Source organism: Apodemus sylvaticus, chromosome X, assembly GCF_947179515.1.
Source record: "Apodemus sylvaticus chromosome X, mApoSyl1.1, whole genome shotgun sequence".
NCBI classification, from domain to species: Eukaryota; Metazoa; Chordata; class Mammalia; order Rodentia; family Muridae; genus Apodemus; species Apodemus sylvaticus.
In genome coordinates, this window is record NC_067495.1 from 151,292,583 (window position 1) to 151,364,671 (window position 72,089).

The following is a 72,089-nucleotide window of genomic DNA, read 5'->3' on the forward strand; positions in this document are numbered from 1 at the left end:
TAGTTCTCTGTATTTTTCTTGGAGCTGTGCCATTTATGGTGATTCTTGCTGTAGCCATGTTCTCCCTGTGTCTCAACGATATCATTGGCATGGTGACAGCAAAAGCTACTGCAATGCCCCTTTGGGTATGTGGTGGGGAGTGGTCATTTAGTACCTCTCTAATGGGTTGGTAGCTGATTTCTGATACATCTTTCTTTGTGATTATTAGGGGGTACAACAAAGATTAGCGGATTGGAGTTCCTTCAAAAGGTTATAATAGATAATGGTCTAGACTTAGATTCTACCCATGTCTGAAATAGAATCTATAAATATATCCTGAAGTTTGGTCAGGCTCCACTTGTGTTTGTGTAGAGGTGGTGCAGAGGGTTATTAGTCACTAGGTGCTTCAAGTCCCAGTTTAGGTCAGCAGTTACTGAAGTACCCTCAACCATTTTTGGGAACCTCTATTGAGGCCTCATTGAGTCATCATCTTTGCTTCATCTTAAATGGGAGATTACTGGGGATGTAGCTCAGTGATGGAGCATTTGCCTAGTGTTTGTGAGGCCCTGGGTTCAATCCCCAACATTGTGAGAACAGAATAGCCAAGCAGGCTTAAGTTTAAATGGGAGATTAAATTTTCTGAAAATAGCAGCTAGCTGTCTTTCCATGCACAACCTAAATGATATCAGGGTGAGGCAGTTACACCATTGAATACATTTGTTTTGATTAGTGTTTATGATTCCAATGAAAATTACCCCCATAGGGAGTGACACTAATAGGTGTGGCCTTGTTGAAAGTAGGTGTACCCTATTGGAAAAAGTGTGTCACTGGGAGTGGGATTGAGGTTTCAGAAGATCAAGCAAGGTATAGTGGTTCACTCTCTTCCTGTTGCCTACTGATCTGGATGTAAAGCTCAGCTCCTTCTTTTTCTAACACCATGTCTGCCTGCCTAGATGCTGCCATGCTTCCCACCATAATGATAATGGTCTAAACCTCTGAACTGTAAGCCGGCCCCAATTAAATGTTTTCTTTTATAAGTGTTGTTGTGGTCACAGTGTCTCTTTACAGAAATAGATACCCAAAATAATACAATTTGCAAGACCTGTTTGGAGGGGCACATGTTTTATTTCTTTTTTTTTTATTTCAAAGACCCAGAGTCCAATAAAATGATAGTCCCTTTACCAGAGGTGATGGAGTTGAATTTCCCTGATGAAGAGGTTGAGCATTGTCAATATATAACATATTGAGAAGCTTGGTGTTTGAAAATGTGTTGGTATTTTTGCTTCCTCTTGCTGGCAGAAATGCAATAACATTATTTCCATCACTACTCTATAGCTCCTGGTTCACTTCTGGTGCCCCTCAAGGACACTATGGCTTTGCCCTTCATCCTTACCACACTGAACAACCCTTTGACCAAATGCACCTCCCATGAGGGATAGGGTAAGATGAGAATGCTGCTACAGAGTTGCAATCCTTATGATATTCTCCATCAGACAGAAGGCCAAGGGGGAGAGTAGGAGGCAGTTTCTTTTCTGGCATGCTTGTGTAGGCTCAATGGATAGATACAACATTTCTACTCTATGCAAGGCTCTGTAATACCATTTTTTTAAAATCAGAAATCCAGGGGATCCCTACCTGTGTAAGAGCAGCCCACCCACTGTTTTGTGATCATTCTTATTACATGCTAACAAGACTCCTCCAAATGACACTTTGTTTGCCATGACACTCTAGACATTGGTAAGCAGTTTTAAGGTTTTTGACACCCCCATATGGCCCATCATTTGGGCCAGAGCCCTTGCTGCTGGATCTGGGAAGTTAATGTCTCATAGATTGTAACAGACCAGACATAATTCAAATAGATTCAACAAAGCATTAGCTATGTAATTCTAGTTACTGTAGTTTTAAGGTGTATGCTGCGGTGTTTGAAGGTAGAAGTCTGTAATTAATTATTAAGAATGTCCTCCTCATTCTTATTTCATATATGTCAGAAAGATATACACAGCTAAGGGTTAAGCTCTTATTTTATACCTGTACTTTTAGTTTGGGAAAACATCAAAAATCTCTTCCTGAAACAGATATACAAATGAATTTGAAATTTTTTTCATACAATCAGTGTTTCATCTGAGAGGGAAGTTTTTGCCTATCCATTCCTACAGGAAAATGAACCCGCTTCCTAAATTAGCAGTTTCTTTTTGTCATGAAAACTTGACTCTGTGAAGTAGAGCCTTTATTTAAAATATGTTCTTTGTTCAGTTAATCAGATTACTGGAGAAAACTTTTAGTCATGGACCTGATTTCCCAGAACCTATGCAGTGTTGCTTAGATCCTGCCCTGCTTTTATTCTTCTTAGGAGCTGGAGAATTTGAAGAAAAGCCAGGCTGCCTGCCTTCTTTTCCTTTGTCATTTCTTCTTCCTACTCCTTTCTGTTCCCAGTGCCTCTCTTCGCATTTTTGATGTATCAAAACTATCTCATTTTTCCAATAATAAAATGTTAAGAAATGATGTGATTACTAAGAGCATGAGTTCTAATCCTTGTTTACACAAGGGAATCCCCTGTAGAATTTTAAATGTTGATGTGTGGCTCTTGTCCTAATGGTTTTGACTACACTGGTCCACTATGGCATGCTTGAGGCTTCACATTCCTCAGATTTTCTTGATGATCAGTGAAAACAGAGAACCACTGAAGAGTTAGAAGTAGGTGCTAAGAAAATTACAATTCTGTTAACAAGAGAATACTTTTTAAATTATATTTTTAAATTAACTTGAAATGGTTTCTGGGTACTGAACACAAAGTGTAATATCACAATTTACTAAGTTACATTGTAAAGAAGAAAGGAATACTATGACAAAATGGAAAAGTAGGGTTTTTTTTGCCATCAGTATATGCTGAAAACCTGCTGCCCAAATGTCACCCTACAATTGATTTACCCACTACTATTGAAAAGTACTTCCTAGTGTTACTGTGTCAAAACCCAGGAGCTAAAACTAAGATAATGCAGGGCAAAACTTTTGTTTTTAAGGCTATGCCTAGCTTATAGTCTCCCTTAGTAGGACAATGAGGTGGCATTTACCCTGTATCAGAGGAATTCTTATATAGGTTCATTATGTCTTTTGTAAGCAAGCAAAGCTTAACAAAAGCAGAACTTTTGCCATTAGTATTTAGCATAAACATACTGTTACAAGTTTTAAATGCCAGTGTGGTCAGACAGTTTTTTCAGAAAGCCTCATTTTTCAAGTCAAGTTGACCTGGTTCTCAGGAGGCCTTTGTAGTCTGTTGGCCTAAAAAAAACAGCCTACCCAAAGGAACATAAATTTCATTTTACTTGAGAAGTACAAGTGCAAGTACCAAGACTTTGGAAACAAGTCTGGAACTGACTTGGGAGAATGGAGGCTCTGTTATTATTTAACCCATATTAAACTCACTGGTGACTTGCTTTCTGGTTATGGTGTTTCATCACTGCAATGGAAACCCTGGTTGAGACACATGGGTGCTGGGAACTGAACCGGGGTCCTTTGTAAGATCAACATGCCCTTAAGCACTGAGCATTCTTCCAGGCCTGGGCTGTGGTTCTTATAGCTCCTCGTTTCTAATACCTAGTTCCTTTATGTTCCATGGCATATACCAAATCATGTGGTGTGAAGCTTCCTGAGCCCCCATGAAAGCAAGTAAGAGCCCAGTATCCCCTTTGGGGGATGATTGCTGAAGGCTTCTAGGATTTCCCTGAGAATAAATGTATTCTTTGAATATCATACGTGTATACTACTCATTGAGATAATATCTCCCCCTTACTCCCCGCCTCCAACTCCTTCCACATTCATCCTCCCCCAACATTAAGTCCTTTTTAAGAGTCCTTCAAATCTAATTTGTGCTGCCCAAATACTAAAGGCTATGCCCAGGATTGTGGTTGACTTACCAGGAGCCACACCCTTAAAGGAAATTGAGTCTCCTCTCTCAGAAGCCACCAACTGTCTATAGTTGGTCAGTTAGGGGTGGGGCCTCATGAGCCCTTCCAGGCTAGGATGCTGACTGGCTTGATTTGCTACAGGTCTTGTACAGGTGTGGACAGCTGTTGTGAGCTCATGAGCATATCCATGTCCAGATGATGCTGTTTGTGTCAATAAATCTCATTCTTGAAGGGTGAAAGAAAATAAATAAACTCAATGGTGATGATAGAAATGGGGGAGTCAGCTTCTAACAGTAGCTAAGGTCTGTCAATCACTAACTGATTAACAGCATCACTATATAGCTGCTTGGAGGGTTTTGTATTTCCAAAATGAGGGTTGAGATCATAGTTGTCACAAGAGTTCTTTCCCAAAGACTGAGTTTCAGTGTTAGTCTTGGTCAGTGTTAAATAAAAAACACTTTGGTGGCTATTTAATTTTTATGTATGCTATAATAGCTAAAGAGAATAAGAGTTATGTCAATATCTTTCAATAGGTCTGTTGGCAAACTAAGACTAGTTTAAAGAAAGGAACAACTACTTGGAAGCTTTTGAAATTCAAATTAAGGTAGTATTCTTAAAGAGAAAACCCCTTACAATGTTTTAAAACTTGATTAAGTAAACAACTGTAATAAAACAGAAAAAAACATCTATTTCAATTGATGTGTCATATATAAGTCCTAAGCAATCACTGTTAAGTGTTATTTTAAGTGTAATTTAGATCCATAGATGATATAATTGTAATGTGCTTTATTAAAATGGTTTTACTATTAATGAGAGTTCTCTCAAATTGTTATATAGAAATTTAGAACTATTACCCTCCTTTGTGGACCAACTATCTCTTAGGCAGCGTAGTCCCAGCCAGTCTGTGTGGAGGAAAATAACTCAAAGAAATACTTGTCTACAAAAGAGGTTCACTTTGGCAACAGGATAATTCTACAAAGAATTGTTTCTCATATTAACATATAAAAAACTAAACTCTGACAAGAATGTAACCCATTTATATGTGTCTAGGTTAGCATTTTTCAAGTATTTAACAACAGAGGAAAACTTTTATATCATTGTTACAGTGATTCTTTGAAATGCTTTTGAAGAAAAGAGTTGGATTGAGGAGGATGTGTGGAGGGGAGATTTTGGCAGAATTCACCAGGATATACCATTATGGGAAGAGAATTGACTCCAGAAAGTTGTCTAAATTCCATATGTACACCATGACGAGAGACTAGGATTTAATCTCCCTGGTATAGACAGATAGGAAGAAGGGCCATGGCTAACTAATAAAGGTGGAACATCTCCAGGATGGCTTATTTTCTCCTCACACTCCTGACTTGACACAAAAACCTGGTAGTTCAAAACAAGCTTTTTTTTCTTCCATCAGCAGGGGTCCTACTGGTTGACCAGCTCAACAAGTTCAAGGCATGGTCAGAATATGCTATGTACAACAGTTGTGGGGCAATCAGCCATCCTTTATTTCTTCAAACTGACCAACCCTAAATTAGAGGAGGAAAACTTCAGAGATTTTAAAATCCCCGGCCTTCAATAAGAGACTGGGTTTTAGTCTTCCTGAGGCTTCACTCTGCTTTGTAGAAGGTCTTTTTCTGTTTTGTCTCCTGCATGTGTATGTCTCCTTACCCACAATAAATGCCTTTCTTCAGATGTTGATTCTACCTGAGATTTCCCTGGTGCCACTTGTTGCCCTCAAGATTTTTCTTGCTAGTCAATCCTTTAACTGGCAGATTAAGACCCCTAGACTATGTCAATGGTATATGCATATGCCTATACTCAAATCACACATACATACACTAAAATTTAAAAGAAAAAAGAAAATATTTGGTATCAAAAACTGGTATTTGGACATCAAGGAACTGCCAGAATTTTCTCATGTTCTTACACATTTTTAATTCTTATTTTTGTTTTTTTTTCTGTGTGTTTTTGAAACAGGGTTACAACGTAGTCTAGACTACTCTAGAGTAGCTGAGGATAACCTTGAACTCCTGATTTGAGGAAAGCAAATGGATATAAAATAGCTGTCTGCTACTAACAGGTTTCCTTTAGTAGTTTTGCTTTGATATTATCTGGATCTACTATTAATGCGTTTTGGTTATAAGGAAATAAAGAATAAATAAAGCAACTAAAATTCTTATTTCTATTGCTGCCTGCCTGACTGTTGTGTAACAGTTTCCTCTGAGATTGAAATTGTTGGGATTCAGAGCCTGGACAAACATCTGAGGTACATATTTTACATACCAAAGCAGACCTGGCCTCCAGGTTCTCCCAGAATTGCTCCATCCCTATCTGTTGCAGGGCATGAGTGGCATATCGTGCCTTCTGTCTGAACTTTCCAGATGAGGGGCTGGTCTTCCCCTTCCACCGAAGCTCTATATAATGGAGACATTCTGGTCTCTCCCTCTTTCTGCATTTTCTCTCTCATTGCTTATACATACTCTTTATCTCTTTCTCTCTTTCTCTTTCCTCTCCACTTTGTCTCCCCATTGTGACTTCCTTGTCCTGTCTCTTTGGGATCAGTGAACCCACCTGAGAGTGGCTTCTCAATAAACCTGCCTTTATATACTTTATTTTGACTCAAATTGGCTCATTTCACCAGCAGAGAAAAAATTTTACCAGAAATAATTCCATCCTACAAGGAAGTTCCTTAATCAGAAAAGTAAAGAACTCAAAATAGCTTCAGGAAATCCCTGAAATCAACTAGATTCACTAGGGTCCCTCCCACCCCCCAGAGTAAGCAATACAGTTGCAAAGAAGAAACCAGCTGGGCTACTTGGAAGAGGTTTAGACCAAATGAGTCACTTGAGATGCTCTCCAACCTGTTGAACTGGCTGCAGACTATTCAGTATGTTCCAGATTCCCAGCTTTTGTGATCTGTCACCTGTGCTGGGGTGGGCTTTGGTGATGTAGCTTAAGTAACCCCAATAAAACTCATTGGCTCACCAAGTTGGACTTTGGTGGTACCCGTACTCTGGTCTGCCATGGCTCCTTATCTGGGGTGAGTAGATACATGTGTTGCATCTCTCCATGAAAAGTTTTGTCACAAAACACTGACTGGAAGGACAGTCCAAGATTGATTCACTGAAGATACCAAATGGACAACCTGGGTGGGACCTAGCCCCTTCAGGGAAATAGAAACTGAATGTTCTACATGTTTCAGAGATCATCTGACCCTTATCTCAGCAGAGCAGCTTGACCACAACATCCTGTTTTTCTAAATGTTCCCTTTGCCAGCATCCTGTTATCATTATGACCAGAAGTACCCCCATAAACATTTTTGCTTACAGCTATTCTTTTTACATGATGCTCACCAACCCAACTAAAACCTCCATACAAATGACCAAATTCTGCTTTTCATGGGGCTGTTATCCCTTCATTTGGGAACAGACCAGACGTCCAGGCCTTGAATAAAAACTTTTGCCCTCAGTACAGTACTGTCAATTTCTTTCATTAGGCCTCCTAGTGACTTCCAGTGAAAAGTGCTTCTTCTATTCCTTCATGATAAATTAGGGATCTCTGAACGTGAGCTTGAAATCCCACTAATACTGGTCTTGGTCCGAGTTCACTTGGAATCACACCAATGCCAAATCTGGAAATTTCCACTCTGGAAAATTCTTCACACCCCTCCCCAAACCTATAGAAACCCTGCCTTCCATTCAGTTCTTTGCAGCTTTTCTCCAAGGCAGAGGCTATCACCCTTTTGTTATTCCCTATATATCTCAGGTGAGATTTGTTATATGGTTTGACTTTGTGGAAAGGATAAATTTCCCTTCAGAGTTGTAACACCTGCATTGGGGTCATCATTCTCTCAGAGCTCTAACACAGTAACAAACCAATGGAAATTAACCCTACTCCTGGCCTGTCCCTGAACATGAGACTTGGGAATCCCTGTCCCCATGATTCAGCATTAACAGACAAGCAATACTTCTAAAGGCACTGTATTTTTCCACTAGCTCACTGTATATGCTCCAAAGACCCCAGAAAACCCTGCCCCTCTGCCAAGCCTACTGTTGTCTGTTCCAAGTCAAAGACAACCGCCATTCTGCTGTTAATAAATCTTTGTGTGGTTTGTTGCATGGTGTGATTTTGTGTTATTTCTTGGCTCCTGACTGTCAAGATACTCTTGCATTGGAAAAACACTTTTACTATATGCCTTTCCTATCACTGAGTATCTGTGTCTAGGCACTGTAGTGAAGATGCAAAAGAAAAACATGTTCCTACTGGTATCTGGAAGAAAATGCAATTGTTGGTATTGAGCTAGGTTAAAGGAAACTTTGAAGTAATGTAACATGTAATCTATGAAGGATATTATGATTCTAATGCTAGAGGGCCTCATGTGACTTAGGTTTTATCACTGGCACTACTAGTCTTGTTAAATAGCTAGTTAAGTATAACAGGCTTGAAGATTATTGAGGATGGCTTCTGTCATAATCAGCAGTTTGTAAAACCAGGATCTGAAGGACTTTGTTTACCATTCCAAAGAGCGGGATCTGAGTACCTTTGGCCTTGGATAGATGACATTCTGAAGTATTGGGAAGATCATAAGATTTACTATCAAGCTAGGGGCTTTCTGGTAGAGAACAAAGCCATAACTTTGTTCCCTGTCTCTTTCAAGTTAATCCAAATGGACCTATTAATTACCTGGATAAGAAAACTCCCCTGGGAAAGCTGTCTGTTCTGGAAAGTTTAGAAAATAGTATACAACCAGGACTGGAGAGATGCCTCAGGTGTTAAGAGCACTGGGCGCTCTTCCAGAGGACCTGGGTTCAATTCTTAGCACCCACATGGTGGCTCACAACTGTCTGCAACCCCACTTCCAGGGAATCCAACAGACATGGTATACAGGCACCCCTGTACAAAAACACTGATTGTTATAAAATAAATTAAAAATAAAGGTTAATACCAAGGTTAAAGAAAAAATAGTATGCAATCTATGTCAATAGATACGTAGGCATAATGGTCATTCTGGCTATTGCCCATTTACTCTTCAGAGTATTTCATATTATTCTTTAATAATCTCTGTTTTCTGCACTATGCTCTGTGTATTTCATTCATATTCAACAGAGATCCAAGATTTGGTGAGCAAGGTCAACATACAGATAACATTCTGAACTCAGGGGTTAAAGGCAAATTCATTAACATCTGTTATCTAATAGTCTCTTAAAATTCATTTAGTAACAAACAAAAAATTTAAAGTAAAACAGGTTTATTTTAGCAGCTCCCTTTTAAATTATACATATTTATTCTCTATATAGGTTGATATTTGGTCTATTTTGCATAGATAACATATTTGCTCTTACAATTGACATTTTAATTTGTTGTTTGCTGTTACCTAGATTGAAGGAGGAACAGTAAATAAAACATGCTTGAGGGAAACATGGAACAGAATTTAACATCTCAGTACAACTTTACTTGGATCCAGACTTCATTGCCAAGTTCTCTTCCTCTTCTTTCTCAAATCCTGAGCAGACAAGAGATCTTCCTTTGGGATATCGAGCACAACACTTACGAAGTTCTTGGATGACAGCCTGACACTTCGATTCCAAATAGTTGTTGGCTGAAAAACAGGTAACTCTTAGTAATGATTTTAGAGAACTAAGAAGGTACAAGGTAATTATTTTCCAACCTTTTTCACTTAGCACTTTGAAGGAAGATATACTCAGCTTTATTGAGTTCTTTCTGATTTAGATCTGTCAGCAGGTCAAGAGGTAAAAAAATTCATTCATAACTGTCTCTAATAGAAAGAAAATCAAAATTTATGAGTGGTTGAAAGCTATTTTAAAATATACTTTCTTTTTAATCAAGTGTTTTTGGCAGTAGTTTTTGATATGATTAGTGACCACAAGTCCTTTTTTGTAATTTGATGAATTAGAAAAATACATACAACAGAAATACTCATAGTTTCATAGCAAACTGCATTTTGATGCCAAATTTAATGTCCCCCCTTTAAAATGAAATTGGGAGCTAACAATGCTTCTTGTTAGGTTTTAAAAGAGTTATAAAACAAAAGGTAAGGTGATCATTAGGTGTACTTTAGTGCTTAGTTCTTGCATCTCCCGACTCCCAACTCAGAATTCAGTGATCAATTGGCCTCCATGTTCGTTTTCTGATGCACTAGGTATACAATATGTGGCTAGGACATTTTTCAGTCTCCAAACTACACAGACTGAGGGCCTTGGGTACATGAATACTTGCTTCGCTACATATAAACATGGGCTAGTGTTGGCTTGGACTGGCTGCATATACCAAAAGCTTTTAGAATGGAGAACAACATAACCTTAAGCTAGCTAGCCAGCCTGATCTATGTTGGAGAAAGTTCCATAGGCTGATGAATATGTATTCTGCTGGTATTACGCAATATATTCTGTAGAAGTCTGTTAAGTCGATTTGGTTTATAGTGCATTTTAACTCATAGTTTATAAATGCCCACATTAAAAAAAATCAGACCTCATATAAATACCTAAAAATGTATCTCAAGGGCTGGAGAGATGACTCAGCAGTTAAGAGCACTGGCCACTGACTGTTCTTCCAGAGGTCCTGAGTTCAATTCCCAGGAACCACATGGTGGCTCACAATCATCTGTAATAAGATCGGATACCCTCTTCTGGTGTGTCTGAAGGCAGCCACAGTGTACTCACATACATAAAAAATAAATAAATAAATAAATCTTTTAAAAAAATGTATCTCAAGATTTTAGAAAAAACAAGAGTAAGTCAAACTCAAAACTAATAGATGGAAAGAAAATAAAAATCAAATAAAAAATTAATGGAGAATGCAAAAAAATACAGAGTCAATGGAACAGTTGATTTTTGAAAAGAAAAACAAAATTGACAACCTAGCTAAACCAATCAAAAGAAAGAATACTCAAATTAATAAAATTAAAATCCAAGCCCAGTGTTACAGAGCTATATCTTAAACTACTCAGGGGGCTAGGCTATAGAGTGAGGTCAAGTCTACACAGGATAATTTAGTGAAACTCTGCCTCAAAATTTAAAAAGCAACAAAAGACACGAGAGTATAGCTCATTTAGTAGAGTGTTTGCACAATGTCCCAGATTCAATTTCCAGTACAATGACAGCAGAAATAACAACAACAACAACAATTTACAACAGAAACAACAATTAGTGAGTATTTTGAAAAACCGTATGTCAGTAAATTGAAAAGTCTAAGAAAAATGGACAAATTTCTATATATATATATATATGAACTCCAAAATATGAAAACTCTAAATAAATAGTAAGCAATGAGACTGAAAATATTATATCAAAAAGAAAAAAAGACCTACATCAAAGAAAACCATAGAACCTGATACATTTGTGAAAGTAGGGATTGAATTTAGGGCTTTGCACATACTAGACAAATGCTCAGCAACCATTGTTTTAAAAAAAAAAAAAAAACTAACACCAATGGTCCTCAGACTAGATCAGAAAATACAAAGAGAAAGGATAGAGCCAGAGAGATAGGTCAGCAGTTAAGAACACTGGCTGCTATTCTAGAAGACCTAGGTTTGCTTCCTAGCACCCATATGGTGGCTCATAACTGTCTGTATCTCCAATTCCAGGGGATCCAATACCCTCTTCTGGCCTCTATGGACATCAAGCACACATGTAATACAAAGGCATATATGCAGGTAAAATGTCCATATATAAAAAATAAAATAAAGGGAAAGAACTCTTCCAAATTCATTTTACAAAACCAATGAACACACATGCAGATAGCCTATGTTAACTACTTTAAAACTTGATTTAGTGACATATTGAAAAGAAATGGTTTTGTTTCAAGAATACCAATATGGTTCAACATGCAGAAATCAATAAATACAATATAACAAGGAAAGTTAAAACATTAACATCTCAATAGATGTAGATAAAGGCTTTTAGTAAAATTCAACATCCTTTCATGTAAAATAATCCTGAAGAAACTAGGTATAATAGGAATGTATCTTCACAGAATAAATGCTATATATAAGAAAGCTATAGCCAATAACATACAGAACAGGGGGAAATTGAAAGCAACCTTTTCCTCTAGAAAGGGATTCCATTATTTCTACTTTTATTTAACATAGTACTTGAAATGTTAGGCAGAGAAATCAGCAAGAGAAAGAAATAAAATGAATACAAATAGTAAAGCAGGAATTAAAATTATTCCTGTTTATAAATAAGATCTTATACTTAGAAAAGTCTAAGGCACCACTGAAAGCTTTAGAACTGATAAAGTCAGCATAGTAGCATGATACAAAACTAACATATAAAAATCAGTAGCTTTTCTATATTCTAATAAGCTCATTAAAGAAATAAATGAGAAAATAATAACCTCAAAAAATAAAATGCCTATAAATATTCCTAACTAAGGTGGACAAAAAATACTTTTCAATGAAAATTGTCAAATAATGAAGAAGAAATTGAAGACATTAGGAAATGGAAAGAAGACCGTCCATGCTCATAGATCTGTAGAATAGTGATAAAAATGACAATACTGCTTAAAATTCATAGAGAAGACCTTGAATAGCCAAGCCAGCATTGAGCATAACGGAATACAACAAAGGGCCCAGAAGTAAGTTACACAGCTACAGCCACTTGAGTTTTGATACACATGCTCTGAACTTTTTGTTGTAGGTGTGGCTGGAGATCAAACTGAGAATTAGTTCTCCACTGTCCAAATCCTAGTCCTTGAGGTCTAGTATTAAACCTGTTTTTGTGATATGTATGTATGTATGTATGTATGTATGTATAAGTATGTATTTTTGATTTTTTGAGATAGACTGTCACTTTGTAGCCCAGCCTTGAACTTATTTCCTTGCTTCTGCTTCACTTCCAAAGTACTGGGATTATAAGTATGTACTCTTTCTGTTTGTGTATACATGCAGTGCTTAGGATGGAAACTAGGGCCTAGTACATTCTGAATAAGCACTCTATCCCTGAGCCATATCCTCAACTCCAAAACAAGTCTTTTTATAGAAGTGCTTTCCTTAGCTCAGTAATTCTTAACTATGGTTGTGCATTAAAATCACCTGGTTAGCTTTGTAAACTGATTCCTGCTCAGACTCTATCTTCAGGAAATCTGCTTTAAGTGTGCCAGACATGTTTTTAAAGTTCTCCAGGTAATTCTAATGTACAATTGGACTCAAGAGCCCATAGCTTAAAATGACAATAGTTTGTGTATGGTGCTGAGAACCTTTGCACATGTTAGGCAAGTGCTCTCTACCACTTAAGAAAGCCTCCTAGTCCTTATATCACATCACTTTTAATATTCTAAACATTTCATGATACAATGGAGAAAATATTTATGATTAATTATAGAAGTGTTACATTTAAAGTTAATAAAAGTTGCTGATAACTTAATTATTTTCTTATGGTTACATGACAGGTAGAATTAAAAAATATTTTTTTAAAAAATCTATATACTACCTTGTAAACATTTTTGTATTTCACAGGCTTGTTTCTGGCATGGATCCTTTTGTGGCATATCCAGAAAACTAAAACAAAAAAAATTATAGTTTTTCTTTTTTAGTTTAGGTCATAAAGACTTTGTAGCCTATCTTCACGGAATATTCTTCTGGGACAAGTAGAATGACCTTGACAATAGCTGGAAAAATAAATGCACTAAAAATACTCTTTCTTCACTGATGGGATGAATCAACTATATTTTTAAATCACCAACTCATTAATATGGAAGACATAGATTTTCATGAAAAAAATTTAGTCTAGTCATCTTGAATATTGCAAACCAATGTTGGAATGACACCACAGTTTTAAAGGCCTGACTCAATGGTGGCTCTATGATTCGCAAAAGAATCCCTATGGTAAATGATCAAACTCCTTGAATGATTTTTCTCTTTCACTGTTCATGCCAATGGGAATTATACGTACCTCAAAGAACTGATGGAAGGACTAAACATAATAAAATATATAAAGTTCACAGAACAGTAACTGGAAAGCAATAAGAACTCAATACATGGTAGCTATTATACTCAAGTGCTTTTTGTTTAAGGCATGGTCTCATTATGTTTCTTAGGCTGGCATCAAACTCTTGGGGTCAAGTGATCTTCCTGCCTTAGTCTTCCAAATAGCTGGAATTATAGGCATACATCATTGGTCTGGGCCCAAGACTTATTTTAAAAAGCAAAAGCTTACTTCAATGTACATAAACTGTCATGAGTGTTTTAATCCAGGAAATTCTTCACAAGTAGTATAAACACTTTCCTAGGAATTAGCAATGTTAGTTGCTACTACCTTTGGAGAAAGGTGTCAATTAAAGTTAACATTACCTTTTGATCTCATATGGATGCCAAATATGTAAAATGTTGTAATTAAAGAAATAATTTAGATTCACACAATTTTGATGAGAAACTTGTAAAAACAATTCAAAGATACAGATTCAGAAAGAAGAAAGGCATAGGAGCCTTTGTAGCTACAAATAACCCTTTTCTCCCAGAACTCCTTAAGTTTTTGATAGATCCAAATTAAGTCAGTACTGGGATGGGAAACACTAGAACAAAACCTCAGATATTTACAGGATAGAATAAGAAAAAGCAGGTAAATTTGCCACAGGGGAAATAAGTGACAAATACATGTTGATGCTGCAAAAGCTGCTCTCTTCTCTCTAAATCAGTACCAAGTCCTTGGTGATGAGGGCATCTTGTTCTGTAGCATTTTCTGATTTTTGTGGGATTCACCAGAGCCTAGGTTCAGCAGATGAAGTCCATTAAAGGTTCTATGGCAATTCCCAAAGGAGTCAATTTAAAGTTACGTATCCTGACTAAATGCTTTCATTGGCTTGATCTCTGCCCTGTGTAACCCTTTCTCTGTAGCATCACTGGCAATGTTCTTCGTGGCCCTTCCTAAACATCTCTGTTCTTGAGCAGTTTTTCAAACTAATCCTCCCCCTACCCACAAGACCTAAGGGTGGGAGCACCACAGTGGTGAATAAACTGATTGCCATGTAATGAATAGAACAGAGGAGCGTATCTTCCTAGAAATCCAGCACCTGAAAAAAAAAATCATTCAAATCACTACAAGTGAATAGAGTGTAACCAAAGAAGGGAAAGGAGGAGGAAAAATAGAAATACATACCAGGTTAATCATCAGGCAAAAGCTTAAGGAGTAGTTCCTGTACTCCCCTGACCTGCCAGAAAAAGGAAATTATATATAAAGTACTCTGTTGTAAGAACCCCAGTACAGGGAAAATGATTGAGTAACATGTGTACCATTAAATGATGCTGAATCTGCCACAAGCGAGAGTTGTTATCCATGTAGCGCTCCTCTGGGTAGAGTTGCCACATGAGAGGTAGCTGGGAGGTAAGAAGATGACTTGGCTTAGTTGCGTCACCTAAAGGAACCTGAATTTGCTGGACTCGAGCCTTTAGGAAACTTGTCTCCTAATAGGAATGATCAAAAATAAAACCAAAAACATCAGAATATTCAGACTAGATAGAAGCCAGGTCACTTGAAAGCAAAATTTAAAAAAATAAAATAAAATAAAAGCAGTTACCTCTTCTACCACAGCTACCCATGTGCGCTGATACTCGTCGCGGTAGATTCCTTCTTGGTGAACCCAGAGATGATCGGGTGGAGCCCCCACATCCTCTCTTGCCATTCTGGGCTTTGGGTTCCAATTCTAGCCCTGCTTTTCTCCACCTAAGCCTGCAGCATCCCCGCACAGGACACAGGTGTGACTTTTGAGGTTTGGATGAACTCACTAGTGAGCAAGGTGACCTGGGACTAGCAACCACAAACCAGAACCAAACCTCATACATATCTATTTGCACAACCTAAACATATCAAATGGCATCTTAAGCTTTTTGAAAATGAAACTGAAGTGACACTTAAGCAAAGCCTAGGTAAATGGCAAAACACTCAAGAATTCTCTAAGTAAGTTCTGTGGAGACATGAGAACTGTTAGGAGCCTGAGCACTGGTCTCTCTCTCTCTTGTATTAACAAAACAGTATTCAAAGGTAGTGTCTTAGCATTACAAAATGCACAGAAGTGTACCTAAAGACACAGTTTTATTTTACAAATTAGAAGGTCAAATATATCTCTGTGCTTACAATTCTCAGAGTTTTGAGTGGCAAGGAAACTCTCCATAATCGTCCTCTGCTCAGCTTTGGATCTTGTAACTTCATGAGCATTTTTCATGAATATAATACCATAGCATCATGATGCAGATTCACTGTATTTCTACCTTTACAGAGCACACATACATCACTGGGTATCTGTCCCATGATAGAGACCCTCCCATTCCCAATAAGTAACTTTTAGTGGGAAAGGAAACAAAGCATAGTTTGGGAGATATAACCATCAAAATGATACTGTCCAGACCAAACCAGATGTCAATTATGATGTGGAATGAGAAGGCAGAAACAAAGGAATTAAGGTAAACCTAGTCCTTTTTTTTTCCAGGGATGCCATCCTAAATTTGATTTTTCCTTAACACTTTTTTTCTGTCTATGCCCTAAAAGGAAATTAGGAATAAAAATTGTTGTCTCAAAATGGGTATATTGGTGCATGCCTGTAATCCCAGCTTGCCAGAGGCTGAGCAAGGTTCAGCCCAGTCTGAAATTCATAAGAAGTTTGGCTAATCTCTAGGTTAACTACATAAGGAGATAAGGAAGCCTTGTCTCAAAAAATAACAACCCCCCCAAAAAAAACAAAAACAAAAACAAAACAATAAAAAAGAAAAAGAAAGAAAATAATATGGTGGCTAATAAACAGGTATCATAGTTATCCATTTATTCCCTGAGTGATTTTGACTTTGAACCTCTCACATGTTCCCCCTTTCACCTGGATGTACTCTCATTTCCAACTTATTTATGATAGAATCTTTTTTCTATAACCAAACCCTCCCTTCTATATGGCAATATCACCTCTGTACAATCAAAAGTTATGAGTTATCTTGAATTTCTTTTTATTCAGTTGCTACAGTTTATGCAACCAATTCTAGCAATATCATCATTATTACCACTGTATTCAAGCCCAAATTTCTTTCAGATACCAGGCCTGTCTCAAGATTCATACTTTTGCTGTTCTATAAACTTTGTAATTTTTTACATTTAGCAAATACAAATGTTCTACCTTACTTTTAGAGTTTTAGAAAGATCGTCCCCAGCAAATTCTAATATAAAAATAAAACGAGTATGTGTGTGTGTGTGTGCGCGCACACACACACACACACACACACACACACACACACGGAACATTTTGAAAGGAGGATACAACTGATAAAGGCTTCAAGACCATCTCAACTTTATAGATATAGATAGGTCCTAGCAACAACCAACATGGTGACATTTAAATTTCTTTTGAATCAAAACAAAACTTTATTGGTCATACTGACATTGAAAGGAAATAATTCCAGTGGAAGAGAAGGCAGATGGCATGTAATATTCTGAATTACTATGAAGCACTACAAAATGTTCTTAGAAGAAAGGCATTATTGTGTGGCTGCTCTGACCTTTAACGTGTAACAGGTTGGGCACTGACAATATGAGCCTGGGAACAACACTCAGCACATTTAACCTGGATTTATGTGTCCTATCATTAAGAGGGCAAATTGGCCCAGAGGCAATTCCAGTGATCAAGGGTCTAATAAGCCACCACATAACTGAAACAGTCAACACCCTCAGTAGAGAAATGCAAAAGGTTAGCAAAAGGCATCAAGATCAAAGTCTATAAAAATCACATGTTGGATGAATGAAACAACATTTCTCTAAATATTATTCTTAGAACACTTGATCCCAACATTTTCCGTGGTCAAATAAGTTTGGGAATATTGGAGATTATAAAAGCACATTAGCATAGTAAAAACTCCAACCAACTTATACTCTACAGAGATTTTATATAGTTTTAACATTTCCCAAATTTACTTGAATAGAGAATAATTTTTGGCATATGGTATTTGTTCACAAATTTCAGGATTCCCCCAACTAAGGAATATCTTAATCTCAGGATAAATTTAGTTACAAGATGCAGTACAATACATGGAATATAACCTATGCAATTTAACTTAAAATACTACCAGTTTCAAATACAAGTATACTCCAAAATGTTTGTATAACTTTTCAGCTATCACAACCACTAAAAGAGATTTCCTCCATAAAAGTTGCCTTCATTCCAAAAGCCATGTTGACTTAGATTATTTTTAGATATTTTGTAAATTAGGTTCCAAATGAATGATGGAATACAGAAGTGCTTTCTTTGGTTGTTATTTAAATAGAACCATCATTTTCCTTTACAGAAAAAATGATTTTATATATTGTTCTTTAAAGAGTATGATTTGCTTTAATTTTGAGGTATTTAAGTTTTTTAAATATCATCAATAGGTTGAATGTGGTAATTATTTGAAGTTATTTAATAATGTCATCCAATTATAATTTCAGGTGGCAAAGAACACAGGCCCAGCTATCAGCTTGCCTGATGAATGAATGAATCCTGCTTGTGCCACTGGGAAGCTTTACGACCATCAGACCACCTAATTTTTCTCTACTTCACTTTCTCTGAGGTGTAAAATTATGAACATATTGATTGCAATGATAGTTATTAAACACTTCTCATATGTTTAACATATGTTTAGGTACATTGACCCATTTGATCTTCACAGTCTTCATGGGATGCTATGAGACAGGGATTAGTATTATTCCCACTTAAAGGTGATGAAGGTAAGGCACACAGAAGTTAAAACTGAAACTTAGAGAAAAAATATTAATAGGTCCAATTACACCCTACAATTTCTCCAATCTTTATCATTATAAAACTTAATCACGGAAAGATGTGGTCTAAGCATTTGGCAAAAACAGAAGTCGTTAGCATATATATTGTATCACAGTGCTTTGGACTTGGGACAGTATTTGTAGGGAGACTTGGGTTGGAACTGACTTGGGAGAAAAGAGCAAAGCATCAACACCTGTTCAAGTAACACCTTGAATACATTCCCTTTCCAGTATTGCCATATCTCTCTGGCTTCAGAACTACAAAAGGAATTTTTACAAACAAATTCAAACAAAAGTATATGAGACGTGGAGGCTGTGTGGCATATATTTTGCTTTCATTTATAAGCAGTACTAAACCCCTTGTGTAATTGGTAAACTTGTAAATTTTATGGCAGATTTTTATATTTATCCCTCAGTTCATTGGCTTATTTTAAGATAAAATTAGTTTTATATGTAAGTTAACCATGTCTGACACCAAGGAAAAGATCAGAGGAAATCTGTAATTTTCTAGAATTAGTTCCTTGATGTGATACGTTCAAACTTGAACAATAAAGTCCCTCAATCCTTCTCTTCCTGTATCAGACAAATAAGTATCTAAGAGCTTTTGTAAAAAGTAGCAGCAAGTAAACTGGAGTTACTTTTTTCAGATATAGTAAAACACTGTTTCTGTCAAAGGTTACTCACATGAATAAAATGTTTCTTGGACTAATTATTCCGCCTCCAGCAGAGCTAGGCTAAAACTTCCAGGTCCCCCACCCCGGAACACTCAAGCAGGGATCGCGATGTGAGCCTAGGACGAACCAAGGGGCATCCCGAGCCGAGGTCACTAGAACTGAAGGTAGGAGGTGCGGGCCAGCAGCCGGAAGTGGTCCAAGGGCTATGACTTGGAAATAAAACAAAATAAAATAAAACCTTAACTGTTTTAGGACCGACTTTCAAAAGACGCCCTTACTCGCGGAGATGTCGCCTTAAAGAGCTGTCTGTGACGCATGTAGGCCGCGCCGGGCTCTCATCAGCGGGAGGGTAAAATGGGCGCCAGCACTATGAAGGCGTATGCCCTGGCGCCCTAGAGCTACGAAGCCCACGTCCGCGCCGGCGGGGGAACACCGCCTCCCTGCTGCCCAGCTAGTTGCCCGGCCTGCGGCGTAGACCTCCTTCGCCAGCCACCACCCACCGTCCCACTGCTGCGCTAGCCAGGACCAACCCGCGCTTCTCCCAGGTGCTGCTAGGCGGGCACCTTCTCAGGAGCCCCAGGCTCCGCCCCTGTGGAACCCGCGCGGCTAGGCCGGGGCTGGGCGGAGCGTCAGCGTAGGGCTGGCCTGAGCACCCAGTTGGAAAAGCCGCTGTTAGCCCTTGGCGGACGTGAGTAGAAAGAAGATGGCGGTGCAGGTGGTGCAAGCTGTGCAGGCGGTTCATCTTGAGTCTGACGCTTTCCTAGTTTGTCTCAACCATGCTCTGAGCACAGAAAAGGAGGAGGTGATGGGTCTATGTATAGGGGAGGTAAGTCGGCCAACTTGGCTGAAATTCTATTGATCAGTACCCTGTGGTCCTTGAGGCGGCTGGGAGGCCATAGGAACGTGATTTGGATCCTTTGAGTTTTTTAATGCTGTCGTGGGGTACTTTTCCTCTGGCACTCTGATCCATGCTTATGTTCCTATAAACTCTCAGCGGTCTGCATGTACTCGCGGGGATGGGGGTTATCATACCATTAATTAAAACTGCAAACCAGGCCAGAAACACATTCTGGTATGAATTATCGAGGTATTAGAAAACAAGTAGCCCACGGTTACAGCCTGTGTCTCGCCACCAGTTTTTCCTATTAGAAGCCGAGCTATCTATCACTAAAGCATTATAAAGCACAGCAAAGAACTCAAAACAGAAGGGTTTCATGAACTTCAAAGTCTCTGTTGTGGTTAAATGTTACAGATATTTGAAAGTAGATGAGGAATTACAACTTTAAAGTACTCTGAATTCTCCAGTCTTTCATACTGTTGTGTGTGAACATATGACCAGATCTTCATGTAAATCTGAATCCCTATAACTAAATAAATGTGTCACTAATGTTTTCTACTCTTTCCTACTCTAGTTGAATGATGACATAAGGTAAGACTATATTTGTTTATTTACATATTATAATCTCTAAAATGACAGTGAAGAATTACAGCAACTTTGGTAACAGTATTTACATGTTTTATCTTAATATTAACATAGAGATCCCTCACTATAATCTAAGTTCTACTGTGATCCTATAGATTCATTTTAACCTTATAGCATAATTTTTATTTAAAATATATATGCTCCTATGTGGAAAATCTGGCTGAAGGAACCAATATCATAAGTGAATTTGTACATAGAATTTTGTTGGATCTCCAGGAGCTTAATTGATTACTGCATGATAGTTAAATGAATAGAATTTTGTTGACTGCAATAAAGGCAGATTATTAAAAATGACTATAAATATACTTTGACATTTGGTTCTATTGCTTTCCATTTTCTTGCTATATGTGTTTTATAACTCTTCCCACGGATAGGCTACTTACTTTCCTTGTGGCAGATAATGCCTACATATTGAAAGGCTTGTCCTTTGTTGACCCATCACCCATCTAAATTATCAGTGGATTTCTGTTCCACCCCTGTGAACCCTGCAGATCCTAGAGGTTCCTAGTGGCTTGAAAGCTTCAGAGATGGTAAAAACCATTGGGTCTCTGTTGTTTAAACTGCAAATCATAGCTTATTGTTTATCAAGCCTCCTCCTTAAAACCTGGAATCTACTCTGTTCCCCTTCCTCTTTCTTCTGTTTCACCTAAGGTTATACTGCCAAAACTGTTTATCTTATCTTTCCTTGACTCTGTTTTCTATTCTAAGCCCCAGTTACTCTCTTTTCTAATCTATCTCCAATAGGAGTGACTCCAAATTTACATACACTGGAACTGAAATGCGCACAGCCCCAGAAAAGGTATGTATGATACAATTCTGCGTGATCAAAATTTATGGTTGGGGAGAAATTTTGACAGTCTGTTTGACTTCAGCCAGGATATTAATCCACTTTGTGCAGCATGGATTTTTTCCATTCTAAAATCAGATGAAAAGTCTCCCTAGAATGGGACCTAGTTAGTTTCTGTGCTTTGTAGGAACTTTGCTTGATCAACAGGAACAATCTGATCAACATTGCTCTTTTTTTCTCCTTGCAGTTGCCGAATGTTTTCAAGCCTAAGTCCTAAGACTTTGAAATTTGGTTAAAATTCCTGTTACCTTTTTACCCAATCCTCAAGAGTCTATTTATACTTTGCATAGACAATCTATCCATGGTATTGTGACAGGCCCCTCTGGCTTTTCTTCTGAGTGTTCACTCCCACCTCAGTTTTCCTGCCAATCTCTAGGTGAATTGTATAAAACTAGTTAGATTTTCCTTCAATATATTAGAGCCCAAGGAGTCTGTAAAATACAGTAAAAGTAATTGTTTCTTATCCTTTCTCCAAGCTACTAAGTAAAACATCTGCTTACTATCTTTATTTACTATATACGAATTCCTTCACTATAACTTCTAAGCCCCCTTTCTTTCTGTATTAAAATTTTCTAGAGGAACAGAAGCAATAGAATTGAGATCTCTTTCTTACAAAAGGGAATTTATAGGATTTATTGCCCAGTTGGGGCCTGGATGGTCCAAAATTGGCTGTCTGCTTTTGCTGGAGAGTGGGATAATTCCATATAGACTAAATTGAGAAGCTGAAAGCCTCAGCTCAATGAGGATAAATGTTGCAGCTCCACTGCAGGCCTGGACATTCACAGGAGTTTAGCTGATGTGCATCTTCACTGGATGGCTGAAGGCTATGAGGTCTGGTGGCTGTGGGTGATGGATACAGTGCTACATACACTAGCTCAGGAAGGATGGAGCTAGCCTGCCCTGGTAGCTTTGTTCTTCTCTTTTTTTAATTCCACCTGAACTCCCAGACTATTGCATGGAGAATCCACATCCAGGGAAAGAAACTCTCCTGCTACTCTCCTGCAAATCAGTTGTCTTTGAAAATGTTGGAACAGGCATACCAGCAGTGAGCATCCCTTTTCTTTTTTTTTTTTAAATTTATTTATTATTATATGTAAGTACACTGTAGCTGTCTTTAGACACACCAGGAGAGAGCGTCATATCTCGTCACGAATGGTTGTGAGCCACCATGTGGTTGCTGGGATTTGAACTCAGGACCTTCGGAAGAACAGTCAGTGCTCTTAACTGCTGAGCCATCTCTCCAGCCCCAGCATCCCTTTTCAATTGCCATTTTCTTGCTTTCTATTTAATCTACCTTTTGTCTTAATTTACTCTTTTTCTCTTTTCTTACCTTTTGTGTTATTCAAATATATTTTATTATTCTATTTTGGCCCTCCATTTATTAGTTACAATAGTCTTTTATTTTTCAGTGGTTATTCTACATATTTCAATATGTATTCTTCATTTGTTAAGTGTAATACAACTATTCTTACTGTTTTTCCAATAATACAATTTTGTAATATCTTAATAAATTCACTCTAAGCTGAAAATATCATACACCCAAGTGTATAATATACCTAAAGTACCAAACACCCTAACACACTATGCATTATCAGTTGTTTATCTTCATGATTCCATGGCTCACTAAAAACAATTCAGATTTGCAAAACTGTATTACGATGCATGTTTATCACCAGCCCTGGAGAAGATTCTATTTTAAAGTGCAATTTGTATTGAATGTATACCACTTCCCCATCAACATAAAGTTGAAAAAATCCTTGGTTAAATAATTATATTGGGGACTATTCATAATAAAATTTTAGAACATTGTTATGTTAATTTATACTCTCTACTTTTTGGATTATTGTCATGCCTTTTAATCATACATATATATATATAAGTTTTATTTAACTGTTATACTCTGTATTTATTGTCTTTTTTTAAAAAGATTTATTTATTGTTATAAGTAAGTACACTGTAGCTATTTTCGGACACACCAGAAGAGGGTGTCAGATCTCAATACAGATGGTTGTGAGCCACCATGTGGTTGCCGGGATTTGAACTCAGGACCTTCAGAAGAGCAGTCACTGCTCTTAACCGCTGAGCCATCTCTCCCGCCCCATTTATTGCCTTTATACAAATTTTTTGGCACTTTTTGTTATTTTCTGGCATTACCTTTCTTTCTGAAAAACTAACATTTCTGTTTTTTTAATTCCCTCCATTGGATATCTGAATGTCTTTTATTTTGTCTGCAGTTTAAAGGATATATTCTTTGACTATAGAAGTCCTGGTTTATATCTATTTTAGTATTCTAAGATGCAATCTTTTGGATTTCATAGTTCCTGTTGAAAAGTCAATTATTTGTCTTGTTATTCTTTGAAAGGCTATGTTTGCATCTATCTCTGTTCTGTATTTTATTTTTCATCTGCTTTATGCCTGCCACACATTGTACTAGTTACTGGTGAGAAAGCATAAATGAAATATGGTCTCTGTTCCTGAGAAGCTTACATTCTAATAAAGGAGAAAAGTGTGAAAATAATTACGACACAATGTGTGTTCTAGCAAAAATAAGTGCAGAGTGATTATGAAAGAATATGTATTCAGGAGAAAATGATTTTATATTTATAATATGATCAGGAACTTAATATGAAAGTGTTTACAGAATATTTGTGAAAATATTTACACAGAAGGGAGAATGTGTGAAAAGCCATTAAACCATAAAATAGGAACATGATTTATAGAAACTCCAAGTAATACAATAATAGAAATGAATAACAACCTTCTGAGTTATAAGTTCTATAGAGCAATCTGTGTTGTATTTTCAACAAATTATAAAGCCAGGTGTGGTTATTCATACTTGTAATCTCAGCACTAAAGAGGTCAGAGCAGAAGGATTATTGTAAATTTCAGGCTAACCTAAGCTACAAAGTGAGTTGCAGACCATCCTATGCTATATACTGAGACCTTGCCAAACAACAAAAAAGAAGGGTTATTTCTTAAGCAACATTTTATTATTTTTTTAAAGTAGTATTTTTATGCAAATTGTACCTTGTCTTGATTTTTGTCTGTTCAGGATAGTTTATCAACTACATTCAACTTTCTTTAATAAGTAACTACAGCAAAAAAAGATGAAAATAAAGTTAATATAAAGTTAATATATTTTATTTATATCTAATATGAAACATATTATCTCACTATGTAGTCAATATTTAAGAAATATAGAGATATTTCACGTTCTTTCCACCCCCTTTTGAGTAAGTCTTTTAAAAATTTATTTATTCATTTATTTATTTATTTAGTATATATGAGTACACTGTAGCAATCTTCAGGCACACCAGAAGAGGGCATCCCATTACAGATGGTTGTGAGCCACCATGTGGTTGCTGAGAATTGAAGTCAGGATCTCTGGAATAGCAGCCAGTGCTTTTAACCACTGAGCCATCTCTCTAGCCCCTAATAAGCCTTTTAGTCACAGTGGGTATTACATTTATGTCTCATTTAAAAATTAGACTCGGCATATTTTAAGACCTGTGCCTAATAACTTCTATATTGTACAGTAGGGAGATCATAGCTTACTTCAAAAACTTGCTTTCAGATTTCATCTTTGTCCTTTCACTTGTGGCATTGAAAGCCACTCCCCACCCCTACCCTAAACTTGAACCATTTCACTGTTCTTTATGTCTTCTTTGTCTTTCTTTTCCCTTTTACTCTACAATATTCTAAATGTGGACACCCCTCTCGATTTAGGGACCATAAGGTGGTTACCTTATGAACGTTTTGTTCATGATTCCCAACTGCTATTGAGAACCTAAGCTACAATACTACTTTAAAAAACATTGCTGTATTTAATTTTCTTTTTTCCACTTCATCCTGTAAGCCACTGCATGATATTAAAAACTTTATACAGTTTTTCATTCTGTTTATTCTTAGCCTTACTGTTTACCATTCTACCTTAAACTCTGAAAATCTCTCGAACATTTTACTCACACTGTACCTCTTTTGTAGTTCATATATCTATTTGGCAACTATAGAAAGTCTATATGTCCACATACAACAGTCAACAAATACATACATTTGCCTACCTTCTCTATGGATAATTTTTTTCTTTTTTCTTTGTTTTGTTTTTTTGTTTTGTTTTGTTTTCAAGACAGGGTTTCTCTGTATAGCCCTGGCTCTTCTGGTGGATGATTTTTTTCTAATTAGTCAGTTCTAGCACCAATTGTCTCCATTATTTTAGTGAGGTTTCATCTGTAGTACTTTCTTCTCAACCTTACTCCATGCCTTTTGAACACTGCTTTATATTCCTTCATATGATAATGCATTTTGTACAACTTAGATGAATATTCAAAGAGTACATTCTTGATCTAAATACTCTGAAATATATATTTGATTGGGATATGGTGTATTTAAAACATTTATTTACTGGGAATAGTGATGCATGCCTATAACTCTAGCACTTGGAAAGCAGAGGGAGGAGGATCAGGAGTTTAAGCCCATCCCAAACTATATAGCTAGTTGCAGGCCCACCTGGACTACATGAAACTCTATTTCAAAAATACAAAAAAAATTTAATTAAATAAACCAAACATTGCATTCATAAGAAAAGCATGTTTTTGAAAGTGAAATTTCCTACTGCTACTTTAATAAAATGTAATTGTATAATTATAGGAAGTTGGGAGAGGAAATGTTATTGGCCACAGACAGACATAACCATTTCTATGGATTTTCCTTTAGATGGATACCATCAGAATTGTTCACATCCATTCTGTCATCATCTTGCGGCGTTCTGACAAGAGAAAGGACCGTGTAGAAATTTCTCCAGAGCAGCTGTCTGCAGCCTCAACAGAGGCAGAAATATCCTTAATAATATGTGAGATGCTTTGTAGGCTCTGGGCCACACCAATGTAATTGCTATACTCTTACTTTAGTTGGTTCCATAAATTTTCTCCCTGGTGAATATTCCCGTCTTCATATTTACCCTTTAGATCTAATTATTTGGAAAAAAAACATCTCTCCCACTGCCCCACATGTATGTACATGTATTCAGATATTGTTTCTTAGACATTTTCTACCTTTAAAAAATTTACCTTACAAAGTTACAAATTAGCAAGTTTTTATATTTTCCTATATTCTTACTTTCAGTGGACTCCCCTTATTCCTTTTGTTCCATCATCTCTCTGCTCCCTCACCCTGTTGCCCACTTAAATCTGTCCTAAGTATTTTCTTTCTGCTTACACAATGTCTTCTATTACTCAGTCCATTCTGTTTTTTAAAAGTCTTTTTCTTACACCTCGTGGGCCTCTGAGATTTCCTCATGTCTGCACACATTTATTCCCACAAAAATACACATACATAAAAGTTAAAAGCTAGGATCCAAATATGAAAAAGAACATATGCTGTTTGTCTTTCTGGGTCTGGATTACCTCATTTAATATAATGTTTTCTAGCTCTGTTTACTTACAAATCCTAAAAGCCCAAGAATGATTTTGTGTATTTATGCCATATTTTAATTATCCATTCATTGATTGATGGCATCTAGGCTGCATTCATTTCCTTGTTATTGTGAATAGAGCAGCAATGAACATGAGTGTACAAGTATCTTAGTAGTAGGCTATAGAGTTTTTGGAGTATATTCCTGGTAATGGTATAGCTGTATCTTATAGTTATATTTGACTTATATATTTGAGGAACTTTCATACTGATTTCCATCATCATAGTACCAGTTTACACTCCCACCAATAATAGTTCCTTTCCCCTATAGCCTTTCTAGCATTTGTTGTCATTTGTTTTCATTTTTAAATTAAGATTTATTTTATTTATATGAATGTTTTGCTTAAATGTACGTCTTTGTATCCTATACATACCTTCTGTCTGCAGAGGTCAAAAGTCATTAGATCCCCTGGAACTGGAGTTACAAATAGATGGCTGTGAGTTACCACATAGGTGCTAGGAACTAAACCTGGGTCCTCTTCTAGAGCACCAAATAATAACCACTGAGCCATCTATCCAGACCCATTATTTGTTTACCTGGTGATATCCATTCTGACTAGATTATGAGTTCTGGGCATGGAATGTAAGACCTTGCACTTACAAGGCAAATACTTTGTGAACAGAACCATCTCCTCATCCCAGGTTAATCAGAATTTCATTTCTTCCTGTTTCTTTTATTGGAAGAAATAAAAGTTCTAGACAGTCCTGCTCATAAATATCCATAGGTCTTAGGGTAAAACACAATAACAGTGAGCTTTATAGGCAGTCCCCTTTGCCTCCCATCATTCTTCTTACATATTGGCTCTCCATTCCTTCCTACCCTTCTAGTTTTTCTTATTTCTAGGTTCACTATCTTGAAAAGATTAGTTTATGAAACGTTCCCTCAGAAAATGCAATTCAAGAACTTAATACATAATTCCATGCTAAAGATAACAAAAGAATGATTTATTTTCCTCTACTCTGAATTTCATACCTTATCTATGACAAGCTGAACTTACATCAGTGCCTCTGGTGGTTTATTGTTCCACTGGATTAAGTGTCCTGTCTCTATCCATGCATAAAACTGGAGAAAATGAATTTTAAAATACTTTGTACCTTTTTATTTTGTTTTTTTTTTAAGATTTACTTATTTTATGTAAGTACACTGTAACTGTCTTCAGACACACCAAAAGAGGGCGTCAGATCTTATTATGGATAGTTGTGAGCCACCATGTGGTTGCTGGGATTTGAACTCAGGACCTCTGAAAGAGCAGTCAGTGCTTTTAACTGATGAGCCATCTCTACAGCCCTATAACCAGAATAACTGTCTGGTTTAGCCTCTACTTGAGTGCTGGGATTGCAGGTATCAGCCAACAGACATCACACTTAGCTCTTTTGTATACTTTTTCAAAGCTTATACTGAGTGTATGCTATCTATATTTAAAATTTGCTTTTTTGTTATCTATAGGTCCATTTTGTAATAAATTGTTAGTTTTGAATTTAACATTTCTATGCTAATAATTCATTGGAAATCACTAACAAAATACACACTTTGTATCATCAATATCTGTTCTTTTTTTTTTTTTTCAAGACAGGCATTCTCTGTGTAGTCCTGGCTGTCCAAGAACTCCCTTTGCAGACTAGAGTGGCCTTGAACTCAAATCCACCTCCCCCTGCCTCCAAGTGCTGGGATTAAAGGTATGTGCTACCTACCACCAGCTAACCAATATGTTCTTGTTAGAGTACAGTTCTCTAGTCAGACAGGAAACACAGGAGCAATATTATTATTTTCTTCCTGTGTCTAGATTTTAGGATTTAGAATTTTATATACATTTAGACTATTTTGTTGATGTCACATATTTTCTTTATAGATTTCAAATTTTATATTTTATAATACTTTGAAATATGAATAAGAGGTAGAATGTTCTTGATTGTATACAACCTTTTAAAAGCACTTTTGGGGGGCTGGAGAGATGGCTGAGGGGTACTGAGCACTGACTGCTTTTCCAGAAGTCCTGAGTTCAATTCCAAGTTGGCTCACAGCCATCTGTAATGGGATCCAGGGCCCTCTTCTGATATGTCTGAAGACAGCTACAGTGTACTCACATACATAAAATAAATAAATCTTAAAAAAAAGACCACTTCTCTTTTTAAAAGATCATGGATTGATTATTCATAAAAATATTTTCCCTTTCTAGTCATAAAATATTTGAATATTCGAGTATATTTATGCTTTGTGTATTTATATTATTTTGAACCAATATTTAGCTTGTAATAGAACTGTTTACACAAATTTGTCAAATATTTAAGAAATTAGACAAAACAGTCATGAAAAATTGCTACTATAGTTCTTTTTTAAAAAGCTGTTTTTGTTTTTATTTTAAGTGTATGTGTATTTTGCCTGTATGTATATATGCCACATGTATGCCTGAGGCTCAAGGAGGCCTAGAAGAGAGTATCAGATTCCCCTGAAATTGGAGTTTATGGACCTGGGTCATCTGGCAGAGCAGCCAGACATCTCTTCATTACCTTCAATAGAATTTTTTGCCTTTCGATTTACACATTTTCTATCACCCATAAAATCTATTCGTTTAGGACAGTAGAAGCTTTTTATCTTGGTAATATCATCACTGCTGCTTCCTTAGTCTGGTGTAGCAGTCAATCATTACAGAGTTTCTAAACACACAGTAGTCGCTCTGTTGTCTCAGTTGGAGCATTGAAACTTGATGGCATTGGTATTCATCATTTCTGGATATTTAAACTACAGGGCCATCTTATTAGACACTTACAAATTTTGTTAGTCTAAAGCTTCTTAAGTCAATAAAACATAGTTTACTTCATTTTACATCATGGTGATATTTGTAATGCAACAATCTTTTTTGTGATTACTAGCTCTGAACATTTTTTATTTTTATTTATTTTTTGGAGAGGAAAGATTTTATTTCATCTTATATCTTATGGTACATTATGAATGGTAGTGAGGACAGGAAATCAAACATGAATTTGGAGGCAGGTACTGAAGAAGAGGCCATGAAGGAATAGAATTACTATATTCTTTTTTTTTTTTTTTTTTTTTTTTTTTTTTTTTGGATTTTGTTTTTTTTCGAGACAGAGTTTCTCTGTATAGCCCTCGCTGTCCTAGAACTCACTCTATAGACCAGGCTGGCCTCAAACTCAGAAATCCACCTGCCTCTGCCTCCCAGAGTGCTGGGATTACAGGCGTGTGCCACCACCGCCTGGCTGAATTACTATATTCTGCAGACTGATTTCTTATTCCAACTATTCAGGGATGGCACTTGCAATAGTAAATCATCAGTCAAGAAAATGCTCAATGATGTTTTTGCCTTACTAGACAATGTGATGGAGACATTTTCTCAACTGAAGTTTCCTTTTTTAATTTGACTCCTGTTAGACTATATTTAATAAAGAACAAAAAAAAAGAAAGAAGGAAAGAAAAAGAAAGAAAGAAAGAAAGAAAGAAAGAAAGAAAGAAAGAAAGAAAGAAAGAAAGAAAGAAAGAAAGAAAGAAAGAAAGAAAGAAAGATTTTTCTCAAAGAACCAGCTCCTGCTTTTATTGGGTTTTTTTTTTTTTTTTTGGTTTTTTTTTTTTTGGTTTTTTTTTTGTTTTGTTTTTGTATAGTTCTTTTTTCTACTTGGTTGATTTCAGCCCTGAGTTTGATTATCTCCTGCATTCTCTTGGGTGTATTGGCTTCTTTTTATTCTAGAGCTTTCAAGTGTATTGTTAAGCTGGCAGTATATGCTCTCTCTTGTTTCTTTTTGGAGGCACTCAACTATGAGTTTTTCTCTTGGCATTGCTTTCATTGTGTCCCAGAAGTTTGGGTATGTTGTGGCTTCATTTTCATTTAATTCTAAAAAGTCTTTTATTTCTTTATTTCTTCCTTGATCAAGTTATCATTGAGTAGGGTGTTGTTCAGCATCCATGTATATGTGGACTTTCTGTTGTTTTTGTTGTTATTGAAGAAAGGCCTTATAGTCTGTGGTGATCTGATAGGGTTCATGGGATTATTTCAGTATTCTTGTATCTTTTGAGCCTGTTTTGTGACCAATTATATGGTCAATTTTGGAGAAGGTACCATGAGGTGCTGAGAAGAAGGTATATTCTTTTGCTTTAGGATGAAATGTTCTGTAAATATATATTAAATCCATTTGGTCCATCACTTCTGTTAGTTTTACTGTGTTGCTGTTTAGTTTCTGTTTCTATTTAGTTTCTGTTTCCATTGCTGAGAGTGGGGTGTTGAAGTCTCCCACTATTATTGTGTAAGGTGCAATGTGTGATTTGAGCTTTAGTAAAGTTTCTTTTATGAATGTGAGTGCCCTTGCATTTGGAGCATAGATGTTTAGAATTAAGAGTTCTTCTTGGTAGACTTTTCCTTTGAGTATGAAGTGTCCTTCCTTATCTTTTTTGATAACTTTAGGTCGATTTTATTCAATATTAGAATGACTCGTCCGGCTTATTTCTTGGGACCATTTGATTGGAAAATTGTTTTCAAGTCCTTTACTCTGAAGTAGTGTCTGTCTTTGACACTGAGGTGCATTTTCTGTATGCAGCTGGGTCCTGTTTATGTATCCATTCTGTTAGTCTATGTCTTTTTATTGAAGAGTTGAGTCCATTGATGTTGAGATATTAAGGAAAAGTGATTGTTCCTTCCTGATATTTTTGTTGTTAGAGGTAGAATTATGTTTGTGTAGCTATCTTTTTGGGTTTGTTAAGAGAAGATTACTTTCTTGCTTTTTTTCTAGGGGGTAGTTTCCTTCCTTGTGTTGGAGTTTTCCATCTATTCTTTGTATGACTGGATTTGTGGAAAGATATTGTGTAAATTTGTTTTTGTCATCGAATATCTTGGTTTCTCCATCTATTTTTGCTGGGTATAGTAGCCTGGGCTGGCATTTATGTTCTTTTAGGATCTGTATGACATCTGCCCAGGATCTTCTAGCTTTCATAGTCTCTGGTGAGAAATCTAGTATAATGCTGATCTGTCTGCCTTGATATGTTATTTGACCTTTTTCCCCTTACTGCTTTTAATATTCTTACTTTGTTTTGTGCATTTGGTGTTTTTACTGTTATGTGATAGAAGGAATTTCTTTTCTGGTCCAGTCTTTGGAGTTCTGTAGGCTTCTTGTATGTTTATGGGCATCTCTTTCTTTAAGCTAGGGAAGTTTTCTTCTATAATTTTGTTGAAGATATTTGCTGGCCCTTTACATTGGGAATCTTCACTCTCTTCTATACTTATTATCCTTAGGTTTGGTCTTCTCATTTTGTCCTGGATTTCCTGGATGTCAGGGGTTTTTTGCATTTTGCATTTTCTTTGACTGATGTGTCAATGCTTTCTATGGTATCTTCTGCACCTGAGATTCTCTCTTCTATCTCTTGTATTCTGTTGATGATGCTTGCATCTATGATTCCTGATCTCTTTCCTAGGTTTTCTATCTCCAGCGTTGTCTCCCTTTGTGATTTTTTTTTTATTGTTTCTAGTTCCATTTTAGATCCAGGATGGTGTTGTTGAATTCCTTCACCTGTTTGGTTGTATTTTCCTGTAATTCTTTAAGGGATTTTTTGTTTTTCCTCTTTAAGGATTTCAACCTGTTTACCTGTGTTCTCCTGTATTTCTTTAAGGGAGTTATTTATGTCCTTCTTGAAATCCTCTATCATCATCATGAAATGTGACTTTAAATCAGAGTCTTTATTTTCTGGTGTAATGGTGTATCCAGGGCTTGCTATGGTGGAACTCAGTTCTGAAGATGCCAAGTAGCCTTAGTTTCTTTTGCTTATATTTTTGCCCTTGCCTCTTGCCATCTGGATATCTCAGGTGTTAGCTGGTCTTGCTGTCTCTGACTGTGGCTTGTCCCTCCTGCAAGTACTCCTGGGAGACCAGTTCTTTCTGGGATGAATTTGGGTGTGGAGAGCTGTGTCACTAGGTCACCTCCAGTGTGCAGATGAAAACCAGAAGGGTCCGGTCCCCAGCTGTTCCTTGGTCCTTGTGTCCTGATAACTCTGGGAGGCAGGAATTTGAGCAGAAATGGTAGTGTTACCTGTACTCACAGGTGTGCCAGCACTTCTGGGAGACCAGCTCTCTCATGGCGGTATTTGGGTATGGAGCACTGTGGCACAGGATTAGCTTTCGGTGCAGTGGCACAGGATCAGCTCCAGGCACAGATGGAAGTTGGAAGGATACTGTCCCAGGCTGCTCTTCTATTTCTGTTTCCTGAGTACTCCGGGTGGTCCCTCAGAGCAGAAGTGATGGTCTTATCTGTGCTCACAGGTGTGCCAGCACTCCTGGGAACCCAGCTCTCTCCTGGCAATATTTCGGTATCATAATGCAGCAATCTTAAAAATATATTTTATTATTTTATGTGTGGTATGTGTACCACATATGAATAAAAGTTCCTAAAAAGTCCAGAAGAGGACATTGGATCCCTTGGAACTGAGATACTTCTGAATTGTCTGATATGGATGCTGGGAACCAAACCCACAGCTTCTCCAAGTACAGTATAGACTCTTAACCACTAAAGCATCTCCCCAGACCCTGTGTAGCAGCTCTGTTGCCATAAAGTACAAGCTTTAATTGCCAATCAGAATCCCATATTAGGATGGAAGAATTATTGCCAGTTTTTTTTAACATGGCCTACTTGATTTCATCTTCCTTGCCTATCAATTTTTGCAAGGTTATTTATTGAAGGAATTAATTCAAGAATTCAACCTATTTAAATTTTTTTTTCCGAGACAGGGTTTCTCTGTGTAGCCCTGGCTGGCTGTCCTGGAACCCTTTATTTTAATTTTTGAGATACTTCTTCATCAGATATATTTTTACCAACCAAAACTTGGAAAATTTTGCTAACATTTTCTAGAATATGCACACATATACACATTCTACTGAATCCCAAACAATGTGATAATCTTGCCCACTAATGCTATCAGTTACTTTATGAAGATTCAAAGCAAGCTGGTTATCAGTCAGCTTCTACAAGGTTCTGAAGCTGGGGCCTGAGTGACATGACAGACCTCCAGATGTGATACCTCATCTATTTAGTTTTTCTGTGTTTCACTATTGATAATGTGTCCAGGAAAATAGAGTATGATGGCACATTTCTATAGTCCTAGTACTTACAAGGTAGAGGCCAGCCTAGGGTATATAGTGAGACTCTGTTTCAAAAATAAAATAGTTTCATGTATTTCAACTTTAATTTTGTTTTTATTTATTTATTTATTTTATTAGATATTTGCTTTATTTACATTTCAAATGGTATCCCCTTTCCATGTTACCCCTCTGAAAATCCCCTATCCCACCCCCACCCCCATCTTTAATTTCTTTCTTTATTTCTTCTTTGACCAAGTTATCATTGAGTAGAGTATTGTTCAGTTTCCATGTGTATGTGGGCTTTCTGTTGTTTTTGTTGTTATTGAAGACCAGCCTTAGTCTGTGATGATCTGATAGGGTTCATGGAATTATTTCAATTTTGTGTCTGCTGAGGTCTGTTTTATCACTGAGTATATGGTCAGTTTTGGAGAAGGTGCTGTGATGTGCTGAGAAGAAGGTATATTCTTTTGTTTTAGGATAAAATGTTCTATAGATATCTGTTAAATCCATTTGGTTCATAACTTCTGTTAGTTTCACTGTGTCTCTATTTAGTTTGTGTTTCCCTGATCTGTCCATTGATGAGAGTGCAGTGTTGAAGTCTCCCACTATTATTGTGTGGGGTGCAATGTTCACTTTGAACTTTAGTAAAGTTTCTTTTATGAATGTGGGTGTCCTTGTATTTGGAGACTATATATTCAGAATTGAGAGTTCATCTTGGTAGATTTTTCCTTTGATGAGTTTCTTGGGACCATTTGCTTGGAAAATTGTTTTCTAGCCTTTTACTCTGTGGTACTATCTGTTTGTGCCTGAGGTGGATTTCCTGTGTGCAGCAAAATGTTGGGTCCTGCTTATGTATCCAGTCTGTTAGTCTATGTCTTTTATTGGAGAACTGAATCCATTGATATTAAGAGATATTAAGGAGAAGTGATTGTTGCTTCCTGTTATTTTTGTTATTAGAGGTGGAATGTTTGTGTGACTCTCTTCTTTTTGGTTTGTTAAAGGAAGATTAATTTCTTGCTTTTTCTAGTATGTAGTTTCCCTCCTTTTGTTGTTTTCCATTCATTATCCTTTGAAGGGCTGGATTTGTGGAAAAATACTGTGTAAATCTGTTTTTGTCATGGAATACCTTAGTTTCTCCATCTATGGTAATTGAGAGTTTTGCAGTGTATAGTAGCCTGGGTTGGCATTTGTGTTCCCTTAGGGTCTGTATGGCGTCTACCCTGGCTTTCATAGTCTCTGGTGAGAAGTCTGGTGTAATTCTGATAGGTCTACCTTTATATGTTACCTGACCTTTTTCCCTTACTGCTTTTAATATTCTTTCCTTGTTTAGTGCATTTGGTGTTTTGATTATTATGTGATGGGAGGAATTTCTGTTCTGGTCCAGTCTATTTGGAGTTCTGTAGGCTTCTTGTATGTTCATGGGCATCTCTTTCCTCAGGTTATGGAAGTTTTCTTCGATAACTTTGTTGAAAATGTTTACTGGCTCTTTAAGTTGTAAATCTTTGCTCTCTTCTGTACCTATACTCCTTAGGTTTTGTCCTCTCATCTTGTCCTGGGTTTCCTGGATGTTTTGGGTCAGGAGCTTGTTGCATTTTGCATTTTCTTTGACTGTGTCAATGGTTTCTATGGTATCTTCTGCATCTGAGATTCTCTCTTCTATCTCTTGTATTCTGTTGTTGATGCTTGCATTTATGACTCCTGATTCCTTTTCTAGGTTTTTTTTTTTACCTCCAATGTTGTATCCCTTTGTGGTTTCTTTATTCTTTCTACCTCTATTTTTAGATCCTGGATGGTTTTGTTCAATTCCTTCACCTGCTTGGTTGTTCTTTCCTGTAATTCTTTAAGGGCTTCTATCTGTGTTCTCCTGTATTTCTTTAAGGGAGTTATTTATGTCCTTCTTGAAGCCCTCTATCAGCATCATGAGCTATGATTTTAAATCCAAATCTTGCTTTTCCGGTATTGGGGTATCTAGGACTTGCTGCTGTGGGAGAATTGATTTCAGATGGTGCCATGTTGCCTTGATTTCTGTTGGTAACGTTCCTACGTTTGCCTTTTGCCATCTGGTTATCTCTGGTGTTAATTGGTCCTGCTATCACTGGTTGGTGCTTGTCCTTCCTGTGGGTCTGCAAGCCTGTTTCAGCACCCCTGGGTTACTGGCTGTCCCCTGGCACAGAGTGCTGTGGCACTGCCCACCTCCTGGATGCAGGTGGAGACAGAACTGACCCTGTCCCAGCTGCTCTGCACCTCCTTTGTTCTCTGCACTCCTGGCTATACCAGCCTGCTCATTCGCAGGAGAGAAGATGGCTATCTCACCTCTAAACCCAGGAGTCAAATCTCTCCCTGCAGAGCAGTTCTCCCCTGGCAAGATCAGTGCTGTTTACTTATTTTTAAGATAAGTCTTGGGGCTGGAAAGATGGCATAGCGGTTAAGAGCACTGACTGCTCTTCCAAAGGTCCTAAGTTCAAATCCCAGCACCCACATGGTGGCTAACAACCGTCTGTAATGAGATCAGATGCCCTCCTCTGGGGTTATCTAGTTACAGTGTACTTACATATAATAAATAAATAAATCTTAAAAAAAAAAAAGATAAGTCTACATTGGCTACATTAGCTCTGGCTACCTTAGAACGCACTTTTTTTTTTTTTTTTAATGAGTAAACTTAGGTTTTTCTTGTTGATGTTTTTTGTTTTTTTATCTTTTTGAGACAAGTTTTCACTATGTAACTCTTGTTGGCCTGGAACTCATTGTGTAGACCAGGTTGCTTTCAAACGGCAAAGAGATCCATCTGCCTCTGTAATAAGAGATGTGTACCATTATGTGCAGCTTAAAATTAGTTTTTCATTTTTAAGAGCTAATGATATTTTTTACAAAATTATCTGGTTGTTTCCTTTGTTTTTGTATTGGTTTGATAATCTTTTTTCAGTAATATAGGTATTTTATATATTATGAAATTTATCTTTTTGCAAGAAATGTAGCTTTTTTTTTTCTATTTACTTAGGGTAAGTATATATGTGTTCCCTAATATAATTGTGGTTCTTTTTATATTTTTATATTAACTTATTATTAATTCTGACTGCCCTTTATATTTATAAAAATTCTGTGTCTGAAAATCTTTATAAATCCATCAGTTCTTACAAAAATAATACAGAGGAAGTCTTTGTAACCTTGAATATTTTACATGTAGACTCTATATTATAAAATTATGGCATAAAAAGAAGTCAGGAAATTGACAGTGATAGAATACCTATAGTTCTGTGCTACTTTGTCACATGATATGTATAACCACTGAAATAATCAACTTTCAAAACTGAGGGCCAGCAAGATAGTCCTATGTATAAAGGTACTTTCCATCGAAGCCTAATGACCTGAATTTTATTCTTAGAACCCACTTAACAGTAGAACAAATCATACACACACTAATAATAAAAGTTTTAAATATATAAATCTATTTTCTCATTCTGCCTTTTCATACCCACACTCAACTTTTTCCTGCCACAATTAACCCTTGAAGATCACAAATGTGTTCATCTCCTTTGTACCTTACATTTCCGGCAGTTTTGTATACCTGACAATGTAGGATTTGATGTCCTTTTTATCTGGGTTTTCTGTATTGCTATATAGATCCATGGGCTCACTTTTAGCATGATGTTAAGCAACTTGGATAGCATCTGAGGCTTTTCATGGTGAACTATGTGGAGCAAAATAACTGAGTATAGGAGGTTTTCTTTACTTCTATGGCTGGACCCTTCTAAGCACTCTGTCTCCTGCCTCCTAAAGATGAGCCTCTTTACCCTGGCAGGGTATGGGTAGGGCGAAACAGCTACTGGTGCCTATCCTGCTTCCCAGGGAATAACTCTTGTTAGGGACACTTACTTTTTCTTAAGACCTGAGGTCCTTCTCTCATACTTTGTTCCTCTGTATCCTGTACTCAAGTGTGACCCATGGGACATAAACATCTTACACAGAGTGCCACATCTACTCTTCACTGCCACGTATATCTATATTCTCCTAAGTCTATAGCTAAAGAGATAGGCTAAATAAGCAAAATTTTGTTGTCGTTCGAACATTAAAAACATTCAAGCAAGATGTGGTGGTTCTACCTGTAATTTCAGCATTTGACAAGCAGAGGCAGAAGGATTGCAAATTCGAGACCTGCCTAGCCTACATAGTGACATCCTAGCTCAAAAACTGTTGTACTGGTCCTCAGACTTAGTTATATAAAGTGTAGTATGTGGGGGGTAAGCGTGTGAATACCACTCATACATACACAATTTTATGTGTGAGTGTTTTGCCTGTGTGTATGTCTGTGATATATATGTGCCTGATGCCCATGAAGGCTACAAAAGGGTGTTATATCTCTTGGAACTGAAGTTACAGATGGTTGTGAACTGATATGTGGATGCTAAGAATCAAACTTCAGTCTCTGAAAAAGTGGTCTTTAACCAGTAAGTCATCTCTCCGGCCTCTGAGTATGTTTTTCTTTTAATATTTTTATTTTTAAAAATCATCATACATTTGGTTTTCTTTATTGCAATTTAAAACTAATTTTTTGCTCTTTCCCCTTCTCCTATACCCCTAATTAGCCTTTTCTGTTTTCATGTCCTATGTGTTTTGTTACCCTTTATATACCCTTCCTCATCACCTCTTTTCCTCTTTTGTGATCCCACTTCTAGTTCTATGACCTGTACCCACATATACATAGAATGGGAGAAGATCTTTGTTAGGTGTACTTTAGACAAGCAGTTAATATCTGGAATATATAGAGAATTGCAAAAATTAAGCACCAGAAAATCCAGCCAGTCAATGAACCGAGAAGACAGTACTCTCCTAAAAAAAATAAATCACTTTATTCTAATTAACTCATAAACCTCCCCAGGTAATTTAAGCTAGCCATTCAAACAATTGCCCAGTCCCCAACTTTATACATCTCAATATAGTTAGATTGGCCATTTTGAACCAGTGGCACTTCACTTAGGGTTTTTCACTTTCGTTATCAATTACATTTTTTAAGCATATAGGTGTTTTGCCTGCATGCATATTTATGCACTATGTGCATACAATGTCTTGGAGGCCAGAAGAAGGCATCAAATCTCCTAGGCAGTAGAGTTACAAATGGCTGTTAGCTGCTACTGGGAATTGAACCCAGGTCCTCTGTAAGAGCAGATAGTGCTTTTAACCTTGTCAGTCCCTCAATTACATTTTTATTCATATAGCATTAAATTCTCTTTCATGACTCATGTTCTCAAAAGAAGAAACCTCTGTAGGTACTTGTGCACATACATACATGCAAGTACGTAAAATAAAAATAAATAGATCTTATTTTATAAAAGAAATATGACCAGCCAATAAATATTTTTAAAGTGTTTAATATATAGCCATCAAGAATATATAAATCAAAATTATGTGGTACTTTAAGTCAAAATGTCAGTCGTTTATATTTTAATAGGTAATTTATAGAAAACTAGGCAGCATTTTATAGGATTGGAGAAACTGAACTATGATTCATAAAGCACAATTATAATTATTAAGTAGCAAAAAGATAATTTTATGGTTGGGGATCACTACAACACAAGAACTGTATTAAAAGGTTGCATCATTAGGAAGGTTGAGAACCACTGGACATGTACACACACACTTTTATTATATTTCTTCACCAAAAATGGGAGTAGACAGAAAAGACAGAAGATTCTCAAATCGAAAATATAAAAGAATTCTGAAGATTGAAACAAGCTTCTTTGCAGAGAATGGAAAGATTTGGATCACCAAACATTTGCACAATTAGAATAAGACAATGTTATAGAAATACAAATTATATTTAAAGGCTGACTTTAAGGAATAACATTGGAAGTTCTGGGAATGGACCTTATTTCACCCACCCTTAATTATATATGTTGACCCTTTATTATAAGCGTAGAGATTTTAATTTATTTTGAAAATACCTTGACAAACATACAGGTTGGCTGAACTAACAGGTCGTCCCATGAGAGTTGTTGGCTGGTATCATTCCCACCCTCATATAACTGTTTGGCCTTCACATGTTGGTAAGTGTTTATTTCTCTCTCATGAATATCATTTCTCCTCCATTACATATTATGGTCATCAAAAGGCTTTTCTTTTAAGAAATATTTTTGTCACTTCTAAACCTATCTTCTAGTCCTAGAGGAAATTATCATGTTTTGGACGTAGCTGACGTTTTCAATTTTTTTTCTATTCTACATTTCATAGTAGGGCCACTCTTGGGCTAAGCAGGTTAGAGCTACTACTTAATAGCCAACTTTTCATAATATTTCTTTAACTTGGCAAAATATGCTCTGACGTTCATATTACTACAATATATCTCTATTTTCCTATGGAATATTAATGTTGACATGATAATTGATAGATATTACTGTTAGTGCTGGATAAAATCTGTTAAATAAGGTTTCTCCCTACTCCCTGAGACAGGGCTTCTTTATGTAGCCCTGGTTGTCCTGGAACATACTTTGTAGACAGGACTAGCCTGGAACTGAAAGATCTGTCTGCTTCTGCCTCCAGAGTGCTGGTATTAAAGGTGTGTGCCACTAAGCCCAACTCATTTAACTGAATGCTTTTATTTATATTTCAGATGTTCGTACACAAGCCATGTACCAAATGATGGATCAAGGCTTTGTAGGACTTATTTTTTCCTGTTTCATAGAAGACAAAAACACAAAGGTAGTATATATATAAGTGTATGCATATACAGACGTGTGTGTGTGTGTGTGTACACAAAGTAGGCACAAAATAGAGAAAAATCTCTTTACAATTTTAATAGGATGGTCAGGGGAGTTTTCAATAAGGGTTATTGAGGCAAAATCGGAAGAAGATAAGGAAGTGAGTCTTGAGTATTTCTTGGGGGAAGACATCCCTAGCAGAAGAAATATAGCCAGTGCAAGCACCCTAAAGTGAGTGGCATTTTTAGGGAACATTGATGAAATTGGTGTGGCTGTAGTAGGGAGAGGAAGACCATGACAATGTATTCCAACCTGCCTCAGTCTTAATTTTTATAGTTATATTGCAGTACATTATTTCATCAGCTTTTTGCTCTCTTAAAAGTATTCTGGTTTGGTTATCCTTAAAGAGTCCCCAAATGTAATGGGAACTAGTTTTTGTAAGGTTTTTACTTTGTCTCTGAGTTGGGAAGCCATTAGATAGTGACTTTATGTCTCAATAGAATTACTCCAATGGACTGGACAGGATCAGAGTGGGAATAGTTCACTGGCATCAGAGAAACCAGTTAGGAAGATATTGGCAGTAATCCAGGCAATTTGGCCTTTAATGGATAGAGTTTTGACCATGGTGTGGAAATGATACATGAGTGTGCTAATAATGACTATGTTCCATAAATTCATTCTCTTCCAGAAACACTAGAATTAAATATCTGGAACCTTAAAATTTTTTGAAATGCTTTTGGTTTTGTCACCATTTAATCTGTTTATTTTCATCATAAATAGTGAATGAGGTTAATCACATTCCTAGTTCTCGTATTTGTTAATAATTCTGTCTCCTAAGCAGATGTTTGATTGTGATTTGTTGCCAGTCTTTCAAACGTTTTTCAAACAAAATATATAAAGAAGAAAAAGATAAAAACAGAAAATCCCCTCTGGGAGCAAACCTGGGAATATCCCAGCGGTAGCAGCTGCAATAAATTTTTCCTGGCCTCTTGAAAAGATGCATCCATTCCTTTGTAACCTGCTGTTTTGCCTACAGCATTTGAAATCATATTTGCTATATTTATCCTTAACTTTCAAGCCTCCCCTGGTTTCATATCCTATCACTAGATAGGAGAGAAAGAAGAGTAGAAGGGGAAGAGAGAGATCCTGAATCTTATTTCTCCTTGTATCTTCTCTGCTTGTAGCTGGTCTTTGATACTTTGTGGGTACTTCTTTTTTATTCTTTATCTTTCCCCTACCCCCCACTTTTATCCACTATCATTATATAAGAGAGAAAGAAAAATGTAGGGGGGGGTGGGTGAAGAGATATTTCTGAATCTAATTTCTTTCTTACTCTTTTTTTGAGCACAACTACTACAACCAACCCCTACCCCTGAATGACTAGCCACCACCAGCCATACCCATCAGGCCTCTAGCATTTATATGTCCTCTGAAAAATTGCCAGAATTCCAAATATCACACAATAGCAGATACTGTCTGCAGCTGGAAAAACTATGCCTCTACTAGAGCATGAGGCAACTTGTAGTCAGTTGTGAAGCAGCCCATATTCCCATACCTGGGATAAAAATGAAAACATATTCTTATAATATTTCTGTGTTTTTTAAAGAATCCAAAATTCCAGAATTCTCACTTCAACTTGTATTGACTTTGTATATGATTCTTTTCACAAAATTGATTTATTGTACCATATCCTATAGTTTTTGGCATCTCATTTGGCCTAACATATCCGTAAAAGCCTTTGAATTTTAGGTTAGAGTGTACTAAATTCCTATAAAATGTGCAATACAAAAGTGATTTAATGGTTGAAGATAAATGCTTGTCATACTGAGTCAATTATTATACATTGTATACTTTGTAATTATGGATTGAATATATAATATACTCTGTAAAAGAGGTACAGATATTATGCTTCGGGAAAAAATTAATAACAAAAATTAATCCTTTTGTGTATGACATTTCCTTTCTACTTTTTATTTTTTTAATAGACTGGTCGGGTACTCTACACTTGCTTCCAATCCATACAAGCCCAAAAAAGCTCAGAGTAAGTATGGCAGAGATATTATTATTGATGGACTAATGCCTAGTCATAGAATTGATGGTGGCAGGGTTGTCCCTGTCCAATTAATTTAAGCACTAGTGCAGCAGGAGGCCTATGAATGGGTAGGGAAAAAGGGAGGCAGAACTAAGAGTTGCAGAGTCAAGGGGCAACACAGGAGAAGAGGGAGGAAGCAAAATGGAGGACGAAGAGGATGATTCAGATTCAGAGTGGCATTTAATAGCCACAGGTAGATATAGTATCATATAGTGATAGAATAATTGGGGGTAACTTGTCTAATTTAGGTGGGCAACTTGTATCATTATCAATTGGCCCTGAAACTATTATGTGGGCATTTTGTGAATTGAGAATTTATTGATATATAAATCTGACTGGTTAATTATAAGCATCTAAAGTTTTGATTTTACTGGGTTACTGGGAATTGTGATAGCTAACTGCAAGGTGGGCAGTCATTGCATGGGGCTGGCATGCCAGCGACCAGCCAAGAGAACTTAGTAAGTCAAGTGGAGACATCTCAGGAGCCCCAAGCCAGAGTCTGCTGAGATGAGAATACCTGGCTGGAGGCCTGTGGCCTGCCAGTGCCCAGTACCTGGTGTAGCGTGAGAACTTGCCACTCTGTTTCATTTAAATTTTCTCATTAGTTAGACACTAATAGTACTCTATTTCTTAACAACTCTAAGAAAAATTATAAGGTCTTTATCAGGGTTAGGGTTTTTGGTATTGTAAAAGTCTAGGAAGCCGAAGTCTTTTTAGCTATATCACCATAGTCTTGGGCCATAGTTTCCATATTGTGTCCCACTGCTAGTTTCTGTTTCACTGGTGTGTTCTAAAACAAAGACCAAATGTTAAGAAATTTAGAGATTTTTTTTTTATAGACACTTCTCTGTTGCTATATAAACTTTTATTTTTTTACTGATGCTAAGGATGGAACCCAGGGCTTCATAAATACTAGGCAAACATTTGCCATGGAGATGTAACTCTTGACTTCCTGCCATAAGAGTCTTTTCAGAATTACAATATTTCATTTAAATGTTTGTATAGATTAGTTTCCTCATTAAAACATGGTAATCTATTCCTGGGTATAGCAATGCATGCCTTTAATCCTAGTACAGAGGAGGCAGAGGCAGGTGGATCTATATAAATTCCAGGCCAACCAGGGCTATGTAGCGAGATCCTGTCTCAAACAAACAAACCAAAAACCAAACAACCCAAACTCTATTGTTATTGTTGTTTTATCTTGCTGTCACAAAGATGATGGTCACTGATACCATCCCACTTCCATTCTCCACAATATGGTTACTATTATTTCTTTTTTGTTACTTTTCTAATTTTTAATGAAGTGTGCTTCTTTTTATTTTTCAGTTTTGAGACAGGGTCTTGTTACATACTCCAGTCTGAGCTTATGATCCTCCTGCCTGTGCCCCCTTGTGTTGGTCTTTGCAAATGTGGGCTACCACACCTAGCTAAAGTTGGCCCTTTTATTGTATTAAAATTTATATTAGACAATATTGATTTGGCTCTTCATGATTATTAAATTTTCATAGTTATAAACATCTGTGCTTAAGATTATAACTATAATTTCATTGTACATGTTTTGCGTATTGGGTAATTTTAACAGAAAATAAATTTCATCATGATTAGGTAAATGCTATTCCCTTTTTAACCAGCTAATGTGAACTGGTGTACTGTGATTCTGCTTTTTTTCTTACATAGTTTTTTGTTTTGCTTTGTTTTGCTCTTGCAGGAGGTTTTGAATAGATTTTGTCATTTTTCTTTTATCACCTCCTTGAGTTCTAAACTCTTGGGAATAATATGAAAACACTCTAAAAATCTACATTTTAAGGATTATTTCATAAAACTATCCAATGCTGATGTGTTATCTCCCTTAGACCTGCTGTTCAACTGATATTGAAATGAGGGGTGGGGGTGGGGGAGGGGCCCCCACTAATTACTCTACTTATTCTCTTGCATTGTATCCATTATAGTCTGGAGTCTTGATTCATTGTTATTTTTCTGGAAGAGATCCTCTAGTAACTTCCTAAGAATGGTGTACTTTTAAGACATTTTTGTCTGAGTCCTACTTGTCTGAAATGTTTTATTCTTTTTTAAATAAGCAATTTAAAGATTTATTTTATGAGTACACTCTATCTGTCTCAAACACATCAGAAGAGGACACCAGATCTCATTACAGATGGCTGTGAGCCACCACATGGTTGCTGGGAATTGAACTGAGGTCCTTTGGAAGAGCAGTCAGTGCTCTTAACCACTGAGCCATCTCTCCAGCCCCAAAATGTTTTATTCTTAATAACAGTTATGATAATTGAGTCAGAAGTCCTGAACTCATGGTTAGCGATCTTTTCAACTTACCTAATATATTCTTGTCTTATGAACTTGACGTCCTAGCAGACACAGATCCACCACTAGTTTCCTTTCTCATAGAATTCTCTTCCTAAGTAGGACACATGTCAAATTCCTTCTCCCCCTCCCATCTGTTATAGTTCCTCCCTTTCTCTTTAGAGAACTAGAAATAGAAGGGTACTTCTACAACATTTATTGGCATTTATTAAAACTGTAAATTAGAAGTTATACTCATTGTTAACAAATAAAAGTGCCACATAAAAACAGAAACAATAAGATAAACATTTGCCACTGTTATTCAACATTGAATTGGTAGTTCTAGCCAGAGCAACAGGTTCAACATCAAAGTTAGACAAACAAAGTTTCATGGTTCATGTTCAGAACACAAAATCAGTTGTTTTTTTTTAATCAGCAGTGCACAAAAGGAAATTGGGAAAACAATTTTATTAAAAATAACATGAAAGCCAGGTGGTAGTGGTGCACGCCTTTAATCCCAGCACTTGGGAGGCAGAGGCAGGCGGATTTCTGAGTTTGAGGCCAGGCTGGTCTACAAAGTGAGTTCCAGTACAGCCAGAGCTATACAGAGAAACCCTGTCTCAAAAAAAACCCAAACAAAAGATGACATTTAATAAAATATGTAAGAGAAAGTTTAACTAAGGAAAGGAGAAATTTGGTCCATTAATACTAAAAAGTACTAAAAGAAATAAAAGAATACACACACACACCACACAAACACATGGCAGAGGACATGGAGGAGTTTTGGCTTACTGGATTGCTGAGCCTGTTTTTTTTTTTAAATAGTACCCAGGACCACCTGCCCAGGAGTGGCACAATCAACAGTGGGCTGAATCCTCCCATATCAATCATTAATCAAGAAATTGCCTCCACTGATATTCCCACAGGCCAATCTGATAAAAGCAATTTTTTGATTAAGGGTCACTCTTCTTGGGTTACTCTAGCTTTTGTCAAGATGACCCAAACTAACCAATACAATGATATACTGAAAGACTTGGTATTGTTAAATGATAGTACTCCCCAAAGATATCTAGAGTCAATGCAATACTTAGATAATTCCAAAGGTCCTTTTTGTTGCAGACATGCAAAAGATTTTTATAAACTTTCAAGAGGCATGGAATACCAATATTGATAAAAAAAAAAACAAGAAAAATCATAGAAATAAGTTTTAAAATTTACTATAAAGCTTGCATATGTAGTATGAAACTAGAATATATAGAGTAACCCAAAATAAAAAGAGATTAACTTTCAGCAAGTGCACCAATGTTATTAAATGAGGAATGAATATTTTCTTCTCTAAGTGGTGTTTGATAACTATATATCCTTATATAGAACAGTAAAGTTGGACCCTCACCTCATTACTTTTTAAATTAGATGTTAACCATACTGACCTGGGTTCTTAAAATCTCAGCATGTGAGAGGCCAAGGCAAAAGTATTGCCACAAGTTTGAATTAAGCCTGGGCTACAGAGTAAAGGGAAGAAAGAGAAAGAAGGGAGAAGAGAAGAACTATATTTTAATTTGGTTGTAGAAACTAGAATATAAAATATATTTAAATTGTGAAGCCTAATTTTTAAAAAAAGAAATCCCTGGGCCAGTGAGATTGCTCAGTGGTTAAAGGCACTTGAAAATAAGCCTAGCATCTTGAGTTTGACTCCTGAGATCTATGTGGTAGAGGGATAGAATCAATTCATGTAAGTTGGCTTCTAATCTCTGAACAAGTACAAACACACACACACACACACACACATGAAGAGAAAGAGAGAGAGAGAGAGAGAGAGAGAGAGAGAGAGAGAGAGATAACCTTAAAAGGAATCCTGTATAATACTATGTGCTAAAGGTATGTTGGCCTAGGATACTTAGTATTATTGAATATATATAACTCAGTCCTGAAAATAGGTACTTAAAAGCCATGTTATATTTCAGACCAAAAATGATTTCTCTAAGTATTTGTTATATAAATGATAATGGCACTAACTGAATCAAATATTAGCTCTGCTCTCAGTGTTCTTGTTGGAAGTGACAGAATAGCCATCTAAAATATCAAATGTTTCACTCCCAACCTGACTGGCTTCTGCACTGAGCTCAGTAGAGTTAAGGGATCTGGGAAAGATGTCTTTATATTACAGAAGTGTAAGGAGGGAATATCATCTTATTCAGGATTAACAGATAATTCATTCTTTCATCTTTCTGCCTAAACCTCCCAGTGTGCTGGGGTTACAGGCATGTGCTACCACTTCTGTTTTCTGCAGCACTGAAAATCAAATCCGGGGCTTCATACACATTAAGCATGCACTATTATCAACTGAGCCATGTCTCCATTTCTCTTGTAAAATTTTATTTTTGAGACAGGGTTTTGCTAAGTTTCCCAGGATGAATTTGAACTTGAGAACCTCCTGTTTCTGCTTCTCAGGTACTTGGGATTACAGACATGAGACACCTGAAATTGATTATCTTTAAAATTTTACATATATATATATATATATATATATATATATATATATATATATATATATATATACACACACACACACACACATATACATACATATATATACATGTATGTATGTATATATAATGTATATGTTTAAAAGTTTATTCATTTGGTTTGTTTCAATTTCACTAGTTCTTTTCTTTGGAATGTTGGTGGAGGTTTTGTAAAGTGTCCTGGTCTCATAGGTGGATGTCTGCTGATTCCACCACTGACCATTCTCATTACATGGTTTGATGGGAAATTCAGTGTGTTTTGAATTCCAGAAAGACACCAATTCTGGGAACCAAGTGAGGATATTTAAAGTTCAAATGTGTCTTCAAAAAGTATATTTGAATATCCAAAAATTGGTACCTCAATGAATTAATTAAGCAGATAACTACTTTTCCTCATGAAAAATTTTCTTCAACATTTAAGAAAACCAAAACTATAGGGGCTGGACAGATGGGTCAGTAGATACAAGTACTTACTACTAGTCCAAAAGACCCTGGTTTGACTCCTAGCACCCACATGGCAGCTCACAATTGTATGTAATTCCATTTCTGAAGATCCATCACTTTCTACCCTTCATATAAGCTGTGAACATGTGGTACAAAGATATTTATGCAGGCAAAATACATATGTACAAAATAAAATAGTAGCAAATAAAACTTTTTGAAAGAACAATAAACTTTTTGGTTATAGAGTATTATGGTATAGTTTATCTAATTTATTGATATACAATTTTTATAATATCCTCTTATAATCCTTTTTATTTAATTGATATTTTAAAAAATATTTATTTTTAAGTGTATTGTACCTGCATATTTGCCTGTGTACCGTGTGGGTACTGGGAACTGAACCAAGGTCCTTGTGCTGGCTAGTTTTATGTCAACTTGACAAAAGCAAGCTAAAGTCATCTAAGAGGAGGGAACCTCAATTGAGAAAATGCTTCCGTAAGATTGTGCTGTACAGTGTTCTCATAATTAGTGACTGATAGGAGAGGGCCCAGCCAATTGTGGGTTGTGCCACTTTCTATAAGAAAGACCGAGCAAGCCATGGGGAGCAGGCCCAGTAAGCAGCACTCCTCCATGGCCTCTTCATCAGCTCCTGCCTCCAGGTCCCTGCCCTGTGTGAGTTCCTGTCCTGACTTTCTTAGATGATAAACAGTGACATGATAAGCCAAATAAACCCTTTCCTCCCCAACTTGCTTTTTTGTCAGTGTTTCATTGCATCAATAGCAACCGTATCTATTCCTCCGTTGAGGGACATCTGTGTTCTTTCCAGCTTCTGGCTATTATAAATAGGGCTGCAATGAACATAGTGGACCATATGTCCTTATTACATGCTGGAGAATGCTCTGGGTATATGCCCAGGAGTGGTGTATAGCGGGGTCCTCTGGAAGTATCATTCCCAGTTTTCTGACAAACCGCCAGACTGACTTCCAGAGTGGTAGTACCAGCTTGCAACCCCACCAGCAGTAGAGTGTTCCTCCTTCTCCACATTCTCGCCAGCACCTGTTTTCTCCTGACTTTTTGATCTTAGCCATTTTGACTGGTGTGAGGTGAAATCTCAAAGGAGGAATGGATACAGAAAATGTGTATACACACACACACACACACACAATGGAGCACTATTCAGCCATTAGAAACAATGAATTCATGAAATTCTTAGACAAATGGATGGAGCTGGAGAACATCATTCTAAGTGAGGTAACCCAGTCTTAAAAGAACACTAGATCTTATTCAGCTTTACCACCATGTACCCATGACTTTTCACAATGTATAAGGCTCCCAGCATGGATCCTCCACTCACCCACTGTTATGTAGAGTTTAAGCATATTACAAGTGAGAAATACATACAGGTGGCTTGATTGGACTTAGATCAAGCCTGTCTATGTCCTTCACTCTAGGATGAAATGGAAGTATGTGTAATATCTTACCTAGTTCTATCCACAGAAGAGAATAAAAATTGAGAGTTGCTAGTAACTTTTGTGAGTAATTCCATCTATAAAATGAATCTGATAGAGTCACTGAAGAATCTTCATTGGAATCAATTTATTCAGCTTCATGGCAACTTACTGACTAATGTATTAGTTAATTGTTCCTTTTATCTGGATAGCTAGCTATACTGACATTGAGTTCCCAAAGGTTTCTCTTAAGTTTACAGGAATGGATTCAAATTCTCTAAGGGACTAGAGAATATTTTGGTACAAATAGACTTCTAAATTGTTCTCCAGAAAAACCTAATTTGAACTCTGTCTACTTACAAATTGAGTCACTTAATAAATTGTAGTAATAATTAATCTTTGAAGCACTTTATATTCCAATGTCTCAGTTAAAGTATAAAGAACTTACTATAATTAAAGGATAAAATATGACCTAAACTGACTGTCTTGCAGGTATGAGAGAATTGAAATCCCAATCCATATTGTACCTCATATCACTATTGGGAAAGTATGCCTTGAATCTGCAGTAGAGCTGCCAAAGATCCTGTGCCAGGAAGAACAGGATGCATATAGAAGGATTCACAGGTAATAGCTTTTACTATTTCTATTGTCAATTCAGTGAAGACCCTTTATCTTTAACAGCTTATCAGTTTCTGAGTCCCCTTTCTACCTGACTGGGAGAGAGCTTCACAGCAGCCTCAAATCATGTTTCTCACACTGTATTATAATGATCTCTTTAACATTGCTATCTTGCCTCTGATATTTTGAATCCTTCAAAAGAAAACACTTCCTTTTCTGGTTGTGAAAATAAAATAAATCATATCCTAGTACTCCCATTGTCAAGTACTGGGCCTTGTCTATGAAATTCATAGTGTATCAAGACCTTCAGTGAGAAATAGTAATTTCATAGTCATGTCTTTGAGTCATCTTTTGAATTTTTGAATGAATCCATATCCCCCCCCCCGCAATAAATTTAAAATGAACAAGGTGGGAACTCAAATCATTATGTTTCATCTAATCCAGTGGGCAAATGTCTGATGTGGGTTATGATTTTGTTATACACCTTTGTTTTTGCTACATTGCTAACCTAAAGTACCTTATCCCTTTAGCCTTACACATCTGGACTCAGTGACCAAGATCCATAATGGCTCAGGTAAGATTTTTTCTTTTCTGGAGTATATGAAGTGATCTTTGCCATACTCATTTTATAGAAGCAATTGTAGTTTATCTTAGAGTTTCATTTCTAAGAGCTGTAACTAATCTTGCTCCTTACATTTCCTTGGAAACCTATAGACCCTTAAAAACTATAAATGTGGCCTTAGGAAAAGACAGAAAGAGGGAAAGTGGATAGGGACACGGGGGGTGGGGGGGGTGGGAGTGGGGGAGGGGAACCTGATCTGATATTGAGTGAGGGAAAACTAGAAAAGCTTTTTAGAGACTAGCTCAATAGTTTCTTGTTATATGCTTACACACTACCGCCAGGAATCCTAGTTTCCATAGATTTTTATAGCATGGATGCTCAATAACTTCCAGAAATTTTAGTAATGTGCCTTTATGAACTGATTTCACCTCCAACCTATTCTAATAAGAATTGAAAGAGATAGGCAGGTACAGAAAAAGGAATACATCAGGCAGGAAGTTTTCCATGTGAGTAAGTAGAGAAGGAATTCCTGGGCAAGTCTAAGAGGAAAAAACTCAGTATAGTATACATATCAAGTTACTTTCCAGACCAAAATCCTTAATTATTTTACTGTCAGAGTCTGTGTGTCCCACAAGATTGACTGACTTCTTAGCAACAGACAGTCACAAGGATCAGAAGTGGAGCCATAAACTCAGGGGTGAAAAGAAAAATCCTTTGATTATGTAACCTGCATTTCACATGCTCATTGCAGATTTTATTTAAATACACCATTAATATACATTCATTTTGTAAAACAATGAGCTTGATAATGATATTTTTCAAGTATACTTTGACTATAATGACTCAAAAAAAGAGAAATATACAACCTCTTTAGTATATGTAGTTGAAATATCAATAAACATTAATAAATGAAAAAGTTACTTTCCTCAACATGCAGACATTTCCAGCTATACCTACTATTCAGCTAACCTGTATTTCCCTATTTGATAGCTAAACTGGGTCATTGCATGTCTGTAGTGCAAGCACTTGAGAGGCAGAAACAGGAGGACTGCCATAAGTTTTAGGGCAGCCTAGTCTATATAGAGAGTTCTAGGATAAAATCTGGCTAATGAGTGAGACCCTGACCTTTAAAAAACAGTAACACTAAAATAAAGAATAACAACAACAAAACATAGAGTAAGAAAGATGACAAAGAGTAGAACACTTTCTTTTTAATTAATTAATTGATTGATTGATTGATTGATTAGAGGCAGGGTCTCTCTATGTAGCCTTTGCTATCCTGGAACTCAGTGTGTAGACCAGGCTGTTCTCAATTTTATAGAGATCTGCCTGCATTTGCCTCATGATTGCTTGGTTTAAATGCATGTACCACAACAACCAATGGAAAGATTTCTGATACGATTGTTAGGCTTGGTATATTCCATCATTTCTATCTGGATAAAACATGACAATGAGTTAAAATTGGTAATATATGGTATACAACCATTGTCTAAAATCACAATTATTTAAAAATATACTAATAGCTCAAAAGTAGACAAACAGATCAGTGGACCTGGACAATGCCTAAAAACAGGTCCATGTATATGAAAGAATTCATGTTTATTCAAATATTTCAAATTAGTGAAAGCTACATTAGATATTAAATATCCATTTTGTTCATCCCAAACAAAACAAACAAATAAACAAACAAAAAACCATTTAAGTACCTGTTCCCTGCTAGATAGCCTTCTAGGCACAACAAGGTAGTGCTGAACAGAAGAGACAAGCTTAACTTGCATAGACTTAATTTTGTTTCCATTTGAGGAGACAGTAGAGTCCTACTGGAGAGTGCTTTCTTAGCCCTTGTACTTGAAGAAACGAAGAGCTAGCCATCGTTCTCCTTAAAATTAATTTTGTGCTTTTACATAGATTTATATTTGGCTTATGGATCTGGGGCTTGTTTGCTTTGCTCAGCTCTTCTCTCCCCCTCCCCACCCCCAGTTTACTACTGAAAATCATTTACCTGTCCTACTTATTGTACGTTAGAAACTTGTTCCCCCAGCCCTTTTATCTGTGCCACAACTGAGGCACTCTTTGTAGTATAGTAGGAACATCCCAGTGAATAGTACTTTTTCAGTTATCTCATCTTTTTTTTTGCTTTTTTTTTATTGAAGTATTTACCAAGAATTTGTGCAGTCAGATGTCAGCAGTCAGTGGGCCTCTACTGCAGTGGTTGGAAGACAGATTGGAGCAAAACCAGCAGCAGTTGCAGGAGTTGCAACAAGAAAAGGAAGAGCTTATGGAAGAGCTTTCTTCCCTAGAATAAAGCAGGAAAACAACAAAAAAATGTGGTAATATTTTTTTTTCAGTTTGTATGCTGAATATGGTCCAAAACTGTATACAGCTCCTATATAGGCAAATAATACAGCATCCCAACAAACAGTTTGATGTATATAAAAACAGAAGATATTTTCTTAAAATTTCCCCAGAGCTTATAGTATTCTCTTACCTGTAACTACTTTAAAAAGAAAACATGCAGGATGACTTAAGCAGAATATGAACGGTATTTTGTAAGAGGCATGGGAGATACATTAGCAAGGAATATCTGGGAGTAAAATGTCTGAAAGGTTTACTTTAAGTTTTAAAAATATGTATCAATGTATATTCCTAGCTATCCTGGAGCTCACTATGTATACCCTGCCTCACTCTGCTGTCCTAAGCTCACAGAAATCTACCTGCCTCTGACTGTAGTGCTGGGATTAAAGGCATTTGCTATCTACCATGCCTGAGACTAAATGTTTATTCTCAATGAAAACACCCAGCATAAACTTTTTTTTGAGGCAATGTCTTATTATGTAGCCTAACTGGTTTGGAACTCACAGAAATCTACTTTGCTCTTGTTTCCCAAATGGTGGGGCTAAAGATGTGTAACAGTAATATAAACATCTTAGAATGTGAAGTCTTTGTTTTTATTTTCAGATATAGCCATCCTATATATTTTATAGCTTGATGTTTCTGCTAAGCAAATGAATCCTAAGTGCTATAGAGTTAATGGAAAAGCATGCATCATCACCCACCTCTGTTGATTATATTCGGTTAGAATCATGTATCATGACTTTCTTCTTGATCTCTAAACATGCATTATGATATATTTAAATTTGAATCTGTGTGCATGCCCTTTTAAGCAAACAAGTGAGTTCTAGCTTATTTGAATCTAAAGCAGATTCTTACTGATCCTAAGAATTTAATTATACTATGACCATGATTTTTTTAAGAAATATTAGTATTTAGGTTGTAATAGAAATCATGCTTTAAAAAATATGATGATCATAGATAGCATTTCTTCATATGTAGCCACTAATTCTAAATGTGTCTTCAGAAAAAGAGTTAAGCCTATTGCGTCCTGGGAACTAAAGTGGGAACTTGAAAAAGTAAAAAGAAAGAAAGTAGTAATAGTCCCAACCACAGTGATATTTGGGATTTTGGCTTGTTTTCTTGTTTTTTCCTAGATTATTATTTTTCAGTATTCCAGAACCACTTGCATCAGAATTGCTCAAAGTTCAAACTCAATCTTTGAGACTAGAACCTAAAAATCTATATGACCTACTTATCTGATCCTGAGGCATACTTACATTTGAAAACAAATATTCTTAGAGCATATGAAATATAAATGTTGTATTTTCTTTAATTCTCTTCCACCATGATTATTATATATTCATTTTCTTTTTTATAGGGCAGATGAAAATACCTGGCATACAATTTATTAGACGGAATCAATTTTGAAAATGATGAAGTTTGAGGGTTTACATTATATGGCCTACATTATATAACTTCAAGACTTATTATAAAGCTACAGTAATGAAGATACTATATTTGCAGAAGGATCAATGCAACAGGAAAGAAAATTCAGAAATAAATCCACAATAATATGCTTAACTAGTTTTGAAAAACTAGTGATGTGATTCAAGGAAGAAAAGACAGTTTTTCAACAAATTGAACCTCCAAATGTATCATGGATTTAAATGTACTATGGAAAACTTAGAAAATAATTATTCAAGAAAAATTCTCAGGAGTTAAGTACTTAATATTCAGCTCAAAAGCACAATTTTACAAGAAAACAAAGTAGATATATTGGACTTCATCAAAATTAAAACTTACTATTCTGCAAAAATATTGAGAGGAAACCATGTAATATCTGGTCAGTGAAAAGATATGCTTAAAACTCAAAAATAAACAATACCAGTAGAAAATGAAAAAAGACATAAACATTGTTACTACAGAGGATATATGGATGGCAATTAATTATGTGAATATATATTAAATTTCATACGTCATTGAGGAATGCAACTTAAAACTACAGCATGGTGTGGCATATACTTATCATGACTGCTATAGAAAAACTAGTGAAAATACCAACTGCTGTTGAGGATGCAAACTAGATTTCTCATATACCAATGATAGGAATATAAAAATACAGCTACTGGGTAGAAGAGTTTGGAAATTTTTTTAAAGTTAAACATACATTTAACATGACCCAGCAGTCATACTGTCTTGGCACAAAAACTTTTACAAAATTTTTCTTGGCAGCTTTATCTGTGATACCTGCAAATTAGAAACAACCCAAATATTCTGCCGTTATTAAATAGCTTAATAAACCATTCCAACTTTGGACTACTACTATATAGTGGAAAGGATCATACTGCCAATATGATGAGCCTTGGGAAATTATAGTAAATGAAAACACACAAGTCTTAAAAGATCATTTACTGTATGGTTGCATTTCTAGAGCATTATTTAAATGTCAGAATTAATGACAAGACCAGATTAATGATTTCCAGAGTCAGGGAATAGACATTGTATAGCATATGTATTCTTACTACAGTGTGACATAAAAGTTAATTTAGGCTGATGAAACAGTTTTGTACCTTAAATTTAGTGTTTAATATTAAGTCTGTTCCTATGCTAACATTTTATAGATTTATATACATACAAATCAATACTTGTAAAAATCTAGAAGTGAGTAGGAAGTAAGATTCCACTTTATGAAATAGGGTGACAGATGAGCCATATGTAGTGCCACACGACTACAATCCCAGTGCTCAGGAGGCTGAGGCAGGAAAATTTCAAGTTTAGAGCCATTCTGAGCTATACATTTCCCAGCCGGTTGGGCTACAGTGTGAGACCTTATTCAGAAAAAAAGAGTGGGGAGGGTAGGTGATGAGAAAACCTGGGGATGGAGATAAAATGATTTGAATATTGCTATAGGCCAACTATGAACACAAGTCTGTGCTTCACTTTCATGAGTAAAATGAGATTATAGTAGATGGCATCAAGTATACTTTTAGGTCTGTGTTCATACTTTAAAAATATTGAACATCAGAAAGAACAGTGGTATGAATGAAATGGATAAGAAGAAAAACTAGGGATGGAGATTTTCCTAGTTATACCTATTTGGCTTACCTTTACATAAAAAAATGTATTGCAACATACAACCTTGTATCCTTTCTGATTTTTCTTTTTCAATCACAGTCAAATTGTTGGGAACAGAAAATACTTGTTTATATGGGTATGTTGTCCATCTGGTTTTTTAAAGCTTTTTTGAGATAGGGCCTCACACAACAGCCCAGGCTGGCCCTAATCTAGCAGTTCTCTCTTGCCTCTACCTCCTAAGTGGTAATATTACAGGCATGCAACACCATGCCTGGCTGGTTCCTTATTTTCTATAGATGGAACCTGCATCTGACCTTGTCTACACTATTTTTTTGTAACCATTTTGTAACCATAGTCAATGATAATGACCACTAGTCAAACTCATTTGTTTTTGAAAACTGTCATTAGTAAACCTCTAGCTTTTTACTATTTTTATTAATAAATAATAAATACTGGCTTGACACTTTTACCATTCTACCACTTTTATTTATTTATTTATTTATTTTTCAGTCTACCACTTTTGGTCTTTGTTATCATATATATTTTATTATTTCCTATTCCCAGGCTGTCCCTTCCAAAAATTCATAAGCCTCTCTATACAGTTACAAACAAATCCATTTCTCTATATACCTCTGTCTGAACTCCAGACTTAGGTTTTGAGCTACCTATTATATATTTCTACTAGGTAGTCTTATTGCCACATTGAATTTGATAGATCTACATCTGATCATGGTTTTGGCCTAATCTATATTGTCTTATATTTCTTACCTCAGTGAAGGAAGCATCCATATGCAAAAGCTGGAATCTAGGCAGGCAACCTCAACATCTCTATTACCTTTTACACTATTTGCATTGAGTTACAGCAGTTTGAATTTTTTGTAATCAATTGCAATATGTAGAATAGTATGTGTGAGGAAGGCAGGTGGGGTATCAAGGTTCCCACTGGTTAGGATTACTTCATTAAGACATAAGAGTTCTTAGCCTTGCAGCAGCAGAGCAGAAACAAAATCTAGTGAAAGTTGCCCTGTGTCAGTACTCTCAGAATCAGAATGAAGAGGAGAAAATGATCTCTTACACTACATAAAGTGATTGAGCAAATAAGTATGTTTGGAGGAAAATTGAAGCTAGTTTTTTCATAATTGAAGCATTATTTTCAGATACATAAAAAGGAAGTATAAAATTATTCCTCGTGATCCTAAATAGAAAAAGAAAGATGGTAGGATCATTTAAAAGAAAATTACATGTATGTGTATATTGAGAAAATGATCAGTATGTTTATATACCTCCACTTCTTACCTCTGCCCATTAAGAGAGAATAGAAATAGAAATAGTTCAGTAGCTAATGAACACATCTGGCACCAAGATGCTGGGCTTCAAATAGTATTCTCCACTACTCCACTAACAGTGAATAGAATTGAGTCCAGAAATAAATGCATTATATATATATCAGTTTTGTTAAAAATAAGTTCATAATGAACTGATTTTTAACAAAAATGCCAAGACTATTTGAATGGGGAAAATAGTTTTTTCAACAGCTGATGATTTCACAATTAAATGTCTACCCAATAATGTAACTGGACCCCTGCCCCATATCATGTATGAATGTTAACTAAAAATGTATCAAATATTTAAATGTAAGAACTTGTAACTATTAAAATATTAAAACAGCAGTAAATCTTTATGACTGTGGTTTTTAGCAATGGCATTTTAGACAAGCCACAAAAAGATAGTTGTTAGACCTTATGAAAATTTAGAAATGTACGTCAAAAACAAAAAAAATGAAAACTCAGAAAATGGGCCAAAACTTAGGGAATTCTGAAAGTTTGAAGGCATATCTCTATCCCTGTAACAGATTTTAGTGCTGTAACTGTTTCCCATTCTCCCAACACACTTGGGAGACATTCCCTTTTTTTTCCCGTTTTATTGAAAATAGATTTCTGGTTAGTTTCCCTTCCCTCTACTCCACCCAGCTCATCCTCACCTCTGCGGTCCTCCGGATCCACGGTCCCTTTCTGTTTCTCAATAGACAAGAATGGGCTTCCATTTTGTCCTATTTGATGGTGTCCTTTGCCTTTCAGCAGCTTTTCAGTTTTGTGAAGTCCTATTTTTTTATTAGATATTTTTTTCATTTACATATCAAATGTTATGCCCTTTCCTTGTTTCCCCTCTGAAAACCCCCTTTCCCATCACCTCTCCCCCTGCTCACTAACCCACCCACTCTACTTCCCTGACCTGGCATTCCCTTATATTGGGGCAATGAGCCTTCATGGGTTTAAGGCCCTCTCCTCTAGATAGAGAATTATTAATCCCAGAAATTACAATCTTGCGAGTATTGGGCAGGTAAGAGAACCCATTCAGCCCACAAATTGTAAAGTTAAGGGTGGCCAGCAGAGAACCCTGTTATACAAAGGAAAACTACTAAAATGGAGTTTTCAAATATTATTAGACATATCCAATTTAACAACAAAAAACAAAACAACCTCCCCAAAAGGAACAATGAGACTTCACATGTTCATCTGATGTCACCTCTCAGTAATCCCCAGATTGTACCCTTTCACATTCATCTCATTTTGTTTGCACCTATTTTTTATTATTGAATAATCTGATTTCCTTCTTTTTCTTCTGACCCTATGCTTTCATACCTCCTTGGTAGTATTATGACTTTGCTTATTGTTTTTTAAGGCTCTTACTTTTTTGTTATTGTATATGTATAAGTGTCCATGATGTCTGCTACAATGTATGTGTAGAACTTAAAGGAAAATGTTGTAAAGTTGGTTCTTTCCTTTCACCTTCCAGGGATTAATCTTGGGCTGCCAAGCTTGCATAGCAAGCAATTTTATATGCTGAGCTATCTTATAAGCCCAATTCTTTTTTTCTTTTTTTTTTAAGATTTATTATTATATGTAAGTACACTGTAGCTGTCTTGAGATGCACCAGAAGAGGGCATCAGATGTCTTTACAGATGGTTGTGAGCCACCATATAGGTGTTGGGATTTGAACTCAGGACCTTCGGAAGATCAGCCAGTTTCTTACCTGCTGAGCCATCTCTCCAGCCCCATAAGCCCAACTCTTAAAAAGTTAATTTTAGTCCCTTTGCATTTATAAAGTTTGTATTCTTATATTGGGAAATCTTTGTTCTTATATTTTATTTATTTTTAATATATTGTTCCTTTCTCTTTCCCTCAATAATAATCATAATTACTTTTATTTAACCTCCATTTTCTCCCTTTCTCTAGCTTTTTTTATTCCATATATTCTTTATTTACATTTCAAGTGATTTTCCCTTTCCTGGGTCCCCCCTCCCCAAAAGTCCCATAAGCCCTCTTCCCTCCCCCTGTTCCCCAATCCACGCCTTCCCACTTCCCTGTCCCGGTATTCCCCTACACTGCTGCACTGAGCCTTTCCAGGACCAGGGGCCATTCCTTCCCTCTTCTTGGGCATCATTTCATATGTGCATTGTGTCTTGGGTATTCCAAGCTTCTAGGCTAATATCCACTTATCAGTGAGTGCATACCATGACTGATCTTTTGAGACTGGGTTACCTCACTTAGTATGATGTTCTCCAGCTCCATCCATTTGCCTAAGAATTTCATGAACTCATTGTTTCTAATGGCTGGATAGTACTCCATTGTGTAGATATACCACATTTCCTGTATCCATTCCTCCGTTGAGGGACATCTGGGTTCTTTCCAGCTTCTGGCTATTATAAATAGGGTTGCTATGAACATAGTGGAGCATGTATCCTTATTACATTCTGGGGAATCCTCTGGGTATATGCCCAGGAGTGGTATAGCAGGGTCCTCTGGAAGTAACATTCTGTTTTCTGAGGAACCGCCAGACTGATTTCCAGAGTGGTAGTACCAGCTTGCAACCCCACCAGCAGTGGAGGAGTGTTCCTCTTTCTGCACATCCTCACCAGCACTTGTTTTCTCCTGACTTTTTGATCTTAGCTATTCTGACTGGTGTGTGGTGAAATCTCAGGGTTGTTTTGATTTGCATTTCCCTGATGACTAAGGATGTTGAACATTTCTTTAGGTGCTTCTCAGCCATTCGATATTCCTCAGGTGAAAATTCTTTGTTTATCTCTGTATCCCATTTTTTAAGGGGGATATTTGCCTCTCTGCAGTCTACCTTCTTGAGTTCTTTGTATATCTTGGATTTAAGCCTTCTGTCGGAGGTAGTGTTGGTAAAGATCTTTTCCAAATTTGTTGGTTGCCGTTTTGTCGTTTTGACAATGTCCTTTGCCTTACAGAAACTTTGTAGTTTTATGAGGTTCCATTTGTCAATTCTTGATCTTAGAGCATAAGCTATTGGTGTTCTGTTGAGGAAACTTTCCCCTGTGCCCATGTCCTCAAGGGTCTTCCCCAGTTCCTTTTCTATTAGTTTCAGTGTGTCTGGTCTTATGTTGAGGTTCTTGATCCACTTGGACTTGAGATTAGTACAAGGAGATATGAATGGATCAATTTGCATTCTTTTGCATGCTGACTTCCAGTTGATCCGGCACCATTTGTTGAAGAGGCTATCTTTTTTCCACTGGATGGTTGTAGCTCCTTTATCAAAGATCAAGTGACCATAATTCTGTGGATTCAATTCTATTCCATTATCTACTTGCCTGTCACTATACCAATACCATGCAGTTTTCAAGACAATTGCTCTGTAGTACTGCTTGAGGTCAGGGATACTGATTCCCCCAGAATTTCTTTTGTTGTTGAGAATAGTTTTAGCTATCCTGGGTTTTTTGTTATTCCAGATGAATTTGAGAATTGCTCTTTCTAAGTCTATGAAGAATTGAGTTGGGATTTTGATGGGGATTGCATTAATCTGTAGATTGCTTTTGGCAAGATGGCCAATTTTAATCTATTTCTCTAGCTTTTTTATCTCATTCATTTACTATTTCCATATTTATCCTAAATTATTTTTAACTTCACAGAAAAAAGCAACATATTTTTCTTTCTTTTTTCTTTTTTCTTTTTCTTTTTTGTTTTTTTTCGAGACAGGGTTTGTCTGTGTAGCCCTGGCTGTCCTGGAACTTGCTTTGTAGACCAGGCTGGCTTCGAACTCAGAAATCAGCCTGCCTCTTCCTCCTGAGTGCTGGGATCAAAAGGGTGTGCCACTACTGTCCAGCAACATTTTTCTTTCTTGTCAACTTGACTTCATCTGGAATTAACTAAAACCCCCGAAATGGGGGGACACACCTGTGGGGGATTTTTGCTTTTGGAAATAGAAAGATCCACTTCTAATCCAGATCGCTGAGGCAGGAAGACTAGCCTTTAATCCAGGTCTTTTGAGCTAGGGAAAGACATGCCTTTAATTGAGATCTCGCGGCAGGAAAAGACCCAGAAGACATGGAAGAAGGAAGCTTTTACTTTTTACCTGCTTACCCTTGCTTTGCTAGCACATCCATCCCTTCACTGCATTGGAGCCTACTTCTTTGGGATTCTAGCATATACTGAAGACTAACTGAGACATCTAAGCCTTGTGAACTTAGCATCTACTGATTCTTGGACTTACTATTCAAAGCCAGGTATTGTTGATTTAATTGGATTGCAATTATATATATATATATATATATATATGTAAAATTTGTCCTGTATGTTATGTTACTCTAAAGAGCCATGACTAATACACATAGTTTAACTATTAGCTATTTTATGGTCGTTGGTGCGTTCTAATCAACTTAATTATGGATAATTGGATGTTGTTTCTATTGCATCAGTTCTTTTCTCTTAGCTGTACTTAATAATGAATCCTCATTATTATTCAATAAGACCTAAAAATAAAACCAAAAGAAAGATCCAAGTCAACAAATGCACAAATCATGACACAGAAACACAAAGTAGCATGAAAAACTAAGGCAACATGATTCCTCCAGAAAATTTTTTTAAATACTGAATTCATCAGTTAAAATGTCAGATGAAAATTTCAAAGTTTACTAGTAAAAATTATCAGTGTAATGATACAAGGAGATGAATTCCATCCAGTATGTGAGAAGGAAAGTCAACAGCATAAAGATGAGGAAAATTAATGAGACAGCAATGTGGATGAAAAAGTCAGCAATTGGTAATAAATCATAAAGAAAATTTAGATTCTGGAAAAATGTTGCCAATAAAAATCTCAATGAACTAAATATAAAACAAAATGGAAATCATCATGAATAGACTTGAACAATTAAAAGAAAGAATATTGGAGATGGAGAGCAAGGTTGAAGAAATTAAAATATCCAGGGAAGTAGGAGTGGGTGGATTGGTGAGCAGAGGGAGGGGAATGGGTTAGGGGATTTTTGGGGGAGGGGGGACCAAGAAAAGGGGACAACATTTGAAATGTAAATAAAGAATATATCTAATAAAAAAAGGAGCTGATCCTGTGGGGGGGGGACAGGGAGAAATTAAAACATCAATAAGGAAAAATGCACCACAGTATCCAAGAATGTCTAGGATATAATGAAGAAACTAAACCTAAGAAAATGCAGAATAGTTACCTGAAATAAAAGCTAAAAACATTTTTTAAAAAAAGCTATGTAATGAAATTATAACAGAACGTTCCATAAATCTAGAGAAATGAACATCTAAACACAAGAAGCATTTAGCCTTAAACAGATACAAGCAGAAAAGAATGTGTCTATGACATATCATCAAACCATCAAAAATACAAAGGAAAGGGGCTAGTAAGCTCAACGGTTAAATGGCACTAGCTGTTCTTCCAGAGGACCTGGGTTCAATTCCCAGGGCGTACATGGGTGCTCACAACCTTTTTGTAGCTCCAGTTCCAGGGGATCTGAGGTGTTCTTCTGGCCTCTTCAGGCACCAGACATACAGTGGTGCCCATACATGCATACAGGCAAATAACCCATACACAAAAAGTACTAAAGTTCATTTTTAAGCATACCAATCAAAGATATATTAAAAGATTTAATGGGAAAACACTATGATGGTTAAATCTTCATCTTCAACATGACTCAGTTTAGACAAATGATTTATTTCAGGAAATTACTATTTTTGTAGTACTGAGGATTCAACCCAGGACCTCATACATTCTAGGGTAGTGTGTTTGTCATTGAGCTACAAACCTGACTTAACTGGATTTAGAATCATCATGTAAACATAATGTGTACATGAAGGTGTTTCCAGAAAAGTTTGTGGGGAGAGAAGACACATCCTAAATGTGAGTGACACCATTTTATGGGTTAGGGCCCAAGACTGAATAAAAAAAAGGAAATGATGAGATCATCAGCATTTGTCTTTTTCTGCTTCTTGACTGTGCATGTAAAGTGACTAGTTGCTTAATGTAAATAGCAGCCTTATGCTCCTACCATCCATCATGCTTTCTCCAACATGATGTATGCACTCAAATTGTGAGCCAAGATAAATCCTTATTTACTTAAGTTGCTTTTGGCAGGTATTTTGTCCCAGAAATGAAAAAAGTAACTAATGCAAAAGTCAACTCATCTACAAAGTTAAACACCTCATAATCATGTCTCTTCTCTCATCAATAACCTAAAATCTAGAAGCATGTAGAGGCACATTTAAAGTAATAAAAGTAAATAACTGTCATTTAAGATTGCTATACTTAGCAAACTACCTTTTAAATTGGCAGAGAAATAAGGAAATTCCAAAATGATTTTTCCCTTTACTACACTGTAGTGTCCTTATGACATCTTCTGACTTATTTTCATTTGAATTCTCCTTTCGCAGATGTAAAAATAGATATGCCAGTTTGTAGGGTTCCATAGCTGCCTGCAGCTATTACGAAGTGGGTTTCTGGAACAGAAGCTGAGGAATAAATAGGGAAGAGGGGCGAAAAGAAGTACGGCTAAGACAATATTCACTGATCAAAGCCCGAAACTTTAATGGCGCCAGACCTTTTAACAGTTTGGGCAAACCCTTCCCCCCAGACTCCAGGCTGAGTTCCGGTGGAAGTTGTCTAGCTTCTCTTGGAGGTCCTCGTCTTGACTGCTCCAGCAGCTGGGTGGGTCACCTGCTTAATTCAGGAATTCCTAGACCTGGAGGAACAATGAACTTAACCTTTACTTCGAGCACTCCACCCTGGGTGGAGAAGGATCCTGCCTATCTGGGAGGAGTTAACCTTGACCATAGTCAAACTCTGACCAAGTGCAGGACTGCCCCAATATGGCTCAGTACATGTCCTCCCTTTTTTTTATTAATTAGAACACGAGGAGGTAGAAAACAAGTGGATAAATATCCTTCATAAGAAGGCGGGCCTTAACCAGGAGGGGAAGCATTGACCGTAATTCCTCTTAAATTGTATAACGTCTTTTTCAGAGGAGGGGTAATAGGCTCCCTTATTATTTTAAGGACAGCCTCTTGACGTTAACCCCTATGCAATTAGGTGTACTTCCTGGGGACTCAGAAGCAGAAATTCACCTCCCCATGCGGTGCTTTGCCTCGCACGTCTCACTGGTACCCATGTTTGTTCTTAAACAAACACACATAGATCTGAGTTCTATGTGGCTCCCTCTTTGGAGATCCACTTGTGTAAGTTTTGAAGCCAGGGGGGTCTGCAAGTGTCTTTAACAGACATGCAATCTCTCCATCCAGGTGAGCCTGGGTGGAGACAGCCAGTCTGCTTAACAAACAAGGTCAAGAGTTAAAGGTGGAATAGGATTAACTTGTCCCTGAAGTATCCAATTCAGTTGCAAATTAACAACTTTAAGGACCCAAAGCTTGGCCTCTGAGGTGGGAGAGGTAGCCTTGTGTATCAAGAAATAAGCTGTTACTTCTCAGGAAAAGTGGAGACTATATGTTAAATTAACACAGCTGGCTGAAGATTGTTAGCCATCTTCAAAATTGGAATCTTCAATATTGGAATTATTTCTAGACCAGTCTATGGTTGAGTCAGCTGAACACAGTAAGGAGAAGAGTCATTTTAACTCTTCTTTAGATTAATTTTTCCTAAGCTAGCTTAACAGTCTCCATGTTCTGTCCCACAAAGTCTAAAAGCTTGAAGCTAGGCAATTTATCTAACCTGGGACATTTGACAATTAAGGTAAGTCAAGAACATATACCCAATATAGCTCTTATGTTTCCATGGTCTGGGCATTCAGCAAGCACACAGTCAGCATATCTTCTGTAGCATTCTGTGGAAAAAACATAGGGGACATGCCTTCCCCAATATTAAATCAGGATCATGGCATATGTCAATAAGCGAATTCCTTCATTTCACCTAGACATCAATATGCCTAATTACAAGATGTCATATACATTTAGCAAGGAGTTTCTTGGCATCCAAATTTTAAAATTTTCTTAAAAACATGTAAGCATAATATAAATGATATGTACAGGGACATGATTTCCCCTCTCTTCTCTCTTCCAAGAAGATATTGTTTTATTAATTTAAGTTGGAACACAAAGTATAACCCATGACATAGGCAATAACTATGTAATTATATAAAATAAACATAGCATTTTTAGTTGCTTTTTCTGTTAGAGCAGTTGCAACTAGGCAGCCTAAAAATGAATCATTAGTCACATGCACATATTTTTTAATCTTCTAAATTAGAAATATGAGTATCATTTATCTGTAATAACTAAGTCCTCTAGGATTAACACCATTCCGTGGTAGAGGTAGAAATTGAGGACATCAAGAACAAATCTTTATAATTTGATGTGCACAAAATATAAAATTATTTCAAATACCTAAAGGACAGTCATTTAGAGAACATATCCTTTGTTCTTAGAAATTTGAATCACATTTGCATAAACTGTAAAAATTAAGAATTAGCAGTATTAAAAATGGACCAATTTTAAGCAATTATAAACCATGAGCTATATATATCTACTATTATTAAAAGCTTGACTTTTAACATCTTAAAAATCGCTGCTATAGCACCCAATTCAGGTATCTGTGTTGAAGCAGGGAGAAACAAAGGAATAAACATGTGATCTGATAGTACAAATTATCTTTTGGATAACAATTATTAATTTTGCCTAAAAATGCTTGCCATGTAGTAGATCAACCATTAGTAATAAATTTGATTGCTGCTTGAAGCAAGGAACAAACGTTTCCTACCTTGAAAACAGAGGTTTAAGACCTTTTGTGGCAAGCTTAAAATGAGGTAAATATAAGATAAAGCCAATTAATATATCTTAACAACTTTTGAAAGCCATTTACCTAAAAATTCTAAAAGACAATAGTTAGGAGCAAGGGCCTGTAACAAACATTTTATGAACATTATACACTGAAAATTTTAAGATCCTAACTTCTAGTATTGAAACAGAAACAAAACATTTTTTTTAAGGCCAAACACTCCCTAGGTGGGGCCTGTAAGGCAGAAACAATTCTCAAAACTTCCTCACTAGCTTCCTCTGAGGCAGCTCTAAGTTTTGCATTAACTCAAATGTAAAATTTTTTTATCTGCCCTAGGATCCACCTTGAGTCCTTGGCAAGGACATTGTATGAGATTACTTGAATGTAAATATCTTCTAATCTGATCCTTTTATCTAAGACCAGACCCAAAACTACCCAGCCCTGCAAGGACATTTTGAGGATTAAACAAAAGAAACCTGTAATTCCATGGTCAAAGGAACCTACTTGATATCAAATACATTTCCACTGAGATCTCCTTTTTAATCTTGGAGGGTTAAATTTTGCTCCTACCATTGTAGCCTATAAACTTGTGGAAAAGTGGCAATGGGCCTCTAAAACCCATAGCTGTATCACTCTCAAAATTATCATAATTACAAAATGTTAAGAATTATGAGCCTGCAAACTGAAAACTGCAGCCAATGACACACTGATTTTTATTGTAACTCAATGTTTTCTTGTAATATTAGAGCACAATTGTAATTTTGGAAGGAATAAATAGGGAAGAGGGGCGAAAAGAAGTACGGCTAAGACAATATTCACTGATCAAAGCCCGAAACTTTAATGGCGCCAGACCTTTTGACAGTTTGGGCAAACCCTTCCCCCCAGACTCCAGGCTGAGTTCCGGTGGAAGTTGTCTAACTTCTCTTGGAGGTCCTTGTCTTGTCTGCTCCAGCAGCTGGGTGGGTCACCTGTTTAATTCAGGAATTCCTAGACCTGGAGGAACAATGAACTTAACCTTTACTTCGAGCACTCCACCCTGGGTGGAGAAGGATCCTGGCTATCTGGGAGGAGTTAACCTTGACCATAGTCAAACTCTGACCAAGTGCAGGACTGCCCCAATATGGCTCAGTACACCAGTTTGTTTGCAGTTTTCATGTGCTTAGCAGGTTGATGTTCATTTTTTGTTTGATTGGGTTTTTTGTTTGTTTTGCTAGTGAAAAGTAGGTCATTTTAAACAAATATCCAACAGATAGTTGGATCTTGATTTTTAATCCAGCCAGCCAGTTTTCATTATTGGTAAATCAGGTGCATTTGCATTTAAGATTATTCATGAAAGATGATTAATCATTTTAACTGCTTTGTTCATTGATTTTCTGATTGATTATTGTTTTCTTTCTCCCCTATTAGCATTTGGGGTTTGCTTGTTTACTTAAGGACAGAAATCACCTGATCATTTCAATAGATGAATAAAAGTCTTTTTAAAAAGTTAAATATTCAAAACAAATTTCAATATCCATTTGTGATTAAAGTCCCTGAAGTAACTTGGAATAGAAGGAACATAATTCAACATAGTAAAGGCTTTATACACTAAACAACAAGATTTTAAATGTTGAAAATTGAAAGCATTTCTGCTAAAGTCTGGAATAAAAGAAGGGTGCTCACTCTCTTCACTCTTATAATATTCAGTCTTAGCAAAAGTAATAAGAAAATAAAAGAATAAAAATAGGAAAGAAGTAAAATGTTCCCTAATTGCAGATAACATGATCCCATATTTCGAAAACCCTAAATATATCACCCAAAACCTCTCAGAATCAATAAACATTTTCCACAAAGTAGTAGAGTACAAAATATGCTGGTTAGTTTTATGTCGACTTGACGCAAAATAGAATTATTTAAAAGGGGGATCCTCAATTAAGAAAATCCCCCTACTAGGTTGAAGCTGTGGGGTATTTTCTTAATGACCGATGTTGTGGGCTCATCCCACAGGGGATGGTATCATCCCTAAGTTGGTGGTCCTGGATGGTATAAGAAAGCAGGCTGAAACCATTGGAATGAGGTTAGAGACCCCTATGAAAGAGGGGAAGGATTGAAATGAATGGCAGCTCCATAGGAAGACCAACAGTGTCTACTAACCTGGACCCCTGGGAGCTCCCAGAGACTAAGTCACCAACCAAAGAGCATACATGGATTGATACATGGCCCCGGCATATATATAGCAGAGGACTACCTTGTCTGGCCTTAGTGGGAGAAGATGCACCTAATCCTGTAGAGGCTTGATGCCCAGAGAAGGGGGAAGCCAGGCAAGGGGAAGCACCATCTCAGAGGTAAAGGAGAGGAGGGGATGAAGAACTCTGGGAGGGGGAACCTGGAGGGGAGTCAACATTTGACATGTAAATAAATAAAATTTTTTTAAAGCAGGCTGAGCAAGCCAGTAAGCAGTTTTCCACCATGGCCTCTGCTTTGGCTCCTGTGTCCAGGATCCTGCCTTGAATTCCTGCCCTGACATCTCCCACTGATGGATGTGATCTAGATTTGTAAGATGAAATAAACTCCTTCCCAAGTTGATTTTTGGTCATGGTATTTTATTCATAGTAATAGAAACCCTAAGACACAAAATGAACACACAAAAATCAGTGGCCTTTCATATACTATAATGAACCTGTGAAGTAAGAAATCAATCTGGAAAAAATTTCATTCAACATACTAAAAAAACAAAACAAACAAAAACCTATGAACTTAAACAAAGAGGTGAAACATGCCATGAAAATGAAGTCACTGAACAAAGAGGTTCAAGGCAAAAATACTTCTCATGCTTGCACATTGTCAGAATTAATATTGTCAAGATGGCTGTATCTTTGAAAGTGGTCCTTAGGATTCAACAAAACCCCCATTGCAGGTTCCATGATATTCCTCACAGAAACAAAGGAAAGGAAGGAAGAAGGAAAAAACCAAAGTAATCCTATAATCATACTCAACAATCAAAAAAACAAAGAAAAGGAAAGGCTCAAATTCTTTCAGAATTGAATGTTCTTGCTCTTGAATGTAATCCCAGCATTCAGGAGACTGATACAGAAGGACTGTTGTTAAGGGCAGCATGGACTAAAGAATGAGATCCTGTCTTAATTTGTAAAAGAAGTTCTTAAATAGTTTGGATAAAACTTTTGCTAGAAGTTGTTTTGAAATTAGATTAACATTGTGAGTGAAGTACTTATACAGTGATAGAGTTTACCTGTGATGTCAATATTATTACTGTAATGAAAAAGTTACATTGGTAAATTAAATATTTTTTCATTTCTTTTTTTTTTTACTTATTAGATATTTTCTTTATTTACATTTCAAATGTTATCCCCTTTCCTGGTTTCCCTTCTGAAAACACCCTATCCCCACCCCACTCCCCCTGCTCATCAAACCACCAACTCCCTGTCCTGGTTTCCCCCTATACTGGGGCAATGAGCCTTCTTAGGACCAAGGGCCTCTCCTCCCTTTGATGTCCAACAAGGCCATCCTCTGCTACATATGCAGTTGGAGCCATGGGTCCTTCCATGTGTATTCTTTGGTTGGTGTTTTAGTCCCTGGGAGCTCTGGGGTTATCATTTGGTTCATATTGTTGTTCTTCCTATGGGGCTGCAATCACAAGTGGGAAAGAAGGAAGAAAGGGAACTGGGACAGAAAGTAGATGGGGCGGGGGAGATGGAGGTCAGGGAACCTGATCTGACATTGGGGGAGGGAAAAGGTCTGAAGCCTGAGAGCCAGCAGAAAGAAAGGAAACAGGCAACCTTGGGAGATAGGAGGTTGGGGGGACCCTCCAGCATGCACCAGAGACCTGGGATGTAAAAGACTCTAAGGAGTCAAAGGGAGGGACCTTAGATAAAATACTTGACAGTAGGGAGAGGGAACTTATAGAGCCTACCTCCAGCAGGAAGACGGGGCATCAAATGAGGGAGAGGGGGCCCACCCCACAGTCACAACTCTGACCCATAATTGTACCTCTCTGAAAGAATTATAGGGATGTAAATGGAGAGGAGCCTGAGGAAAAGAAGGATGAGCAGCAAGCTGAAAGTGGGATCCAGCTCAAGGGGAGGTCCCAAGGCCTGAGACTATTACTGAGGCTATGGAGCACTCATAAAAAGAGACCTAGCATGATAGCACTCTGGAAGACTCAACAAGCAGCTGAAAGAGTCAGATGCAGATATTTGTACACAACCAATGGACAGAAGCAGCTGACCCCTGCTGTTGAATTAGGGAAGGCTAAAAGAAGCTGAGGGCGACCCTCATATGAGGCCCCAAACACATATACAATAGAGGACTGTTGGGTCTGTGTTCATCCAGAGATGACGCACTTAACCCCCAAGAGACCCCAGGGAGTTTAGAGGTCATGTGGAGTGGAGGGGGTAGGGACATCCACGTAGAGATGGGAGGAGAGGAGGTATGGAATGTGGAACAGTCAGAAGGTGGACGTGGGGTTGGCAGGGTGGGAAATAAAATATGGAGTGTATAAAAATAATTAATAAAAAAGTCTCCTTCTGGTTTCTGTCTCCGGCTTGGGACCATCCTCTGCCACAGTACACCATATCCAAGTGGTGCAGGAAGATAGCTAACCACCCAGCAGGGCAGAGAGGACAGTCAGCACAGGCGAGACCTGCCCTGCCTGCTCAGAGTATCATATCTAGAAACCTCTGGTGGAAGTCCTCCAGTTTCTGCCTCCAGCTTGGGACCATCCTCTGCCACAGCATGTCATATCCAAGTAGCACATGGAGATAGCTAACCACTCAGGATGGGACCACCCCTGCTGCTCAGAGGAAGCAGCTGGAAACCCTGAGGACACAAGAGCCTAAGAGCAGCCTGGGACGGGAGACTTCTGATTTCCACATGCACCCAGAACTGATACGGGCCACAGAGCTACATACCCAAAAACAACCACGAGAGAGCAGGTCTCGCAGGAGTACCTACATACCTCTCCTATACAGAGAGAACGGGTCTCCCAGGAGCACAGATACAGAGGCTTGCATGACAGACAAGCCACCATCAGAGACAGCAACACCAGCTAACACTGGAGATAACCAAATGGCAAAAGGCAAAAACAAGAACATTACCAACAGAAACCAAGGCAACATGGTACCATCTGAACCAAGTTCTCCCACAGCAAGTCCTGTATACTGTAACACACTGGAAAAGCAAGATCTGGATTTCAAATCACATTTCATGATGCTGATAGAGGATTTCAAGAAGGACATAAATAACTCCGTTAAAAAAAAATACAGGAAAACACAATCAAGTGAAGGAACTGAACAAAACCATCCAGGATCTAAAAATGGAAGTAGAAACAACAAAGAAATCACAAAGGTAGACAACTTTGAAGATAGAAAACCTTAGAAAGAATTCAGGAGTCATAGATGCAAACATCAACAATAGAATACAGGAGATAGAGGAGAGAATCTCAGGTGCAGAAGATACCATAGAAAACATTGACACAAAAGTCAAAGAAAACATGAAATGCATAAAGCTGGTAATCCAAAACATCCTGGAAATCCAGGACATAATGAGAAGAACAAACCTAAGGATAATAGGTATAGAAGAGAGTGAAGATTTCCAAATTAAAGGGTCAGTAAATATCTTCAACAAAATTATAGAAGAAAACTTCCCTAACCTAAAGAGTGAGATGTCCATAAGCATACAAGAAGCCCACAGAACTCCAAATAATCTGGACCAGCGAAGAAATTTCTCCTGTCACATAATAGTCAAAACACCAAATGCACAAAACAGACTATTAAAAGCAG

At 36.8% G+C, this 72,089-nt stretch overlaps 4 protein-coding genes and 1 long non-coding RNA gene across 6 annotated transcripts in view; 3 read left to right on the plus strand and 2 right to left on the minus strand.

The window, feature by feature from the left end:
* The window catches only part of Fundc2 (FUN14 domain containing 2), a 17,173-nt gene extending 16,153 nt beyond the window's left edge, over window positions 1-1,020 (plus strand). The window contains exon 5 of the mRNA XM_052171825.1: window positions 1-1,020. This exon is cut by the window's left edge and continues 2,629 nt beyond it. The gene's annotated coding sequence lies outside the window, so the exon portion shown is untranslated.
* Window positions 1,021-9,115: 8,095 nt separating this feature from the next.
* On the minus strand, window positions 9,116-13,395 carry Cmc4 (C-X9-C motif containing 4). The gene is made up of 2 exons (XM_052171801.1): window positions 13,334-13,395; window positions 9,116-9,483 (listed from the first exon to the last, which is right to left on the minus strand). The coding sequence occupies exons 1-2, from the start codon at window positions 13,389-13,391 to the stop codon at window positions 9,335-9,337; spliced, it is 207 nt and encodes a 68-aa protein (XP_052027761.1). The 5' UTR covers window positions 13,392-13,395; the 3' UTR covers window positions 9,116-9,334.
* On the plus strand, window positions 9,400-18,484 carry LOC127675731 (uncharacterized). The gene is made up of 2 exons (XR_007975513.1): window positions 9,400-9,494; window positions 18,302-18,484. It is a non-coding gene; the product is annotated as an uncharacterized LOC127675731 (long non-coding RNA).
* On the minus strand, window positions 14,818-19,403 carry Mtcp1 (mature T cell proliferation 1). The gene is made up of 5 exons (XM_052171800.1): window positions 19,316-19,403; window positions 15,417-15,568; window positions 15,133-15,303; window positions 14,999-15,050; window positions 14,818-14,912 (listed from the first exon to the last, which is right to left on the minus strand). The coding sequence occupies exons 2-4, from the start codon at window positions 15,519-15,521 to the stop codon at window positions 15,003-15,005; spliced, it is 324 nt and encodes a 107-aa protein (XP_052027760.1). The 5' UTR covers window positions 15,522-15,568; window positions 19,316-19,403; the 3' UTR covers window positions 14,818-14,912; window positions 14,999-15,002.
* A 518-nt stretch (window positions 19,404-19,921) lies between these two features.
* Window positions 19,922-57,949, plus strand: Brcc3 (BRCA1/BRCA2-containing complex subunit 3). Of its 2 annotated transcripts, none has more exons than XM_052171798.1 (11): window positions 19,922-20,131; window positions 20,718-20,734; window positions 21,533-21,587; window positions 26,349-26,468; window positions 40,134-40,221; window positions 40,785-40,873; window positions 42,858-42,913; window positions 50,172-50,303; window positions 50,828-50,871; window positions 53,013-53,189; window positions 54,572-57,949. In XM_052171798.1, the coding sequence occupies exons 1-10, from the start codon at window positions 20,009-20,011 to the stop codon at window positions 53,162-53,164; spliced, it is 876 nt and encodes a 291-aa protein (XP_052027758.1). In that variant the 5' UTR covers window positions 19,922-20,008; the 3' UTR covers window positions 53,165-53,189; window positions 54,572-57,949. The 2 variants fall into 2 exon arrangements, with proteins under 2 accessions (XP_052027758.1, XP_052027759.1); XM_052171799.1 differs by having other exon boundaries at window positions 53,013-53,186.
* The last annotated feature ends 14,140 nt before the right edge of the window (window positions 57,950-72,089 follow it).

What these genes read in the sequence shown, in the direction of transcription:
- Brcc3 (XM_052171798.1), top strand. Translation starts at nt 20,009, where the DNA reads ATGGCGGTGCAGGTGGTGCAAGCTGTGCAGGCGGTTCATCTTGAGTCT. An exon ending in TGCGCACAGCCCCAGAAAAG is followed by an intron (nt 21,588 to 26,348) that starts GTATGTATGATA and finishes ATTTTCCTTTAG; the next exon opens with ATGGATACCATCAGAATTGT. An exon ending in GCATATAGAAGGATTCACAG is followed by an intron (nt 50,304 to 50,827) that starts GTAATAGCTTTT and finishes TTATCCCTTTAG; the next exon opens with CCTTACACATCTGGACTCAG.
- Cmc4 (XM_052171801.1), bottom strand. Translation starts at nt 13,391, where the DNA reads ATGCCACAAAAGGATCCATGCCAGAAACAAGCCTGTGAAATACAAAAA. An exon ending in AATACAAAAATGTTTACAAG is followed by an intron (nt 9,484 to 13,333) that starts GTAGTATATAGA and finishes CCTGTTTTTCAG; the next exon opens with CCAACAACTATTTGGAATCG.
- Mtcp1 (XM_052171800.1), bottom strand. Translation starts at nt 15,521, where the DNA reads ATGGCAAGAGAGGATGTGGGGGCTCCACCCGATCATCTCTGGGTTCAC. An exon ending in GGGTAGCTGTGGTAGAAGAG is followed by an intron (nt 15,304 to 15,416) that starts GTAACTGCTTTT and finishes CATTCCTATTAG; the next exon opens with GAGACAAGTTTCCTAAAGGC. An exon ending in AGATTCAGCATCATTTAATG is followed by an intron (nt 15,051 to 15,132) that starts GTACACATGTTA and finishes TTTTTCTGGCAG; the next exon opens with GTCAGGGGAGTACAGGAACT.